The following is a 71596-nucleotide window of genomic DNA, read 5'->3' as shown; positions in this document are numbered from 1 at the left end:
ACTGATGCAACATAACACAAAAATGCGTAATCAGTGTGTGACACACCGTCCCTCCCTTTGGACCCTGTGTGTCCAGGTTGCTGCTCTCAGTGAGACAGCAAAACAGGATAAAGGTTCAGCTGCTGCCTCAGTCTGCTGCAGTCAGGGGAGGGTGCTGTGTATTATTCTAAAAGCTAAGTTAACACACACTGATGCAAAGACTGTTTTCTGAATATCTTCATGAATGTATTAACTGAAAAGACCACATGAATAACATGAACGCTATATACAGTATATTCTGTTGTCTGATATATGTACTGAATTCTCAGCTATCAGAGGACACTCTTTTTATTGAGCTGACATGAGATTGCTTGTTGATTTAGTTCATGTGACCCTAACCTTTTTCCACCTATGCCTATTTTTTGAACATGTCTTTTTTAACTAACTCAAATGTTGTGGTTATGCAGAATATTAGACACAATTGTTAGAAATGTTCAGTTGATGCAACTTACATGCAGGTTTATTGACTGTTTTGTGTCTTTTGAAGTGTTGAAATAGAACATTTTGCTGAAATATTGTAATCCCATTTACCCTCAATCCGTTTTTCTTTTCCTCTTTCTTTGTCTCCATTACCGTCACTTCTCTTCTTCCAGCTCTGCTGTTGTGCAGACATGATGAGCAACAACAGCCTGAATCCTTTGTATTTTCGGTTCACTCTGTTTGCAGACTTTGGGCCCCTCAGGTATCTGTTCTTCAGTCTGTGTCTGTTGCTCTACATGACTATTGTCTCTGCTAACGTTGTCATTATTCTGACAGTCTGTCTGGAGAAGTCTCTGCATCAGCCCATGTATATTTTTATCAGCTGTCTGTCTTTTAACTCTCTGTACGGCTCAGCCGGCTTCTTCCCCAGGTTTCTGATGGACATTCTGTCTGACACTCATTTAATCTCACGTCCATTATGTTTCATTCAGATATATGTTATTAGCAACTATTTATCATGTGAGATGACTTTCCTTAGCATCATGGCCTATGATAGATTTGTTGCTATTTGCCAGCCTTTACACTATCACAGTAAAATGACAGTTAAGATGGTTACACAGCTTGTGATTTGCGCCGTGCTCTACCCTGTATTTGTTGTGGGTTTGGGTCTCTATCTTACTGCCCGATTACCGCTGTGTGGCAATAAACTGAATAGGCTGTTCTGTTCCAACTGGCCTGTGGTTCACCTCTCGTGTGTGGACATAACTCATATTAACATAGCAGGTCAGTTTCTTTTAGTCACAACCATCCTAACCCCCCTGTTCTTTGTCCTGTACACCTATCTCCGTATCCTGCTTGTTTGCAGGAGAAGCTCGTCTGATTTCAGAGGAAAGGCGTTCCAGACCTGCCTGCCTCACATCATCACATTCACCACCTATTCTCTCTCTGTCTTCTGTGAGCTGTCATTGAGTCGATCTGAGACTGCTAAAATGAATCCTATCATCACAGTTGCTTTATCTTTAGAGTATTTGATGGTCCCCCCCATTAATAACCCTCTAGTTTACGGCCTGAGTCTGCCTCAAATCAAAGGAGGGATTGTGAGATTTTTTAAGAAGATTCCTGCTGGAAAAATGTAAAACTTAAAATGCACATATAGACCATAAATTGCAAAGCTACAAAATATGCTTCTAATACGGCTCTCAGTTATCTTGTTTCATTTAATTTATTTATCTTGAACAAACAACAGTGTTGCAAGACAACAGTGAAAACAAAGAATTAAAAACCACTGAATGAAACACAGACAATCAGTATTTGACATAAAAAACTGATTTTATATATGTATATATATATATATATATATATATATATATATATATAATATAATATATATATATATATATATATATATATTAGTTTGAGAAGGAGCAGGTGGAAGCAATTTGAAATGACCCCTGGCACAAAATCATCTTATAACAAAGTAAAAAGATATGCAAATACTTATACAACAATACCTTTGCATTACATTTCCATTCCTATGTTTCGATTTCTTTTCTGTATTGGTCCAGTAATGATTTTTATAATCCTTTTTTTAACTAAATGGTGTTATGGCTCTTTTTGATGTCATTGTTCAGTCCATCCCATAATCTCACCCCACAAACTGAAACACACATGCTTTTAACAGTAGTTCACAATGTCCTCTTAGATGATTTCCCCCGGCTCTTTCCTTCAACATTGGGCGTATGTTACATGATCAATTATTTTCTTTAACTTTAAACATAAATTGTGCAGTTTTGAATGTAACAATGTTCATAAATATCAACAAATTTGAATTAAAAACAGATGATCAGCTCATGTGTGTGATTTACTGTCCTGATTGCTCTTTTTTGCAATGTGCAAATATTTTGTAAGTTACTTTTCTAGGTACAGTATTTCCCCAAACTCCCACACAATATAACAAATATGGTAAAAAGTGTGCAGTACAGAGTATGTAATGTATTTTGGGTCAATATGTAGTTGTAGTTGAAATCAATATACTACTACTCCTGGCCATCTTCATGCACAGAAATTTAATAAGGGGCTTCCAGAACAGTTTGGATTCAAGTTCAACCCCCAGAAATGTAATTTCATAGACTCTTTTGATTGTTTTTTTATCAATTACTAATTTAACATCTGTATTTGTAGTATGATTTCCAAATATAAGGCATTACGATTTGTTTAAAGTTTAAAAATAACATATTGAAATCAAAACATTGTTTTGATTTATTCATTTTGTAAGATATCCTCACAACAAAATGCTGTTACATACATTTTAAGGGGGGGCTTTTTAAACTCACATTGTGGGTGTGGATTAGTCTCAGCTGTTCATAAAAAGAATCTATTTCCCACACAGTAAATGTTAAAACACGTGTTAGAATATTATATAAATATTTTATATATCGCTTTTTTAGGCCGATTGGACGCCAATAAAACTTGGGCCATTGGTATCATAACCTAGAACTGTGGTTTCCAAACGTTTTCACTTCCAGTAAAGGAAAGTGACATTAAAATATATTAAATGTTACCAATATTAAAATAGTCATACATTCTGATCATGGTGTAACTAATGGATTGGATTATAGTGAAAATAGTCATTTTCCCTTTGGCTGGGGACCCCATAGACCCCCTCAGGGACCCGGTTAGATCCCCAGACCCCACTTTGGGAACCACTGACCTAGATCAAACTACAATTGATAGGATTTTAGGTGTGTTTGATGGGAATTTGGTCTCACAATATTTGACCTTGTTTGTTACACGGTTCACTCCGTTTTAATATTGTTTTGTAGTTTGTGAGGATTGAGTTTTTTTTAAATTATAATATTATAATGATCCTCTCCGGGAAACCATCACCTTATCGTGGTGGACACGATAATGTGACCATTCTGGTCGTGGAACAACGGATCAGATCTTCACTCTGGCAAGGATCTTGGGGGGAGCCTGGGAGTATGCCCAACCAGTCTCCATGTGTTTTGTGGATCTGGAGAAGGTGTATGAAGGCGTGTTTTGAACACTTGAGGTATTTCAGTAAAGTCTTTGGTCTTGGACAGTTACCTTGCAATCTAAAACGGTATATTCTATTGTCTCTGGAACAATAGTAGGCAGTTGGAGGAGCAATGGCTCTTTACCGTGAAGATGCAAAAGAAGATGTTCTAGGTAAAATCTAAACCTACTCACCTTATGCTGGTTACAATATTCTAAAATCAACAATGCCAGAGAAAAATGACAAAGTGTAATAACATTTTTTAATACAGTATTGGCATTTTTCATTAAAGTTAAAAAGCATACCGTTAGTTACGGTTTCTGCTTGTGCAGGTAGTGTGGCAGAGTGATCTAAGGCAGGGGTTCCCAAAACTTTCAGCCCGCGACCCCCAAAGTAACGGTGCAAGTGACTCGCGACCCCCCCCCCACTATAAACATTGCGCGCAACCGCGCACGCACTACAGGCGTATCCAAACATGAGCATATTGACAACACAAAATAACACAACAGCCATGACATTATTCTACAGTAATTTACTCATTACTTTAATTTGAACTTAATCTCACCTAATGAGGTGGATGTGCAGTATGTTTGGAGCACAGCAAGTTAAAAAGCTCTATATTTTAATTTAAAATAGTTTTATATACATTACACACTAGGCCAAAAAAAGAAAAATCCCTTTTACCTATTTCGGCCTTACAGTATTCGGTATTTCGTGGTGTTGGTTTTAATCGGTCTGGAGTAACAACTGTGGGCATCAGCGATGGGGCGAAGGTAAAGCCCGGGTTGGTAACGCAGCTACCACCGTGAGTACGGCGGGGATGGACTCCGTTCTGGACCAGAAGGCAGCGCCGGGCGCTCGCTCTGTGGACGGAGCGGGACACGGAGCTAGATGGCCGCTGGCTGCCTACGTGTTTATCCAACTTTATACATCCTCAAACTGGCTGGAATCATCACACATCCTCTCCAAGGAGGGCACCAGCAGGGACATTGTCTGGAGGAAGTTCAGGCAGCAACTGGCAGAGGAGCTGAGACACGAGTTTAGAGGAGGAAAGGGAGCGGGGCGCGGTCCGAACCCCGGGGTGGGGGGGACGCGGTCCGAGGAGCAATGCGCAGCACACGCAGACACCAACACGGAGGCAGTGACGGGTTAGATTAGGTTATAAATGTTCAAGGAAAATACTTTTAGGTGTTATTTGCATGTTTACATACCATATTTTTCAGATGTGAATGGAATAATTACGTTTTACTATGCCATGATATGAGTTATTGAAGCACCTGGGCAACTCAAGTGTATAATTAAACACGTTAAATTGTACATTTTGGTGTTATTTCGTTTTTCTAAAGATATCCTAACACAGTACCTGCATTAAAATTGCAATTAGGTATTTATCCTGACAGATTATAGAGTTTAGAAGCGGTTCCAGTACTTTTGGAATCCCGGCAGTTGTAGTGTTAATGTTGGAGACGCTACTCGGAAAGAAAGAAAATCAAAACAGCTGTTCCCTTTTTATTTAGTTGCTTGGTTTTATTTTAAATTTAGCCACTAGTTTTATCTTGTGTTAAAATCATGGCTAACATGCTATTTCTAATCGTTTTTAAATTTTTATTTTATTTCTGGAAATCAACTCGCGACCCCCCCTCTCTGGCTCCACTTTGGGAATCACTGCTTTAACCCTTGATATATTCTTAAGGTGATAGTAGGCTGACTTTGTTATTGTCTTAATGTGGCTGTTAAAATTCAGGTCTGAGTCCATGACTACACCCAGATTTCTGGCTTTGTCTGTTGTTTTTAACGTTGTTTGAAGCTGTAAGTGTCTCTATGTGTGTGTGTGTGTGTGTGTGTGTAAGTGTCTCTATGTGTGTGTGTGTGTGTGGGTGTCTGTGTGTCTGTGTGTCTGTGTGTGTGTGTGTGTGTGTGTGTGTGTGTGTGTGTGTGTGTGTGTGTGTGTGTGCCTCTGTGTGTGTGTGTGTGTGTCTTTGTGTGTCACTGCAGATAGTACCCCCCTCCAGCCAGTTTGAGCTCCTGAACTCTTCTATTCCAAATGCTTCAGTATCCTGAACCAAACCAAGTGATAATCAAACTGAGCTGATATTTTAATGCATTGAAGCATCTTTTAAGCATTTTATACAGATATTTTTTTATTTTTATTTTTATATGTTTTAGATGTCAAAACTCTGTCTGCAGGTAGAAAACATCTAAGTATACACAAACATAAGGGGGGGGGGATTAAGTATACACCCCCTATGTTAAAATACAGGGGCATAAGTATACACCCCCCTATGTTAAAATACAGGGGCATAAGTATACTCCACCCTATGTTGAAATACAGGGGGATAAGTATACACCCCCCCATGTTAAAATACAGGGGTATAAGTATATACCCCCCTATGTTAAAATACAGGGGCATAAGTATACACCCCCCTATGTTAAAATACAGGGGCATAAGTATACACCCCCCTATGTTGAAATACAGGGGCATAAGTATACACCCCCCTATGGTAAAATACAGGGGCATAAGTATACACCCCCCTATGTTAAAATACCGGGGCATAAGTATACACCCCCCTATGTTAAAATACCGGGGCATAAGTATACACCCCCCTATGTTAAAATACAGGGGCATAAGTATACACCCCCTATGTGGCAAGATGGCGCTGTGTTGTGCGGCTGCCTGTTGCAGCAGCTCCTGATTGTATGCGTGCTTTGTGTGTTTTTAGTCATTGTATTTTTATTCTTTAAGTGTTGTTAATCTGGGTTAACGATGGGGCCTGTAAATTTTGGAACTTTTCTTTTAGTTTTATTCTTACTTTGGTCGTGTTTTGTAACTTCATGTTACGCTCAAGGCAGCGGGACTATTGTTTACACACGCGATCAGCTGATAGCGCTGTGTGGACCTGTGCTGCTGCCGGGGGCCAAACATGAAATCCAGACGGAGCTACGAAAGAGACGCCGGGGTTGCAGAGGAGGAATAAAACGGAAGGAAAAAGGAAGAAAACACAGGCCTGCCGTCCCAGCAATCATTATGGGGAATATAAGGTCTCTGGGGAATAAGACGGACAAACTAGGAGTGCTCATCAAAACCCAGAGGGAGTTCCGTGAGTGCAGCATACTGTGTTTTACCGAGACATGGCTGCACTCGCACATCCCGGACTATGGTGTGGCGGTACCCGGCTTTTTGACCGTTCAGGCGGACAGGAACGTTACAGAAAGCAGTAAGAAGAATGGAAGGGGGGTTGCACTGTATGTGAGTGAAAGGTGGTGCAACCCGGGACATGTGAATGTGAAGGAACGTTTCTGTAGCTCGGACATTGAACTGCTGGCTGTGGGGTTCCGTCCGTACTATTTACCGAGGGAGTTTACGTCCGCCATAATGATCGCGGTCTACATCCCACCGTCTGCTGATGCGGAGGCAGCTGCTGACGTCATTCACACCACGGTCTCACGACTTCAGACGCAGCAGCCCAACGCCTTCATTACTATCCCTGGGGATTTTAATCATGCTTCTCTGGATAAATCCCTCCCGGACTTTAAACAATACATTAACTGCCCCACACGAGAAAATAAAACTTTGGACCTCCTGTATGCAAATGCTAAGGATGCATACAGTGCCACTGCCCTCCCCCCCCTTGGCAAATCAGATCACAATCTTGTCCTGCTGTCTCCTATGTATGTTCTTTGTGTCCTGCGGCAGCCTGTCCACAAAAGGACTGTGAGGAGGTGGACTCAGGAGGCTGAGGAGGCACTGCAGGACTGCTTGGAGTCTACAGACTGGAGCGTGCTCTGTGAGCCACATGGGGAGGACATCAACAACATGGCTGACTGTATCACAGAATACATTAAGTTCTCTGAGAACACCACCATGCCCTCCCAGACTGTACGCTGTTTTCCCAACCACAAGCCGTGGATCACCAGTGACCTGAAAGTCCTTCTGAAGGAGAAGAAGACAGCTTTCAGGTCATGGGACAGACAGGAGCTTAGGGAAGTACAGCACCGACTGCGGGATAAACTGAGGGAGTGTAAAAACACCTACAGGAGGAAGCTGGAGGCCAGTCTCCAGCGGAACAATATGAGGGAGGTGTGGCAGGGATGAAAGAGATCACCGGGTGTGGGGGGAGAAGAGGACAAACACCAGGCAGCCGTGAGAGAGCAAACAAGCTAAACTGCTACTTCAATAGGTTTAGCTCACAGCCATACCCTGCCTCCTCCACCACTCCACCAACCCCCCACACCCCCTCATTGCCTCCTCCCCCCCTCTTTTGTTCCGACACCTCCCTCCTCACTCCCTCAGCCCTCCTGCAGTCAGCCCTCTCCCCCCACCACCACTACAGCACATTTCCCCTCCCCCCACTGACACTTCAAGCACCCCCCCCTGCTTTACATTCACACCTGGCCAGGTGAAGAGACAGCTGGAGAGGCTACACCAGCGCAAGGCTGCTGGCCCGGACAGCATCAGCCCCAGGGTCCTGAAGACCTGCGCCAGTCAGCTGTCTGGTGTTCTCCAGTACCTTTTCAACCTGAGCCTGAGCCTGCAGAGGGTGCCGCTGCTGTGGAAGACGTCCTGCCTTGTCCCGGTCCCCAAGAAGTCGACTCCATCTGGCCTTAAGGACTACCGCCCAGTGGCTCTCACATCCCATGTGATGAAGGTGCTGGAGAGGCTGGTCTTGGCCTACCTGAGGCCGCAGGTGAGTTTCTTCTCTGGACCCTCTACAGTTTGCCTACCAGCCTTGTCTTCTGCAGCGAGCTCATTTGCACCTGGATGGCGGTGGCGGCACTGTGAGAATCACATTTTTGATTTCTCCAGTGCGTTCAACACCATCCAGCCACTGCTATTAGGTGAGAAGCTGCGGGTGAGGGTGTCGGTGCGTCCATAGTCTCCTGGATCATTGACTACCTGACAGACAGACCACAGTTTCGTCCGCCTGGACCGTGTTCTGTCTGATGTGGTGGTGAGTGGTACGGGGGCCCCGCAGGGGACTGTGCTGTCTCCTTTCCTGTTTACCTTATACACCTCAGACTTTCAGTACAACTCGGAGTCATGTCACCTACAGAAGTTTTCTGATGACTCTGCAGTTGTTGGGTGTATAAGGGATGGACAGGAGGGAGAGTACAGGGCACTGGTGGGTGACTTTGTGGAGTGGTCTGGTAAGAACTGCCTGCTGCTGAACGTAGATAAGACCCGAGAGATGGTGATCGACTTCAGGAGGAAGGGAACGGCTCCGCAGCCCCTTTGCATCCTGGGAAGTGACGTGGACATGGTGGAGGAGTACAGATACCTGGGTGTCAACATCGACAGCAGGCTGAACTGGAAGATCAACAGCACTGCTGTTTACAAGAAGGGGATGAGCAGACTCTATTTCCTGAGGAAGCTGAGATCCTTTAACGTGTGCAGCAGGATGTTGGAGATCTTCTACCAGTCTGTTGTGGCCAGCGCTCTGTTCTCCTCCGTCATCTGCTGGGGCAGCAGCATCGGAGCCAGCGATAAAAACAGACTGAACAAACTGATCAGGAAGGCTGGCTCCGTGATCGGCTGCAAACTGGACACATTTGAAGCTGTGGTGGAGAGGAGGTCGCTGAACAAACTGTTATCTATCATGGATAACCCTGACCATCCTCTCCACCCCACACTGGTCCAACAGAGGAGCAGCTTCTCTAAGAGGCTCCGACAGCTTCGATGCCGCACGGACCGCTACAGGAAATCATTCATTCCACAAACAATAACACTTTTTAACACGTCATCACTGGGTGGTAGATGAGACTTTTGGACACCACACTACTGCACTAATGCAACCTGGACATTTGGTTTATTTAAATTTACATTTTAGCATATTATTTAAGCAGTTGCACATTTTTGTTCCCCCATCCTGTACATATTCAAATATTTGTTCTTTTTACTTTATTCGTATTATTATTTCATGTATATTGTATGTATGTATATTTTTCCAAGTATTTCATTTACACTTATATTTGTGCTTTGTGACTGATTTTTGCTGCTGTTACACAGGAATTTCCCATTTTTCTTGGGATCAATAAACATCTATCTATCTATCTATCTATCTATCTATCTATCTATCACCAGAGCACTGCGCTCCCAGAATGCAGGGTTACTTGTGGTTCCTAGAGTCTCTAAAAGTAGAACGGGAGCCAGAGCGTTCAGTTATCAAGCTTCTCTCCTGTGGAATCAGGTTCCAGTTTGGGTCCGGGAGGCAGACACCTTCTCCACATGTCAGATTTATTTATCATATAATCAATCATATAATAAAATGTCCCAGAAATGCTTGTTACTAACCTAGCTCTGGGCAGTCATTCCCCGGAGTCCGTATGTTCTTTTTCCCCCAGAATGTTTCCTTGGATCGGGGAGGCTCCCAAATCATGGTTGCAGCTGTCGCCATGGTCCCGCTACACGTTCTGCGATGCCATGTTCATCCTGCTACGTCCTGCTGTGCCTTGTAATGCCCACAGTGCCCTGCTATGCCATGAACTACTACAAACTACTATTTTTTGTTACTGGTCTTGCCACTCTTCATTCTAACCCCAACCGGTCGTCAAACACCGCCTACCAAGAGCCTGGGTCTGACCGAGGTTTCTGCCTAAAAGGAAGTTTTTCCTCGTCACTGTCACACTGTTACTGCTCTGGAGAAACTACTAGAACTGTTGGGTCCTTGTAAATTCTGGAGTATGGTCTAGACCCACTCTATCTGTAAAGTGTCTCGAGATAACTCTTGTTATGAACTGATACTATATATAAAAATTGAAAATTGAAAATAGTGCACCAACAATCAAAAGGGAGCTAACATGAATGACTGAACTCTAGAGGTTAACATAACCAGAAATGAGCTGTTTGCCTTCACACAAACATGCCCTTTTTGTGCAAGGGCTAATTCCGAATTGTAGCAAAGCAAACCTGCATTGGCTATGAATCGGACCCAGGTCTCTTGCGTGGGAGGCAAAAATTCTACCACTGAAACTCCAATGCTTGACGTGCTTTGAATTGCACCACTGGAAAAAAATCAGTCTGCATGGCCACATTATGTTTTCACAAGTGTCAGCAAAAAGGTAATTTTATCCATCTTCCATCAAACACGGATCACAGCCTCTCGGGCAGCCTAGTGCACCAACAACCAAAACGGAGCTAACATGCATGACTGAATTCTAGAAGTTAACATCACCAGAAATGATTTGTTTGACTTCACACAAATATGTCTGTTTCGTGCAAGGGCTAATCCCGAATATAAGTAAAGGAAAGCTGCATTAGCCGGGAATAGTACACAGGTCTCCCGCATGGCAGGCTAGAATTCTACCACTGAACCACCAATGCTTGGTGTGCTTTGAATTGCACCACTGGAAAAAATCAGTCTAAATGGCCACATTATGTTTTCACAGCGGTCAGCATAAAGGTAATTAATCCATCTTCCATCAAACACGGATCACAGTCTCTTGAGGTACCTTTTGTCCACCAAGCTACGCTGGACAATAAGTGCATGGACATAGCACATGGTGTTTTTTTTTAGCTTTTTCCAGATTCTGACCTGGATACGTGCTGACATGTTGTGGTAAGCGTACGTGACTGATTTCCGTTTCCGGTGCTTGTGTATTGGTAGCGTGTTGTATCTCAGTAAATACCAGTTCAATTTGTTAGATTGGTCATTACACCGGCTAACTGTCCACTAAACAGTTATTCTTACAGTAATTCTGCCTAAGCACTCACAATTCTTCACGTTAAATAACACCTGTTGCCACCAATGTATCTCTGAGCATTTATTTTCAGTCTCAATGCCCAGATGTGTTACAAGATTTGCAGTGAGCGTTGTATTGTGCAGCAGAAAGTCAACAGACTATGTTTTATACAATAGCAGTGCAAGCATTTTACCCATATTTGATCTCCAGCCACCGCCAGGTTTTGAAGCCATATAAAGCATTAACATTACATATTTCACCCAGGTTTCTTCTCTTATTCAGTGATTAAAAAAAAAAGTCCCAAAAATTAGAAAATCATCAGGAGCTGTAGATCAGTGATAGAGCGCATTTTGAGTCTCAATGCCCAGATGTGTTACAAGATTTGCAGTGAACATTATTTTGTCCAGTGATGGTGGTATAGTGGTGAGCATAGCTGCCTTCCTTGCGTTAGACTTTGGTTTGATTCCCAGCCTTCGCATTTAGGTTTCTTTGAGTGCTGATGCTTGCTTTATGTGTCAAGAATTAACCAAAAAGGTTACTTGCCCAACCCGATTTGATAAAATATTAGATTTTTATTATGGTTCAAATAAGGGAGCATATCAATCAATCAAGCTGCCTCCATGAGGATCCACAGACACAGGCAGCGCACTACAATTTGCACTTTGCCCGTGTCTGGTAACTACTTGTAACCAATTGAAAGGTTTATGAACATTTGTTCAAATAGGGCTAGCATTTAATTGCAGGTTGTCGTGGCCGAGTGGTTAAGGCGATGGACTAGAAATCCATTGGGGTCTCCCCGTGTAGGTTCAAATCCTGCTGACAACGAGAGGTGTTACCACAACTTCAAGGATAGTAGCAAACCAATGATACATTTAAGTATACCAAACTGCAACTTCATGAAGAAGTATTTTCAGTCTGTGTTACAAGATTTGCAACGAATGTTCTGTTTTCCAGCAGAAAGGCAACAGGAGTGTTACTTTTTGACTATGATTTATACCATAGCAGTGCAATTATTTATCCCAGGTTTGATTTTCAGCCACCGCAGTTGCATTTACAGGTTTTGATGCCATATACAACATTAACATTACATGTTTTACCCAGGTTTCTTCTTTTATTCAGTGATATTTCAATTTCCTTGTGGGAGTCATCCCAAAAAGATTAATAAAGATAAGTCTAAGTCTATCTCAGAAAAACTAAAAATCTTCAGGGGATGTAGCTCAGTGGTGCGCATGCTTTACATGTATGAGGACCTGGCATCTCCAGCAGGTATTATGGTAGAGTCTTTAAAAGAGCTGCTAAAGATATTACCTCCTGTGGTAATCTGACTGGTAGGGTTATAGAACGTAGTGGTAGACTAAGACCTCCTGTCACACAAACTAAGCGGTATGGTCTCTCTTTTATACCTCAGACTATCAGACAGCACGACAAGCACTTTAAATGTACATGTTTTACAGTCTCCATTTTACTGTATTTATGTACAAGTACTGTAATATATTTATTGTATTATGCTCCAGTTTTTATGGGTGTCATGGCGGTTATGAGCACGGTAGCTTCCATTTTTATAATTGAAACTTGACATGCCATTAAGTTTACTCTTCTGCAAGTGGAGACATTTCACATCAGACACTTGCAGCAACATGCTTTGTTAACAGACTGGAAATAGACTTAATGCTGATAACTTAACAAATAGTAGAGAATGGTTTTGATCCATCAACCGCTGGGTTATGGGCCCAGCACGCTTCCGCTCTGCTCTCAGGGGATGGAAAACCTGTGGTTGACATTTTGAGGGAAGGTGGCAACCAAGGTTCCAACAGTTGGTAGACCTTGCAACTATCTTTTATGTGAGCTTCCTGATTACTCACACATTGATTATTCACATGTAACACTTGTGATTGGCTGGTGTTTGGTGCAAAGAAATAACTGGAGCATTTATTGTTTCTTACGTTTATTACTTCTTAAAGATCTAAATAGATTTTCTCACCTCAGAGTCCTCTGGAGCACGTAACGATTAGCTTCTGTCCCTCTGAACCCTGAGTGACAATCACTCCCCCCCCACCTCAGTCTAACCAAGACTATACTTTCAGGGATCATTTCTAGAGTTTCTGACTTGAGGAATTTGTTTCTAAAGTGTTTGGTCTCGCTGACCACGATGATGAGTTGTGACATTCCTTTCTACGCGTGAAGCTGACAGAGAGTAATGATTCACTTTATTTGCTCTCTTTCATTGATGATTGTTCTTTGCTTCTTTATGGAGTATTGAGGAAGGGAATATGACCTGAGTGGTAGCGTGTCTAAATATGTGTGCCGCTTGGCCTTCCATACAGCCTTTTGGCCTTTTTGTCCCCTCTGGCCTTCCATACAGGAGGGTGACATTGTCTCCCATATATGGGCATACTTGGGCCTGTATTTCCCTAAACAGACACAGAGCAGACACGGAGCCGCGAGCTAGCGGCAGAAATGAGCCAAAAAGCGATGAATTATGGACATAAAGTGGATCAATCTTGGATGTAACAGTGTGGATTTAAAGCCCAAAGAGGCTGGAAGTTCCAGGCTCAATGGAAAATCATCTGTAGACGCTAGAAAAGACCCGGAAGAGACCTCCGTAACCGCTAACTCGTCAGGTTTTAAACGCAACCATTGGTAAGTCGATAGCTTGTATGGTTTAAAAATGATTAAACTATAAATCAGAGGTGCTGTTTTTAAGCGTGGGCGAGTGTCTCGGTCTCAGAGGGTTAAGAGTGGTAGCAAACCAATAGGGATGAGCCGAATACTCGGCTGAAACGAGTATCCGGTACGGATAAAGCACTTTTGCCGAGTACAAGTATCATACGAGTAATGTGAGTCAATAGGCTCGTTCGAGATGAGCCAGGTCTGCGCAGAATCGATCACCGGCGATCGGCGCCCGTTGCATGCCGGTTAGATTTGTGTCCGACTTGATCCCGACTTGCTCTGACGTCATGCACACGTGGGCAACGGAAATCTCACGAGAGCAAGGCGGCCGCAGTTCTGAGACGCAGGCGACGCAGTGGCTTTTCACCGACTGCAAGAGCCAGGCGGACCCAGAGCATGCTGGGAAACGCCGGCTTCTCAGCTGATTTAACACCTGATTGGTTTACAACATGATGACGTTTTATATAAACTTTTTACTGTTTTTGAATCGGAAGGATTTTAATTGCTATTTGGCTGATTTAAAGACTTATTCTGTACATAACACATGTTGTGAGGCTGATAGTTAAGTTTAGAAGTCAAAGAGACTAAATCTGATCAGATCACGGATCATCTCCAGTGTGTTGTTTATTAAAATCAGCAACAGGTCGCATGTAGAGCACTTTGCCAGCTACTCTGTCATAATTAAAACAACTGGAGACTGTGTACAAGCTGATGTGTGAGTCTGATTATATTTTATTAAATCGGAATCGCACCACAGTGTTTTCATCACTTCCTGTCCAGCCTGAAGGCGGCTGGACTCAGCTGGAAACTGTCCGACTTTACCGCAGCTTTCTGTCACCGCCCCCCGCTGCTGCCGCCTGCTCTCGTCCACTTTACAGGCGAGGCGCAGTTCATCTCGAACGAGCCTAATATCCGTGCTCGGATTCAGTGAAAGTCTCCACTGACTGTGTCTCCGTTCTGTGATAGGCTAGTCACAGTGCCAGTCACAGCGCCTCTCCCTTACACTATTCTGTGATAGGCTAGTCCCAGCGCCCCTCCCTTACACTATTCTGTGACAGGCTAGTCCCATCGCCCCTCCCCTACACTATTCTGTGACAGGCTAGTCCCAGCGCCCCTCCCCTACACTATTCTGTGATAGGCTAGTCCCAGCGCCCCTCCCTACACACACAGATTCCTTCTGTTGTTGTGTCCCACCGGCTGTTCTCACACGCACTCAGGGCACGGAGAAGTAAACAGCTCTACCCTTCGGGTCCGCGGGGCTTTCCTGTTAACATTTAGGGTTTCTTCAGCTTCAGGTTTGTTTTATACTTCGGTTTTACCTAGTACCTAGTAACCAGGAGACTTCTGGTAACGTGGGGTTTGTTCAGACATGGTGTTGGTAGAATGGGACTCATGTTGCATCTCTGCCGTCTGAGTTTTTTTTTTTTTTTAACTGCCTGCTGCTCTAACCAGTTTTTTTTGAGTGTCTGAAACTTTCTTGCTGTGTTTTATAATAAAAAATAAAAGGCAGTTGCGGTATAAATGAATATATTACAAATGAAGATACACACAAACACATTCCAACCCCCCCCCCCCCCCCCCCCCGTCTCCTTCTTTGTTTCTCTCTCTCTCTCTGTATCTTTTACTCACTCACAGACACACACTCACAATTGAGTGTGTGTCTGTGAGTGTGAAAATAAGTGTGAAATAAAAAAGACCAAAATAAATAAATGATCACACTGATCATAGAAAAATTAAAAGTTAAAAAATAAAGTTATATTATTGAGTATGAAAACTCTTGTTCATTACATTTTACTTAATAATTGCAAGCACAGTGTTGTATTTATTGTTGTTAACATACCGGTTAAAGCCCACCCTCCCCCCATTTCAAGACAACCCGACCCACTTCCGGGTTAATTATGACCACTTCCGGTTCAGGATACAGATAATAAATGTGGTAAAGAGATACAGATACAGATAATGCTGTACTCGCTCATCCCTACAAACCAATGACACATCACAGTATCCCAAATTGTAGATGTGCCTTCACGAACAATATTGTGTTATCTCATAGTTACTGGAAGCCACCAGTCTCCACCAATGTATTTCTTAGCATTTATGTTCAGTCTGTGTTACAAGATTTGCAGTGAACGTTGTATTGTCCAGCAGAAAGGCAACAGGTGTGTTACTTTTCGACTATGATTTATATCGTAGCAGTGCAAGCATTTTGCCCAGGTTTGATTTCCAGCCACTGCAGTTGAATTTAAAGGTGTTGAAGCCATATACAACATTAACAGTACATGTTTTACCCAGGTTTCTTCTTTTATTCGGTGATATTTTAATTTCCTTGCGGGAAAAACGGATTACTAAAGATAAGTATAAGTCTCTCTCAGAAGAAAGTCAAAAAAATCTGAAACTCTGGATGAACTGATTTCGATTTGGGAGGTCAAAGGTCAAGGTTACTATTTCATTACGTCTCCAAAAGTGTATACGTATTTTTCCTAAACTGATGAATATAGGTTAGAAAAATAATGTTCTCGAGGAAAAGCATGTTCTGGCAGTTTACTGTCCATTTTGACGAATTGACATCCACTACCCTGTCAGGACCTTGTAGTAATGCTGACTTTCCAGTGATGTGATTGGTAAGTGGTTGGGCTGTACACAGGTTTTGATCATATCCATCGGTTGCATGGACAGGACTTCAATGCCCCGGTTCTACCGCCTGATCGCTGTCTTGTCTTTGTTGTTCGATGACTATTTGGACTCACCCCTAAACACACCCGAAGCATCTCAGCCGAAAATCACGCTGCACCTCAAAGGGCTCTCAAGCACTCCCAGCTGTGCGTTTGCAGAAGAGCGCCTTGTTTTCTTTTAGCTTAGAAAAAGACTTTATCTTATGACAAGGTAAACAAATTGCACCATAGTAATACTCATTAGTGTGCTCACTTCAGTTATGTATTGAAGCACATCCTTAGAGCTAATGGCCCTCATGTTTCGCCCTAACGTAGAAACCAGCGCAGATATGAGCGCAGAAATCCTCTTACGACAAGCTTTACGTGAGATTCATGAAACGTTCGTATCACACCAATCAGAGCGTATATATTCTCGGTTTTGAGGCCTGAAAAGATTGGATCTATGATCTATTTCCCATCCTGTGTTGTCATAACAAAGGGGAGCAGCTTCCGGACTCTAACATCTGTTGATCTGAGCAGGACTTCACTGAGCAGCCTGTTTAGAGACGATGTGACCGGCAGGTAATCTGCTGCTGTAGCAGAGCTGCATGTAACGGCTGAACTGAGCTGTGTGTTTTCAGGGTTAAACCCTGCTGCAGGTCTTCATGCACAACTGTTGGTGCTGGTCTACACATGGAAGAGGAATCTTGGGAACAGTTATTCCCATTTACATAAACCTCGGCACAGTTGTTCTGCATGGGCCATTGAGGCTCTGTGCCAAATGTAGCATCAATTAGCCATTAGATAGCTCAGTTGGTAGAGCAGGCGACCATATAAAGAGGTTTACTGTGGCGCGGTGGACGTTGGTTTGACTCAGACCTGTGGACTGTTGCTGCATGTCATTCATCCCCTTTCTCCCCTTTCATGTGTTCTGCTGTCCTGTGAAAATAAAGGCTGAAAATGCCCAAAAATAATCTTGGTGGACCCTCAATGCATAATAATGAGTCATTCTATTTTTGTTTTCCAGCAGAAGAACCATATGAAACAGAGAGAAAGGAGAGTGATGTGTGTCTGTGTACAGCTATCTTTACAGACTTCTGCTCTCTGTTGCCCTCTACTGACATGGATTTATTTGCACTGGAACAACAAAAACTAGAAGAAGACATGTCACATGGTTTTAGAAGGTGAAATGAAATGCATATTCAATGTCATTCTGGCTTATTTAACTATAGTTTTTATGTCTGTCTGAGATGTACTTAAAATGTAAAGCGCTACATTTTAAAATTCAAAAGCGTGTGTTACCTGACCAAACGTCCGTATCTTACGAGATGGGAGGGGGAACGTGTTAAAGGACGTTTTATTATCAGAACACATCCTGTGTTCATCACACACACCTTGTGTATAGTGTGACAAATTGTGTTAATGTTGTTAAAGTTATTTTATTTTTTTTATTTCTCTTTGGGTAATGTTTTAGTCCTTTTTATATTTTTAAAGAATTTTACAAAAATAAAGTACAGCATCAAGTAAAAGAAAAGTTACATTTGTATTTCTGTAAGTAATGACACAAATATTCTTCCTTATTTACTATAGTTAAACCTTTTAATTACAGGACAAATTCCAGGTAACGAGCTGCTGTACTGCTGTACTTTTTCTGTTATTTTACAGATTATTTTCTTAGAGTGTACAACTACCCAGATATACACATGTTATCATCAAACCATTCCTAGTGATTACCTTGGTAATTACATCTGTTACCTTCTTACCCCACTATAACATCTTATAATTGTGATGTATTACCCAGTTAGTACTTTAGTAATTACACATTATTACCTATATGTTACCTCTTCATTACCCCACTATTACATCTTATAACTGTGATGTATAACCCAATTATTACTTTAGTAATTACACATTATTACCTATATATTACCTCTTCATTACCCCACTATTACATTGTATAACTGTGATGTATAACCCAATTATTACTTTAGTAATTACACATTATTACCTATATATTACCTCTTCATTATCCCACTATTACAGTTTATAACTGTGGTGAATGTAAAGTGCTACCCTGTTATCTTTCATTGTTTTTATTTGCAACCACAGCTCATCTTCCTCCGGCTAATGCTGTTAATACTAATATTCCTGCTACAGCTCCTGCTGCTACTACTGATGCTCCTACTGCTGTTAAATCACCCCCCCCTCCCACCCCAGTGTATGGAGCTGCAAGGACCAGGAGTGCCTTGAGTGCTATTCCTACTAGAGCTCCCACGCCTCCTGCTACTGCTCCTGCTACTGCTTGATCTGCTGCTCCTGCTCTTGCTACTACAGCTCTACCTGCAGCTCCTCCTGCTACTACTGCTAACACTCCTATTGCTAAACTAGCCCCCCCAGTGAAGAAAGATGTAAGGAACAGGAGTGCTATTACTACTGCTGCACCTACTCCTCCTGCTACTGCTCCTACCACTCCAGCATTATATCGTGCTCTGGCGTCATCTCTTCTCTCCTGCAGCCTTCTGAACTCAGTCATGTTCATCAGGTGATAGAGATGAGGAAGGTCTCCGGTCCGGCTTCCTGTCAGAACCACGTCCGTCTTCAGGTCTCCTGGTCCTCCTAACGTGTTGAGATCTCCTCTTCAGAGAGATGGAGAAGCTGATTTTATATCAGACTGTGGAGATAGGAAGAGACACACACCATCAGAATACACACACATACACACACACACAGATACATTTTGGACCCACCTTCTCATTCAATGCGATTCCTTTATCTTCATGACTATTTCCATTGTAGATTATCACTGAAGGCATCAGAACTATGAATGAACACATGTGGAATTATGGACTTAACAAAAAATTAGAAATACCTGAAAACATGTCTTATATTTTAGTTCCTTCAAGTACCCCCCCCCCCCCCCCCCCCCCCCTTTGCTTTTTTGATAGCGCTGCTAACCCTTGGTGTTCTCACAATGAGCTGCATGAGGTAGTCCCTGAAATGGTCCCCCCCCCCAGGTGGGCCTTGTCATGGTTCATTAGTTTAGTTTCTTCCTTATTAATGGGGTTGGGACCATCAGTTGTGTGCAGAAGCCAGGTTGATACACAGCCACAGTCATTGGACAACTGTTAGAATTCATATTATGGCAAGAACCAATCAGCTAAGAGAAGAGAAACGAGCGGCCATCATTACTTTAAGAAATGAAGGTCAGACGGTCAGGAAAATGGTGAAAGGAGGGCATGTATGGTGTGGAGTGAGAGTTGTGTGTGTGTGTGTGTGTGTGATATGAAGCCTCAGACTGTCCAAGTTGTTAGTTCAGTTCGTTTGGCCTTGCATGAAGAGATAAGACATTGCACAGAAGTAGATAGCAGTCCGCTGCAGTCTGTTTACCCGCTCAGGTGAAGGAGGGGGGCATGGATCCCAATTTCAATCCATTTAGGTTGATTTGGCGAAATTTGACCAAATCAATGTCTGTCAATCAATTCCACTCATCCTCAGCGTCACACGTGCATCCAGTTCATGAAGTGCCCTCTGCGATTCCCCAGACCGGTCTGAGATGTTTTGAGAGTTCAGTGGACTGGTCAGCCCTCAGATGTAAGACCTTCATCCTCTCAATCACTCCATGTAAGCACTCTTTAAGTTCCCCAGACAGCTTGTGGGTAAATTTGCTGGCGGCTGTCTTACCAATTTTCTGATAGGTCAGGGAGACCCCAACTCCGATGATCAGGAGCCCCACCAACAGAATTCCAATTATCCAAATAACGTCTTCCACAGTGAGAGCGTCCAGGCAGACTGCTTGTCAATTCTCCCAGGAATCACGAGCGTAGCCTGCAGGGAATGTTCCACTGGGGCAGATCAGCCCTCCCGGTAAGGCATGCTTGGGTGAAAACATCTCGTCAATAGCGCTGAGTGACCAGCTAATCAATTCCATGTCGAATATTCCAGGAAAACAGCAGCCAGGAGACAAAGAGAAAAGGAGAAAAGGTTCCACACAACAAAGTAGACAACTAGAATTGGAGCCAAGCTAAGATAAGAGGGGAGAGGAGGAAAAACACGACCGCTCTCGCCAGAAGCAGGAAGAAGAAAAAAAAACTTTGTCCTTGGAGGACAAATGCAAAGTCATAACACATTCAGTTGTCTCCTACAAGGAGAAGACACTGAAAAAAGATGAGATGGGGGAGATAGAGTTAAGCCCTGACAGAATAGAGAACTCCAGACAAAAGATGTGAAATAGTGCCAAGTGTGACCAGAAGAATTGGAAAAAACTAGCTTCTCTTCTTTCCTGTTTTGTAACCCAAAACAGGAAACAACCCAAAGTTTTACAAAACAAAAGATAACTTTCCCCGAATCCCTCAGTTGAATCACAGTCAATATTTGTCTCACAAACCATCTCAATGTCCAATTTAAATAATTTATCCAACCGAATTGAAACTTTAACTTACCCCCGCTGTTTGAAATTGCTTCCTTGTCGTTTTGATTTCAGAGATGAATCAGCAGAGCCCTCCTTGGTGGGAAAATGCAAAGACATAACAAATTCAGTTGTCTCCTACAAGGAGATCACACTGAGGAAAGATACAGAAGTCCTATACTCTGAGAGGCATTGGAGATCTTATTATAAATAATTAATATGAAAATTATTGGTTAAATGTATGAAAAAAACCATCAATGATGACAGAAGGGTATGATTTAAAGTACGATTTAAAGGAAATGGTACTCTTTAATAAAATAAAACAAATAAAAATCCCATCTTCTTATGAAACACAACTCTGACTCATTCTGAATAGTTTTCATGTGTTGACTACTGGCTACATCTACCCACAACAGTAACACTTTATAATAACTACACACAATGCATCATTTATTAATCATTAGTTACCTATTAGGTAATTTTTTTTCATCATTATGAATTTTTTGTTTATCATTACTAGTTTTTGCTTCATACATAATTCATCATCAGTTCAGGCATGCCTGAAATGCAAATGTAGCTCTGATTAGTTACATATTAATAGAAGTCCTGTTAAAGCTTTCACACTCGGCCGGCGATGCGACAATTGACGGTGACAGTGGAAATCTGTTGATCGCTTTATTACACACACTACTGGCGACACATTAAAAAAAAAAAAAAAAGATTTACTCACTGGTGGGTCAGAATCAGCCGGAACATTTTCTGGTCCACCAGACAGTCTGAGAGGTTGACAATTACTTCAGAGAACACACAGAGCATCTGAGTGTCTCTGTTGCCATCAGGTAATACCTGTCAATGTCCAGGACCTTCCCAGCCCTCTTGTGGACACCGTAGCCCGTCAGCTGCTTCCCACACTCAGTGGAGTTTACCCTCACCTTCCACAGGTGGTAGGGCATCCACACCGTCAGCCGATGGGTGAAAAAGCGATCTGGTGTCGGTGTCTGGTGGTATATGAGTGCAGGGACCGGGGGTTCATACCACAGCTTCAAATCTTGCTGCAGTTTGCCAGAGTGGAAAATGGTGTTCGAAATCCACCTCTGGTCTTGGATGGGGATGTTTTTCCGCATCTCTCCTGGCAACCAGAAAGAAGCTGCAGCACCAGCAGTAGCTGGGTGAACTCCTCTGGGTTCACCCTGTTAAGAAGACAACAACAAATTATTAATGCATGGCATGAATAAAGGCTACACTAAGCACAACTTACACAACAGCCTGGCCACTGAACAGACACTGCAGTACTTACACAGGCTTCTGCCATGTTGGTTTGAGGTCCTCACAGAGGATGAAGAGGGACTGGGAGTCCTCACAGAGGATGGAGAGGGACTGGGAGTCCTCACAGAAGACTGGGCATGGCTTGGGGTCCTCACAGAGGATGGAGAAGGGCTGGGAGTCCTCACAGAAGACGGGGCGATGCTTGGGGTCCTGACAGAGGATGGAGAGGGACTGGGAGTCCTCACAGAAGACTGGGCATGGCTTGGGGTCCTGACAGAGGATGGAGAGGGACTGGGAATCCTCACTGGAGAGGAAGAGGGCACAGATCCTTGTGGGACTCCAACTTGGAGGATTCATCGTTAACATGAACAAACTGAGATTGATCTGATAAATAAGACTTAAACCATCTTAGAGCAGTCCCTTTAATGCCAATTAAATGTTCCAGTCTCTGTAATAAGATATGATGGTCAATGGTATCAGAGATAAGTCATTTGTTTGATGCAAGTGCTGTCTCTGTACTATGATGAACTCTAAATCCTGACTGAAAATCCTCAAATAAGCTGTTGCTATGCAGAAAGTCGCACAGCTGTTTGGCGACTGCTTTCTCAAGAATCTTAGAGAGAAATGGAAGGTTGGATATAGGTCTATAGTTGGCTAAAACATCTGGATCAAGGTTTGGCTTTTTCAGAAGAAGTTTAATTACAGCTACTTTATAGTACTGTGGTACATAGCCTGTTAATAAAGACAAATTGGTTATATTCAGTAGTGAAGTGTTGACTAATGGTAAAACTTCTTTAAGTAGCCTAGTCGGGATAGGGTCTAAGAGGCAGGTTGATGGTTTAGATGAAGAAATAATTGAATTAAATTGATAAAGATCAAGTGAAGCAAAGCAGTCAAAACATGTATCTGGTTTTACAGCTGTTTCTAAGGTTCCTGAGTTTAGAGATAAGCCAGTTAAAGGCAGGTCTTGGTGAATTTTGCTTCTAATAGTTATAATTTTATCATTGAAGAACCTCATAAAGTCGTTACTACTAAGAGCTATGGGAATACTTGGCTCAGTAGAGCTGTGACCTTCCGTTAGCCTGGCTACAGTACTGAAAAGAAACCTGGGGTTGTTCCTATTTTCCTCCATTAATGACGAGTAGTACGCTGCTCTGGCATTACGGAGGGCCTTCCTATACGTTTTAAGACTATCTTGCCAGGTTAAACGAGAATTTTCCAGTTTGGTGGAGCGCCAGATCTTCTCAAGTTTCCGCGATATTTGCTTTAATTTGCGAGTTTCAGTGTTATACCAGGGAGCTAACCGTCTTTGTTTTATTATCTTCTTTTTTAGAGGGGCAACAGAGTCTAGAGTCATTCGTAGCGAGCCTGCTGCACTATCAACAAAATGATCGATTTGGGAGGGACTAATAGCATAGGAGTCCTCCGTTACTTTGGGACTTGGTAATGAATTAAATGCTAACGGAATCGCATCCTTAAATTTAGCTACAGCACTATCAGATAGACATCTTGTATAGGATGTTTTGCCTAATGGCGTGTAGTTCAGCAGTATAAACTCAAAAGTTATCAAACAGTGGTCAGATAGGAAGGGATTCTGTGGGAACACTATTAAATGTTTAATTTCAACACCATAGACCAGAACAAGATCGAGGGTGTGGTTAAAACGGTGAGTCGGTTTATGTACACTTTGAGAGAAGCCAATAGAATCTAATAGAGAGATAAACGCAGTGCTAAGGCTATCATTCTCATCGTCCACATGAATATTAAAATCCCCTACAATAATAACTTTGTCCGTTTTTAGCACTAAGTTTGACAAAAACTCTGCAAATTCGGATAAGAATTCAGAGTATGGACCAGGTGCTCGGTACACTATAACAAATAGAACTGGTTGCATTGATTTCCAACTTGGGTGTGAAAGACTAAGAACAAGACTTTCAAATGAGTTATAATTTAGTTTAGGTTTAGAGCTGATTAGTAGACTAGAATCAAAGATAGCTGCAACTCCACCTCCTCGGCCTGTGCCTCGAGGAATGTGAGTATTAATATGACTGGGGGGGGTGGATTCATTTAGACTAACATATTCTCCATCACCCAGCCAGGTTTCAGTAAGACAAAATAAATCAATATTAGAATCTGATATCAATTCATTTACTAGTACACCTTTAGAAGAGAGAGATCTGATGTTTAAGAGTCCACATTTAATTCTCCTATTCTTTTGAACTATTGCACTTGTGGTTTTAATTTTTATGAGGTTTTCATGCACAGCTCCTCTTCTGTTTACCTTTGATTTAAATAATTTTAATGGTCGGGGGGCAGACACCGTCACTATGGGATTTTTACTAGGTAACACCTGGAATAAAGGAGCAGAGAAGTGTGTTAGACTGGGACTCTGCCTCCTGGTCCCAACTACGGATTGTCAAGGATTAGGTCCACCAATAAACTTGTCAATGTTTCTAGAAATGAGAGCTGCTCCAGCCCAAGTGGGATGAATGCCGTCTCTCCGAATCAGACCAGTTCCTCCCCAGAAAGACTGCCAGTGATCCACAAAGCCCACATCATTATCTGGACACCACCTCGATAGCCAGCGGCGAAATGACGACATGCGGCTATACATGTCATCGCTGGTTAGATTTGGCAGGGGTCCAGAGAAAACTACGGTGTCCGACATTGACTTCGCGAATGTACACACCGATTCAACATTAATCTTAGTAACCTCCGATTGCCGTAACCGGGAGTCATTAACGCCAACGTGAATAACAATCTTGCTGTATTTACGTTTATCCTTAGCCAGCAGTTTCAGATAAGACTCAACGTCGCCCGCTCTAGCCCCCGGGATGCACTTAACTACGGCCGCCGGCTTCGCTAACTTCACGTTTCTCAGAATGGAGCTGCCGATAATCAGAGTTGGTTTCTCAGCGGGGGGTTGCTGAGTGGGGAAAATCTGTTAGAAACGCTAACAGGCTGGTGGCGGTCCGACGTCTTGGAAAGCTTACGACTGTCTCTTCTCGTCCTCGTCGCACAGTAACCCACGCACTATGTCCTGGCTGATCCGGAGTTCGCGAGGAACGGCTACCAGAGGCTAACTCAGGCCGGCCCGTGCCGACTACCGGGGGGGGGTTAGCTACAGTAACTGACGACTGATCTGTCATGGTGCGGATCCTGACTTCTAACTTACTAAGCCTCGCCTCCACGTCCAAAAATAAACTACACTTGTTACACACGCCATCACCGCTAAAGAATGCAGAGGAGTAACTAAACATCTCACACATCGAGCAGGAGAAAGTCGGAGAGGGGGCCGACATAACTAACTGCTAGGTTAAAGTCGTTAGCAGCTAAGCTAAAGTACGGTAGCGTTAGCTACCAAGCGTTAAAACAGCTGTTATTTAACAAAGTCGCAAAAAAAAAAAAAGAGAAGATATGTGAGTGCTTAGGCAGAACTGCTATAAATAATGTTTTAGCGGACAGTTAGCCGCTGTAATAGCAAATCTAACAAACTGAACTGGTATGTCGTGAGCAGCAGAGCTACCAAAACGCAAACAACACACAGGCACAGGAAACGGAAATGAGTCAGGTACGCTTACCGTAATGCCTCGACATATACCTATACATACTCTAAACAGAAACAATATAGAGGCATGAGTGCAATGAAGAGATCAATACAATTATTTAAATGTGCGTAGTGCAAGGGTACTGGGTTAAAATAGTATTATGTTATTATATTACAATATGAACAGTATGAACAGTATGAACATATGAACAGTGAGAAAATGAGAATGATGAATAAATAATAATAAGTGAGATGTGAGAGTGGGAATGATACAGTTGCTGTAGAGACCGTGTTACAGTGTTATTTAGTTTAGATCCTTTAGTTTCCAACCAGACCAGAGTGGTGATTGTAGGAACAGTGGAAAGATGAACCAAGACGGCTTTTCATATATATATTTTCTTTTTCTATTGACTATAGTTGTGTTTGTTAGTAACAGAAATCAACTTGTCAACATCTCTATTCGTCATAAAGTTCCGACGTTAAGTTTTTTACCGCCAGTTCCAAACGAAGCTGAACACGGAGGAGGATTCCTCCCTAACGGCCGCTCTGCTCTGCTCCGTGCCCCCGCTGTCCGGTAATAGTTAAAGCAGATAAAAACCTAAAGACCACTCAAAAGCTTCAAGATAAAACTTACTTAAGAAGCTTCTTCATTCAGGTTCATGAGAAGGCCTGTTTCCAGCCAGACTAAGAATTCATTCATGAAATCCCTGTTATTAATATGTGGTCAGTCCAGAGGTGGGTAGAGTAGCCAAAAATTGTACTCAAGTAAAAGTACTGTTACTTCAGAATAATATGACTCAAGTAAAAGTAAAAGTAGTCATCCAAATAATTACTTGAGTAAGAGTAAAAAAGTACTTGATGAAAAAACTACTCAAGTAGTGAGTAACTGTTGAGTAACGTCTGATTTATTTCTTAACACAAGCATCAATCAGACCGACAAAAATACAAAATAATTATCTTTAGGCAAATTATAGTTCATCCAATCAATAAAATAAATTTAAATTAATTTATTAATTACAAAATAGCTTACTTGAGAGACTTGTCACATCAAATTAGGATGGATACTGCATGTGTAAAACATACTGTATGTAACCTAAAAGACAAACATCCACCTCTCCACAGCAAAAACTAAAACCACCGCTACGTCTCCTCAGGTTAGATGATGAGTTGTTGAACGCTCACATGTCCGTTTGTTTTGGTCGACCCTGAACACACCGCATAACGTAGCTGCTGTTTCACACTTTTCTTAAAAGGTAACCATCATAGACATATAAAGAGTATATATTATATTATATGTCTATGGTAAACATGCTTTCACTATGAGGCGGGGGGGGGTCTGCGTTGCCTTGGCGACGTTTGAGTATGACGTCTTTGCTTTGCTACGACAGTAAAGCTAACCTGTACCAATGTTGAAACGACTATGGTCACGTGATTGCACAACGACGTGTAATTGGTTAAGCACAATCACGTGGTAGAGCCTTCGGCGGAAGACTCTCTCTCTCTGTCAAAATAAAACAAAATGAGACGTACGCGGGGGTAAAAACAATGACGCGTAGTAACGAGTAACGAGCTCATTGGAGCCTAATGTAGCGGAGTAAGAGTACAGTTTATTCTTCACTAATCTACTCAAGTAAAAGTAAAAGTATAGTGATTTAAAACTACTCCTAGAAGTACAATTTTTTCAAAAACTTACTCAAGTAAATGTAACGGAGTAAATGTAACTCGTTACTACCCACCTCTGAGTCAGTCCCATATGGTCTAGCGGTTAGGATTCCTGGTTTTCACCCAGGTGGCCCGGGTTCAACTCCCGGTATGGGAATTGGTATTTAGCTGGTGAAGGTCTGCAGAAAGATCTGTACGATCTCTGACATTGGCCTGTCTTAAATCAGAGCTGTAGTTAGGAAATCTAAGTTATATGTGTTTCATGATTGTACTTTTATTTTTGAATGGTAGATGAACAACTGTGCTCAAATTTCTAATCAAAAAACATGAACTTTCCCATTTTGACAAACTGTTTTGATCACTTGAGGTATTTCATTGAAGTCTTTGGTCTTGGACAGTTACCTTGCAATCTAAAACTGTATATCCTATTGTCTCTGGAACAATAGTTGGCAGTTGGAGGAGTAATGGCTCTTTACAGTGAATATGCAAAAGAAGATGTTCACAAATTCAGCCCAGGTAAATGCTCAGCCCATAGTCACACAGACCTAAACCTCACTTAATGCTGGTTACAATATTCTAAAATCAACAATGCCAGAGATAAATGACAAAGAGTGACAACATTTTTTAGTATGTAAGTATTGGCTTTTCCCTTGCAAACGTTTTGTTCCAATAACATTAACAAGCATACTGTTAGTTACGTTCCTTGTGTTTGTCACGATTTGGGGAAATGCTATTTGCAGGTACTGTGACCGAGCGGTCTAAGGCGCTGGATTTAGGCTCCGGTCTCTCTAGAGGCGTAGGTTCAAATCCCACCACTGCCATTTGCTGAAATGTTACGTACATTGGCACACTCCTTGCTGAGGATTGGCTAAACCCTCCTTTCCAGCACCTTGGAGTAGAGTTTACCAAGGAGCCTGAGCAGTGTGATACTCCTGTAAGGGGCAGATGCCATTCTTCTTGAAGAGGGGAGCAACCACCCTGGTCTGCCACTCCTTAGGCACTGCCACAGACCTCCACGCAATGTTGAAGAGGTGTGTCAACCAAGACAGCCTCTCCTTACAATATTTCTCAACGGATTTATTCAATCCCTGGGGCTTTGCCATTGTGGAGTTCTTTCATCAGTAAAACTAAGGATATTTTTACTACTGTAAAACTAAGTTACAGTAAGGGTATTATACTGTAAAAAACATGTACAGTTATGATAGTGTAATTAGGAAGTTACAGCACGTTGCCAGTAAGTTAATGCAAATTTACAAAAAAAAGTCTAACAGTGTTCAGACAAACAGCAATTACTTTCTTTCTTGTAAAAAACACAACTTCCTGGACTTTCTTTCCAATATCGTCTATAATTGTCCCTTGCTTCCAAATTCCCATTTTTCATGGGCTTCACTGAGATTCACTCAACTAGCCCTGACTCTGCAGAGAGAGCCAATCAGAGCTGATCAGCAACAGCTGTGCTACCTGCATGATGGTTTTTAACCTGGCATGTAGCACAGGAACCAGTTTCTCTTGGTAACTGGAGTGATGGCAGCTGTATGGGTCTTTGTTGTTTGTGTGCTGACTGTTTGGATTAACAAAGGTTGTTACATTTCTTCTGTTTAACGCTTGTGTTCAATTATGTAGTGGAGTACAGCAAATGTAAAGAGTAGGGTAAATTACTCAATTACTGAAATTAAATTTAGCTGGAACAAGTTCATGATATGTGGCGTCAAACAGCAGAAACATTTGATTAACAGCAGTTGTATTGTCCTTAGGCTTGAGTTTGCCAGTTGGCGGCACAAATGAAAGACATGATGATGCGCTGCAGAGGAGAATGATTAGAGGTAAGAACGTTAGTGACAGAATCTTTCAAGAGCTACTTACGGACACTAACTGAATTTCTTTTGTACTACAGATGTGTCTCCCAATGATATCTCCATGAAGAGGGCCTTCGCACTTCACCAGTCAATGGAGTCCAAGTTGATCCAAGCCGCTAAAGAAGGTGAGCAGGTTCTGTGAAACCCTCTTGGGGAAAATGCTGCAATTGTACTTACAGCTGAGGTTCTTTGTGGCACAATGTAGTAAATTAAGGTTAAGTTGTCTGGCTTTTGGAATGGGGATTCAACCCATGTTTAATTTAAGCTATTTTGACCATACAATGTGGGTATACAGCTGGCTTCTCAAATTATTCATTTATATAGTCAGTCAGCCAACTTAAGCTAAGGTAGCTCTGTAGAGATCGTGGAATTTCCCAAACCAAGTAAATGCGCCATGAGAACACAACTGCTGTGCTCGCTTAATCTCCTTACAGATTCTTCCATGTTGTTAACCAACTCCACTGGCCTAATTACCAATGAAGTATTTTGGGGCTCTCAAGTCTTAGAAAGACGTCTTAATAATTCATTTACTTAAAAAACAAAGAAGCCTTAATGGTAAATTCTTTACAGTATTAACGTAAAGGATAGTGGGAACTTAACAATTTCTATGTTTTTTTCAGCACAACTGGAAACCAATGAAGTGGAAGCTGAGGCAGCTATTCAAAAACTTGCAGATGTTCCCCTGAACGGACCCAATCAGCTCCAAACCTGCCTGGTTGGCAGCCTGACGCTGGGCGACCAGGCTGCCAACCAGACGCTGGGCGACCAGGCTGCCAACCAGACGCTGGGCGACCAGGCTGCCAACCAGACGCTGGGCGACCAGGCTGCCAACCAGACGCTGGGCGACCAGGCTGCCAACCAGACGCTGGGCGACCAGGCTGCCAACCAGACGCTGGGCGACCAGGCTGCCAACCAGACGCTGGGCGACCAGGCTGCCAACCAGACGCTGGGCGACCAGGCTGCCAACCAGACGCTGGGCGACCAGGCTGCCAACCAGACGCTGGGCGACCAGGCTGCCAACCAGACGCTGGGCGACCAGGCTGCCAACCAGACGCTGGGCGACCAGGCTGCCAACCAGACGCTGGGCGACCAGGCTGCCAACCAGACGCTGGGCGACCAGGCTGCCAACCAGACGCTGGGCGACCAGGCTGCCAACCAGACGCTGGGCGACCAGGCTGCCAACCAGACGCTGGGCGACCAGGCTGCCAACCAGACGCTGGGCGACCAGGCTGCCAACCAGACGCTGGCGACCAGGCTGCCAACCAGACGCTGGGCGACCAGGCTGCCAACCAGACGCTGGGCGACCAGGCTGCCAACCAGACGCTGGGCGACCAGGCTGCCAACCAGACGCTGGGCGACCAGGCTGCCAACCAGACGCTGGGCGACCAGGCTGCCAACCAGACGCTGGGCGACCAGGCTGCCAACCAGACGCTGGGCGACCAGGCTGCCAACCAGACGCTGGGCGACCAGGCTGCCAACCAGACGCTGGGCGACCAGGCTGCCAACCAGACGCTGGGCGACCAGGCTGCCAACCAGACGCTGGGCGACCAGGCTGCCAACCAGACGCTGGGCGACCAGGCTGCCAACCAGACGCTGGGCGACCAGGCTGCCAACCAGACGCTGGGCGACCAGGCTGCCAACCAGACGCTGGGCGACCAGGCTGCCAACCAACGCTGGGCGACCAGGCTGCCAACCAGACGCTGGGACCAGGCTGCCAACCAGACGCTGGGCGACCAGGCTGCCAACCAGACGCTGGGCGACCAGGCTGCCAACCAGACGCTGGGCGACCAGGCTGCCAACCAGACGCTGGGCGACCAGGCTGCCAACCAGACGCTGGGCGACCAGGCTGCCAACCAGACGCTGGGCGACCAGGCTGCCAACCAGACGCTGGGCGACCAGGCTGCCAACCAGACGCTGGGCGACCAGGCTGCCAACCAGACGCTGGGCGACCAGGCTGCCAACCAGACGCTGGGCGACCAGGCTGCCAACCAGACGCTGGGCGACCAGGCTGCCAACCAGACGCTGGGCGACCAGGCTGCCAACCAGACGCTGGGCGACCAGGCTGCCAACCAGACGCTGGGCGACCAGGCTGCCAACCAGACGCTGGGCGACCAGGCTGCCAACCAGACGCTGGGCGACCAGGCTGCCAACCAGACGCTGGGCGACCAGGCTGCCAACCAGACGCTGGGCGACCAGGCTGCCAACCAGACGCTGGGCGACCAGGCTGCCAACCAGACGCTGGGCGACCAGGCTGCCAACCAGACGCTGGGCGACCAGGCTGCCAACCAGACGCTGGGCGACCAGGCTGCCAACCAGACGCTGGGCGACCAGGCTGCCAACCAGACGCTGGGCGACCAGGCTGCCAACCAGACGCTGGGCGACCAGGCTGCCAACCAGACGCTGGGCGACCAGGCTGCCAACCAGACGCTGGGCGACCAGGCTGCCAACCAGACGCTGGGCGACCAGGCTGCCAACCAGACGCTGGGCGACCAGGCTGCCAACCAGACGCTGGGCGACCAGGCTGCCAACCAGACGCTGGGCGACCAGGCTGCCAACCAGACGCTGGGCGACCAGGCTGCCAACCAGACGCTGGGCGACCAGGCTGCCAACCAGACGCTGGGCGACCAGGCTGCCAACCAGACGCTGGGCGACCAGGCTGCCAACCAGACGCTGGGCGACCAGGCTGCCAACCAGACGCTGGGCGACCAGGCTGCCAACCAGACGCTGGGCGACCAGGCTGCCAACCAGACGCTGGGCGACCAGGCTGCCAACCAGACGCTGGGCGACCAGGCTGCCAACCAGACGCTGGGCGACCAGGCTGCCAACCAGACGCTGGGCGACCAGGCTGCCAACCAGACGCTGGGCGACCAGGCTGCCAACCAGACGCTGGGCGACCAGGCTGCCAACCAGACGCTGGGCGACCAGGCTGCCAACCAGACGCTGGGCGACCAGGCTGCCAACCAGACGCTGGGCGACCAGGCTGCCAACCAGACGCTGGGCGACCAGGCTGCCAACCAGACGCTGGGCGACCAGGCTGCCAACCAGACGCTGGGCGACCAGGCTGCCAACCAGACGCTGGGCGACCAGGCTGCCAACCAGACGCTGGGCGACCAGGCTGCCAACCAGACGCTGGGCGACCAGGCTGCCAACCAGACGCTGGGCGACCAGGCTGCCAACCAGACGCTGGGCGACCAGGCTGCCAACCAGACGCTGGGCGACCAGGCTGCCAACCAGACGCTGGGCGACCAGGCTGCCAACCAGACGCTGGGCGACCAGGCTGCCAACCAGACGCTGGGCGACCAGGCTGCCAACCAGACGCTGGGCGACCAGGCTGCCAACCAGACGCTGGGCGACCAGGCTGCCAACCAGACGCTGGGCGACCAGGCTGCCAACCAGACGCTGGGCGACCAGGCTGCCAACCAGACGCTGGGCGACCAGGCTGCCAACCAGACGCTGGGCGACCAGGCTGCCAACCAGACGCTGGCGACCAGGCTGCCAACCAGACGCTGGGCGACCAGGCTGCCCAGACGCTGGGCGACCAGGCTGCCAACCAGACGCTGGGCGACCAGGCTGCCAACCAGACGCTGGGCGACCAGGCTGCCAACCAGACGCTGGGCGACCAGGCTGCCAACCAGACGCTGGGCGACCAGGCTGCCAACCAGACGCTGGGCGACCAGGCTGCCAACCAGACGCTGGGCGACCAGGCCGCCAACCAGACGCTGGGCGACCAGGCCGCCAACCAGATGCGCCTTTGACATGTTTCTGCATGTATCTATTTATATCTGTGGTGATATTAAACTGAACTGATTTTACCATACTTCTCTGATTAATTCTATGCAATGAATGATTTCATCTGCCAGGAAGCACAATGGTTTCCCTTTGCCATTACTTTATGCATGCCTCCAAACTAAAACAATTGCAGGAAAAGGTGATCACTTTGGGATCAACACTGTTGCAGTTTAGATGAACTAAAACAGTCAGCATGGCAAGTACCCACTAGTATGCTTGAGTCTTTTTTTAGTTTAAAACTTGTTTTTCATTTTTGTCTTGGGGTCAAATTTGACTTAAGTTTCTTTTATCAGAAATTAGTTTCTATTAACCAAAAATAACATGGGTGTTTATCAATGATCTTTGCTAGTAAAATTACTGATTTCATTGAATTTTAGGGCTTTAAATACATAGTGTTTGGTTTTCCTAGGTCCATTTTGACCTGGTGGTCCAATAGAGCGCTATTGTGCTTTACAGAAGATGAGCACATGTAAAGACCCACCAAAACCCCTGCACACATACAAAGCCCACCACAAATACACAATCATACAACCAGCAGCTGCAAACTACCTCATGTAATGGTAACATTGAGCTTTCCAACACATGGAAGTGCACAGGACCAGAGACCTGCAAAAGATCACATTGTGCACTCAGCCTAAGCCTACTTTTCAGCAGACGGAGACATTAGTCCTTCCAGAATTTTTGGGCCTTTTTTTTTTTTTTTGTGAGAATTGCAGTCAAAAATGCCAGATTTTTTTCGCGGGAGCTTTTGTATAGCTTTTTTGTCTTGCAATAAAAGTTGCAATGTCTTTTTTTATGTTTAAAAATAACTTTACTCTAGGCTAAGGTTTTGTACTAACCTTCTGAAAAAGGCTCAGGATGCTGCAAATGTTGGCGTAATAAGAAACTGGCTGGAGGATTTAAGACAATTTGTTGAATTAATCAAATTTGAACATATGTGTCTGTGGCTTGTTTATCTTTACGTTAATTCCTCACCTGGCCTCGGACACATTCCTATGGTTTGATAAAGTATTTGTTACCCTTAACGTATCATTGCACTTACAATGAGTGAAGCTGTTCTCAGTTTAGGTCATCCTGTACGCCTCTTCTCCAGTTTTTCCTGCATCCCTCATGTGTCACATACTGAGACAAGACTGGCGCGTGGGACTGCTGGGATTTGTTGAAGTCGCGGAAGATTCCGGTTCTTGGTCAAATTTACAGAAAAGTTCCAGTGATTGGTCAAAATTGGGGGTCGCACCAAAGTCACGGTGATTGGTTGAATTTGTGTGAATTGTACAATTACGACATTGCGAAATGCTGGAGGGACTGACACACACAGTTATGTTCAGATTAATAGTGAATAAAACAGTGAATAATGCTCAAAATCATCCTTAGAATAACTTTTAATTCCATAACATAAATACAATGGGAAGGCTGCACATTCAATTCCAAATCACACTTATGACCTCAATAGTGTATGTGTGTGAGTGAGACTGTATGTGTGTGTGTTTGTCTGTGTGTGTGTGTATGCGTCTGTGTGTGTCTTTGTATGTGTGTATATATGTTTCTGTGTGTGCTTGTGTGTGTGTACGTGATAATGTATGTGGGTGTGTGTGAGAGTGTATATGTGTGTACGTGTGTGTGTGTGTGTGTAACATGGTCGCCTGGAAGTCCTCCTGGTGTTCTGACACTGTCGAGATAAACCTCTTTAAACCATATTATTCTGCTTTTTACCCTGCTGCCTTGTGGTTCAAGTTCCAAAAGACGAGCTCCAATAAGCTGCGGGTCTATGCTAATGACGGCTGTATATATATATATATATATATATATATATATATATATATATATATATATATATATATATACGTGTATGTGTGGGTCCCTTCTAATGACGGCTGGTGTCTTCTACTCAGGAAACCCAGGTGGTGTAGTGCAGGTGTAGTTCTGTCCAGAAGGAGTTATTCCATGCTCTGCTTTACTGAGGAATCTGATGTAGAACTGGATTGGTCTGTGGCCGGGGTGGATCATGGGGGGAGAGCGGGCACACGTGTATTTTGAGGTTTATGCCTCGACGCAGAGACTGGCCCGAGGTCCGGTGCTTTGTGATACCAGTCCCCTGATGGGATTACTGGTAGAGCGGCCATCTTTAATTGGTGCCTGTTCTTGTGTATTTGTCTTTTTATTTAGTTTTTGTTTTATGGACCAGGAGTCTAATAATAAAGGCTAAGTATTGTGTAATCAGCTTCTACAATCATATCAGCACCATCAGGGCCGGCCTGTGGCTTAGGCAGTATAGGCAAATGCTAAGGGCGCAAACCACCATGGGGCGCCCGGCCTGTGCTGTACCTGTACCTGTACCTGTATAACGTCACCTTAATTAAAAAAACAAGCCCGACTTCCTTTACCTGCATCTAAATCTCATAATGTCAAAGCGTCCTAAACTGTCTGGTGCCCAGGGGAGGAAAAAAAGAAAAGAAGAGGAGGAAAAACGTGACAAAGACAGAGGTAATGTTACAGTAAAGGTGATGATGATAATGATATTATTTTGCTGTTGCAGAACAATGATCGATAATAGCATTAGCCGTTAGCATGACATAGTTGGCTAATCAATAAATAGCGAGCGCTATCTGTTAGTTTTAACACCAGTTAATGTTATGGAAGGGTTACTATGTTACTATGTTAGTGTTAAAGTGTACATCATTAATGTTACAGCAAAGTTAGCATTCCCACATGCTATAGTATATTATTCTGCAGTTTACCGATCCATTGCATTATTCTAATTAGCATTTCACTTTAATAACAATAAATTACAGTAATAATTTTTGTAATCCAAAATGTATATTGTATATTATAAACAATAGTGTACATCATGCATGCATCTCTTTTTTGTTTATATTATTTAATTTAATTTTACTTTATTCTTGAAATAATGTTTATTATTAGACTGGGGTCACATATTCCTCTTCTGTCTACAGATGCACTGCTGAGGTTTCTCAGTCAAACCCCTGCAAATCATCTCGCCTCAGCAGCACCACCCAGCACTGAAGAAGCAGCATCAAGTGCCCCTCCTGTTGCTCCAGTAGACCGGGCTGACTGGCCACATCCGTTAACTGATAAGGTACGAACAGAGTTGGTTTACAGAGGTCCATTTCAAGTAGAAAATAGCTTTACATTCCCTAAAACAAAAGACGGACGAAGGTGTCAGCATGACTATTTTAACAGACTCTTAATCAATGGAGAAAAAGTCAGAAGAAGCTGGCTTATGTACTCTACAAAAGACCATAGCTTGCACTGCTTCTGTTGCAAACATTTCTCTAAAAGAGAGTACAAACTTAACAGGGAAGGACTAAAGGACTGGAAAAATGCAAGTCACTTGCTCAAGGTCCATGAGGATAGCCAGGAGCATAATGCTCACATGGCAACATGGAAGTGTAATAATTTCTATAGGTTATTTATATTGTATTTACGTTAATGTCACTTGTTTAAACTTTTTTGGTAGTATTTTAATTTAATACTTATATAAGCTATTTATATTGTATTTCAGATATTGAGTTCATTTGTTTTGTTTCTTTAATTATTTTTAAGTTTTTTTAATGTGAATATTGTTTTATGTAAATAAAAAATGTCCAAGACAAATCTTTTTAGTTTCTTGTGAGTATATGTACACTAGCAGACATGCAAGTACTGTACAGTGATGCAAAGGGGCGCCACCTAAAATCTTGCCTAGGGCACCAAATTGTTTAGGGCCGGGCCTGGAGATAACACAATATTTCTCATGAAGGCACATCTGACAACCACATTGTATCACAACGTCCAATCTTGTGCCTTTGTTATGCAAATACTCTGGAAGTCTACTTATAGAGCAAATGCGTTTCCCTTTTAACCTATTGATTATAAAACACCTGTCTGAGAATGTTGATCTCAGAAATAACCATAGAATCACAACTTCCATTCATGTGCTTGAGCAAGTGGTTGACCACCAGCAAGTCACTGTATTTTATTTTGGGGAAGTGATATTTGCAGGTAGTGTGGCCGAGCGGTCTAAGGCGCTGGATTAAGCTCTAGTCTCTTTGGAGGCGTGGGTTCAAATCCCACCACTGCCATTTGCTGAAATGTTACATACATTGGCACACTCCTTGCTGAGGATTAGCTAAACCTGACTTTCCAGCACCTTGGAGTAGAGTTTACCAAGGAGGCTGAGCAGTGTGATACTCCTGTAATGGGCAGATGCCATTCTTCTTGAAGAGGGGAACCACCACCCTGGTCTGCCACTCCTTAGGCACTGCCACAGACCTCCACGCAATGTTGAAGAGGTGTGTCAACCAAGACAGCCTCTCCTTACAATATTTCTCAACAAATTTAATCAATCCCTGGGGCCACTGTGGAGTTCTTTTACCTGATTTGATAAAACATTAGATCTCTTTTATGGTTCAAACAAGGGAGCATATCAATCAATCAAGCTGCATCCACGAGGATCCACAGACACAGGCAGTGGACTACAATATGCACTTTGCCCGTGTCTGGTATTACTAATCCAATTGAATAGGTTATGAACACTGCAAACAGGTATAGCACCACTTTTTGAAGCCATACACAACATTAACATTACATATTTCACCCAGGTCTCCTCTCTTGGGAGTTTGGAGAGAGGGCATGTGACCAAAGTGAGGGCTCTGACACAGAGAGGGATATTCCAGAGGGTGAGGAGGATGAAGAAGAGGGTGAGGTGGATGAAGAAACATAAATGGGACAGAGAGAGGAACAGCCAGAGGGACAGCAAGTGGATCCATGTGGATCAAGTACTGCACCATCAGGTTTGTGATGAAGAAGGTTCTTACTATTTTCAAAGCAATGCAATTACAATTTCATTGTAGGTCTACTGTGTGTCCTTAAAATGGTGCTTTCTGCTGTCAAATTCTTTTTTGTGTCAATACGGCTCTGTTTTTTTTTTTAAGCCTACATTTTTAAATGCATGCAGGTATACATGCATACAGTGGTGTGCATGTGTTTAGGAACCCAAGTTGACTAAAAAGAGGAATTAAAAAAATCATTGTTTGGTAATTGATCTTAATGCCTTAATTTAACGAAAAGGAAAAATCCAACCTTTAAGGACACCAATTGCACTGTCCAGTGATGGTGGTATAGTGGTGAGCATAGCTGCCTTCCAAGCAGTTGACCTGGATTCGATTCCCAGCCATCGCAGTAGTTTTCATTGTGTAGCTACTTGCTTTATTTGTCAAGAAGTAACCAGAAAGGTTACTTGCCCAACCCAATTTGATAAAATATTAGATCTCTGTTATGGTACAAATAAGAGAGCATATCAATCAATCAAGCTGCCTCCACGAGGATCCACAGACACAGGCAGTGCACTACGATTTGCAATTTGCCCGTGTCTGGTAACTACTAGTAACCAACTGAAAAGTTTATGAACGTATGTGCAAACAGGTATACCGCTGGATTTCAGGTTGTCGTGGCCGAGTGGTTAAGGCGATGGGCTTGAAATACATTGGGGTCTCCCTGCGCAGGTTCAAATCCTGCTGACAACGAGAGGCATTCTTTAAGATTGGCAGCAAACCAATGACACAATATGGTAAATCACACATTACCGAATTGCAGATGTACCTTTGTGAGCAATATTGTGTTATCTCACAGGTACTAGAAGCCACCAGTCTCCACCAAAGTATGTCTTTTCAGTCTGTGGTACAAGATTTGCAGTGAACGTTGTATAGCAGTTCAATCATTTTGCCCAGGTTTGATTTCCAGCCATTTACAGGTTTTAAGGTTTTAAGGTTTTAAAGCTATACACAACATATTTCAATTTCCTTGCGAGAGTCATCCCAAAAGGATTAATAAAGATAAGTCTAAGTCTATCTCAGAAAAAAGTAAAAAAAACTCTGAAAATCTTCAGGGGATGTAGCTCAGTGGTAGAGCTCATGCTTTACATGTATGAGGACCTGGCATCTCCAGCAGGTATTATGGTAGAGTCTTTAAAAGACTGCAGAAGATATTACCTCCTGTGGTAATCTGACTGGTAGACAGCACAACAAGCACTTTAAACGTACATGTTTCTATTTACAGTATTTATTAACTGTAGTGTAATGTCTTTATTGTTTTATGCTCCAGTTTGAATGGGTGTTACAGCAGGTATGAGCACTGTAGTTTCTATATTTATGGAAGAAATTAACTTGACAAACTATTAAGTTAACTCTTCAGCCGGCGGAGACATTTCACTTCAGACACTAGCAGCAACAGACGCTGTGTTAAACAACAGACTGGAAATATATTTACTGCTGGTGCAAAGTATAAGGATTAGCAGAGGTTGGTTTCGATCCATCGACCTCTGGGTTATGGGCCCAGCACGCTTCCACTGCGCCCCTCTGCTCTGCTGTTCATACTCAGGGGCTGGACAAACAAGCCGAAATATGTCGGTCAAAGGCAGAAAGGAACTGTTCACTTCTGGCCATTAACGACAAAAAGACAAACCTGAAGAATAAAAAAAAATATTATGCATTGTCATGTTTCCTGTATTGAGTATCATTGTCAGACATAACACCATACCTTTTGACAGCGATAATTACCCCACTAACACAGAACGTTTAGAGAACGTTAGTTTTTGGTTCTCTAAAGGTTAGTTCGAACCAAACACTAACGTTTAGGGAACGTTCCCTCCTGGTTATAACGTTTCCTGCTGGGATTTGGACCCAGGATCTCCTGTTTACAAGACAGGCGCTTTAACCACTAAGCTACAGCGCCTTCTACAGATGAGCCTGTCTTGCAAGAATACAACGAGCTAATGAACACGGTTGCTTCCATCCATCCATCTTCATCCAGCAGCTCCAGCAGGGGACCCCTACAAACTCCAGCAAATGAAAACAGCTGGACGTGTCCTTGACAGCTGGACGCGTTAAGGCCTCATGACTCGCTGTTCATAGGCAGGCCTACCCAGAACATCATAAGTCCTATCTATGCAATGTCTTTGAGAGATGAGAGATCCTTTCCCCAAAGCCCTGGTAAAATCCAACCTCCATGCCATAAGTCCCCTCATCACAAAGGTCATTAACCACTCCCTTCAGGCAGGCCTTGTTTCATGGAAAGCCATGAAAAGCTTAAAACACAATCCTAATTTAGTCCTCCTCAACAGTCAACATAACGTTTGCTTTGTGGCGTGTCTGTTTTTATTCCTCCCATGTTAACAGTATTGACCAATACGGTGGGCATTCTAACCTCAGCTGACACGCTCACGCCACGCACGCAGTGTGCAGGAGCCCTAAGCTTCCAAGGTAAGACTGAAGGAATTCATTATAATAAAAACTTTATAATCTTCACACTAGAGTTGCAGAGTTGCAAAAAAAAAAGTGTCTGTCTAGTCAGCAGAAGTTCCTGGGTTCAAATCCCAGCAGCACCTTGTTGTTGCAGAGATTACCTGTACTTGTTTTTAAGTTGCCTGCTAATCAGATGTTGTTGTGGGCGGGGCATTAAGTCTGACTCAGTGGTGAGTGAAATGGAGCAGCTGACTGACACAGAACTGTAGTGGAGCCAAAGTAGGGCATTTATTAATTAATTTCATTAGTTCTCAGGCAAATAGAACACCTGGTGGGTATGTTATTGGTGTTTCTGTGTAAATGTAACATGCCATTTTCATTTACTACCAGGGTACTTTCAAAGGGGTTGGGTTGACATGATGATGATACGCCAAAAGAGGTAATCTCTCCAACAAGAAGGTGCTGCTGGGATTTGAAGCCAGGATCTCCTGTTTACTAGACAGGCACTTTAACCAACTAAGCCACAGCACCTCCACGAGCAACAACCCTATTAAGTCTTAATTTGTCTTTTACCTTGTATAAGCTAAACATACAGTATACTGACTGGCAGTATTGGGAGTAACGGCTTAGCTCACCTAGGCATGGCGGATCAATCCTATCCAGTAGATAGTTTGCAGAAGAGGAATAAATACATGGCAGGCCTCTCCCTTCAGCAGTTTGAGAACGCCAGCCCACTCCTTCTCATTGGTGCTGATCATCCACATATCACCCCCATAGAGCCAGTGAAGCTCGGTCTACCAGGTGGACCACTCACCATTTTAACCAGACTGGGGGGAACGTTTCAGGGCCCAGCACGGATCGTGGAGCAACAGCTACGGATGCAACAGTACCTTCTGACGTCCACTGTTCCTTCCAACATGGAGCTCTTCCAGATTGTTGAGAATCTCTAGCAGCTGGATGTGCTGCTATACAAAAATGAGAAAGTGGTAACCAGGTCAAGACAAGACCAGGAGGCAGTAAGTCTGCTTGAAGAGAAGACTACGCGTGTGGAGGTGGACAGAATACTCCGCTATGCTGTAACAGTTTCCCTAGCTCACCCGGCAAGGGAAAAGTACAACGCATAAAAATTAAGGTAATGGGTGGATCTCTGATATCTATCGACTATAATCTAGTCCTGCCTACTTTATTTACACAACCCCAGAATACCCTCAACCCCACAAACACCCTAATTGCCTCTAATTTAGCTCAATAACATACCAATAAAATTAAAAGAAGACCATGGAATATAAGTGTAACTGCTTAACTGTGTAACTAATTAAACAGGATGCACCATCTTCGTCCCCATCCCTTTCTGGCAGCCATATTTGATAAGAATGGCCAAGAAACCAAAGGAGCGTATGTGAAGTAGGTAAGGGAATGTTCTGTTGAAAGTCGGTGTGCAAATGTGAGCTGATGACTGTGCAACCCTTGCAAGCGACTTATCTTATCACCCCCCCTCCCCCCAAAGCTACACCACCACAACAAACAGCAAAAACAAAACAAAAACAATATCCCCAAATCGAACCGACGCCTCCGGTGGAGACTGCGACATGAACGCAACACCTTGGACCGCTCGGCCATCCTGACTGAATATTCCACGTGTAGTAGGATCTCTCACAGAAATAATATATGGTAAGTCAATTATGTTTTGATAAAGTAGGTTCTCAGTCATCCAGGTCATAGTTATCAAAGGAAGGTCTATTGTCAGCCCAAATATATGGGTGTTTATGGAGACATGGAAGAAAGTCACCAGTGTGGAAATGTGCTTGACAATGGCAACACTGGATTTGCAGGATGTGAAGGCATCTCACCGACTCTGTACCCCAATGTGCAAATCATGTGGTGGAAATAGAGATCCACCATTGTGTCTGTCCAAAATGTCCTCCTGTGTTCAGACATGTGCCTACTAGATGGGAAATAGACTGACATTTGGGTCAACATTGTGGAAATATCTTTAATATGTTCAACTAACTCTAAATTTGGAGCTCTTTTAAGTTAACATGAAGTACAGGTCACAGCTCACATGCCACCACCAACATACTGTTTTCAGTCAAACAGCCAAGAATATTTACCCATTAGCCTAGATGTGGACAGTGTAGAGGTTGATTTTTTAATTTCACCAGTACTCTGGCTTAAAACCAGGTTCCACCGAGACTTGAACTCGGATCACTGGATTCAAAGTCCAGAGTGCTCACCATTACACCATGGAACCACTGTTCTGAAAGGCAACATTGGTTTGCCAGGCAGCTTCTTCCATAATCTTAACACTTATGCTATTGAAGACACACAACAATTACTAACTTAAGTCATTTAGTAAGTTAAGCGTTCACACAGGATGTGGAACAAGGCAAGTCAAGAACAGGTTTTAAAGCTCTTGCCACAAACAATGAATACAGCAGTAGATAGGTCTGCTGTGTACACATGGTAACTTTACATGGGTTGATAATGCAGATGCTCACAAAAGGTGCGGCTGTACTTTTAATTCAGTATCTTGCGCAAATTAATGTCCATTATAATGCAGAGAATAGCTGGGTTCAAGCTTCCCAATACCATGTCTCTGAAATTAGTTCTAGAAGGAAACAATTCATGTAAGAAGTGGGATTTGAATCCAAGCCCCCAGTGGAGACTGCGACCTGAACGCAGCGCCTTGGAACGCTCAGCCATCCTATCTTTATCTTGTTTATCCTTAGCTTCTTTAATAGTTTTTTTAATAAATTAATTCATAAAAAATAAGACTAACGTGATTATTTTTAATGTTATTTTAATAAATAATGTTACAATTATATGGCTAAGTAAGCAATAAAACCTTTAAATGAGCCCTTCTTGTTTTTTTTTGTTATGTATCGGCAAGAAGTGTTATGCTTTTGAGTCGTCTGTCCATCTCTACATCAGAATCACTACATTGATCCGTGAAGGGAAACTCTGGAAGAGACTGCTTCTTTGAGCCAGATTTGAACGAGTAACCTAAGGATTTTGGATTTATGCTTCTACAGTCCTCCGCTCTACCAAGTGAGCTATTGAAGGTAGAGATGTTCCGATTCCGATACCAGTATCGGAAATGCCTCCGATACTGCCGAAAATGCTGGCATCGGTATCGGCGAGTACTGGAGTACAGGCACCGATCCGATACCACATAAACTATTAAAAATAGGAATCTATTTACTGGTTAGCTCCGTTAGCTCGGACACAGTTCTTCTTCGCCACTCTTAAAATAGTTGCGCTGCTGTTGTAGAGGGGCGAAGAAGAATTGATCGCCTAACGTCTCCTTAAAACAAGCTAGCATTAGTGCATCATGTCGGCAGTTTGGCAGTACTTTACCGTGGATGTTCCCACCGGTAAGACGGCAACATGCAACATATGCAAAGAAGCAATTTCAAGGGGTGGCACGAGTGTTGCAAATTTCAACAGCAGCAACTTAATTAAACATTTGAAGACGCGTCACGCTAAAGAGCACAACGAATTTACGAAAGCTACGGGGGAAAAAGGACGAACTGCAGCAGCAAACTCTGGAAACTGCCTTCAAGTGACGAGATAAATTCCCCAAAGACAGCCAAAAAGCAACAACGATAACCAACAAAGTTTTGGAGTTTATTGTACTGGATTACCAACCCGTCTGTTGTCGAAAATTTGGGATTTCGCTGCTTAATGGAGCATTTGAAGCCAAGGTACGGTTTGCCAGGTTGTAAATATATCTCCGAAACTGCGCAACCCAAATTATACGAGACAGTTAGGGAACACATTTCGTGTATGCTTGGGCAAAGACGTGCATGCAGACAGCTTTACCACGGACATTTGGCGCTCCGACGTGTGCCCCATGTCTTTGCTAAGTTTAACGTCCCACTGGGTGGACAACATATAGAGTCAACATTTACCCCTCGAAGTGCGGAGCTGCACGCCACCGAGTTCCGATGGTCACATACTGGCACATTCATTGCCGAATCAATTGAGGGGGTTCTAGTAAAGTGGAAAATCCCCAAGTCCAACGTTCATGTTTTACATTTTATACTGTTCTATTTAAAAATATATGGCTTCCATTTGCTGTATTAATGTTTTAAAAAGTGTTAAACCTGAGCCAGGCCTTACCACAATGATAATATTATCACAGTCATTTTTTTTTTTTTTTTTTTTTATAAACACACTGGTATGGGTACTCGGTATCGGCCGATACCCACAGCACAAGTATCGGAATCGGTATCGGGAAGTAAAAAATGGTATCGGAACATCTCTAATTGAAGGTCAACAATACTTATGAACACACTTCCCATTCTTATTGATGTGATAACACAGGACCCCCTGGAGGGAATTTCGGAATCATCAGGGGCTGTAGCTCAGTGATAGAGCGCACTTCACAGTCTCAATGCCCAGATGTATTACAAGATTTGAAGTGGACATTAAATTTCCCAGTGATGGTGGTATAGTGGTGAGTATAGCTGCCTTCCAAGCAGTTGACCTGGGATCGATTCCCAGCCATCGCAGTAGCTTTCTTTGAGTGATGTTACTTGCTTTTTTTAACAAGAAGTCAGCAGAAAGGTTACTTTCCCAACCTGGTTGGATTAAACGTTAGATCTCTTTGGGCTGCATGATTATGGCCAAAGGGATAATCACGATTATTTTGATCAATATGGAGATCACGATTAATTATCACAATTATTTGTTGATTTTCTACTCCAAAGTGCTGGAAAGGAAGGTTTCACCAATTGTTTAACCTCAGGTTGACAAGGAACAATCTCGGCAAGGTGATTGACGGATGATTCTAGTTACTTCACCAAGTTCAGCCCAAACGACACAGCTGCAAGACATCACCTTGGTTGGCTTCCAGCTATGTAATAGATGCAAATGGCAGTGGTGGGATTTGAACCCACGCCTCCAGAGAGACTGGAGCCTTAATCCAGCGCCTTAGACCACTCGGCCACACTACCTGCAAGTAAGAGAAGTTGGCGGAGGATTGGCTGAAGCTTCCTTTCCACCACCTTGGAGTAGACCAGGGAGGCTGAGCAGAGTGATACGCAAGTTGCAAGGTCTACAAAATGTTAAACTTTGCCACCCGTAAGCTGTTAGAACCTTTGTTGCCACCTTCCCTCAAAATGTGAATCACAGAATTTTCCATCCCTTGCGCCCAAACAGCAGAGCAGAGTGGCGCAGCGGAAGCGTGCTGGGCCCATAACCCAGAGGTCGATGGATCGAAACCATCCTCTGCTAAATCTCATCATTTGTATCAGCACTAAGTCTATTTCCAGTCTGTGGATGTTTAGCAAAGCAAGTGTCTGGGATGTAAGGTTTCTGTCTGCTGAAGAGTAAACGTAATAGCATGTCCAGTTTATTTCATCTATAAAAATGGAAACTACAGTGCTCATACCTGCTGTAACACCTCTAAAAACTGGAGCATAATACTTTAAACATACTACAGTTTAAGTACATAAATACAGTAAAATAGAGACTGTAAAACATGTGCATTTAAAGTGCTTGTTGTGCTGTCTGATGGTATGAGGTATAAAAGAGAGAGCATACCGCTTAGTTTGTGTAACAGGAGGTCTTAGTCTACCACTACGTTCTATAACCCTACCAGCCAGATTACCACAGGAGGTGATATCTTCTGCAGCTCTTTTAAAGACTCTACCATAATACCTGCTGGAGATGCCAGGTCCTCATTCATGTAAAGCATGAGCTCTACCACTGAGCTACATCCCCTGAAGATTTTCAGTTTTTTAAAACTGTTTTCTGAGATTGACTTAGACTTATCTTTATTAATCCTTTTACTTACTTAGGGTGCTTTAGGTAACTGCCTTCCAAGCACTTGACCTGGGTTTGATTCCCAGCCTTTGCAGTAGTTTTCGTTGAGTAATATTATTTACTCTGTTTGTCAAGAAGTAACCAAAAAGGTTACTTGCCCAACCTGGTTTAGTACAATATTAGATCTCTGTTATGGTACAAATAAGCCAGTATATCAATCAATCAAGGTTCCTCCATAAGGATCCACAGACTGAGGCAGTCTACTACAATTTGCACTTTCTACTCCTTACATTTTACGAAATTGGCTTGTTACTTTAGTTTTGTACTAAAAGTCGTATATCAGGTGTGATTGTGAGAGAAAAGAACAAGAGACTAGTTGTCCGGAGGATAATCAACTGAGATTGTGTGCGTCTTTTAGAACTGTAAGTCCTAGAACTGATGTTGTCAGTTCATTTAAGCCTGTTGTTGTATTGGTCTGTAGTTCTGGCAAATTTAAAAGTTAGCTTGTTTGTGTTCTTCACTTGTTACCTAGGTTACACCTGTTAGCTAGCTTATACCTGCCTGATTCGATATAATGGCCATTGTTAAATGTCCTTGCTCGCTCAGACAGGCGCAGTCTCTGTGGCGCAATAGGTCAGCGCAGTCGACTGTTAACTGAAAGGATGGCGGTTCAAGTCCATCCAGGGACGATTCTGCGGAAGACCATAGAGCAGCCCAAAGATAACCCACATGGCCTTATGTCTGGTAATATTAACAAACGTAATGTTAGTCACAGTCCCTGTGTGTGTCATGTGGAGAGCTGTTATATTATACTTTCACTTTTACTGACAAAATCAAGTCTTTGTTTTGGTAAATATTTTGTATCAATTCTTCCTGTTGTCAAATGAGATCGTTAAGCTGAGTCGGGCAGTGGAGCCATGAAAAGACCCATGCCAATCTACCTGACCATAGTCAAGTCAGTGACAAATCCAAGCTGCATTCCTCTTTCAAACTGCATTTCTTTTTTACCAATATGAAATTTCTAATTTTGACAAAAGTAGTCTGTCGTCCAATAGATGGTGGAAACTAGGCTTATCTGCTGTCACTTTTGACCAAAAAATTCAAGTTCCAATGTTGGTAAAATGTTTTGTTTCAAAAGTAGTCTTTCGTCCAATATAATCAGAAAGCTCAGTCTGGCAGTGGAGCCATAAAAACACTACATGCCAAACAAACTTCTTAACAGTTGGCTTTCGAGTCACTGACTGATCACATTTACTTGATGGGAAATTTCTAATAAGCTATATTTACGTGGCTCGTTGGTCTAGGGGTATGATTCTCGCTTCGGGTGCGAGAGGTCCCGGGTTTAACTCCCGGACGAGCCCTGAAGCAAGGTGCTGTTCCAACCCTAATCTGTACTTTAAAATCCAGTTTATTGTTAAATTAACCCAGATTAGGAGCCAGCATAATTGTAGTACAGCATGTTGGCAATTTTCATATCCTGCTTCAACTGCACGCAATAGAAAAACCTGGGAAAAGATATGAGGAACAATGAGCAGGACATGACTCTCCTTCTTCATTGGTCTAGGTTTATGATTCTTGCTTAGGGTGCTTTAGGTCCTGGATGAGACTACTTTGCATATAAGTAGAGGATGGATTGAATAATCTGGTTTAGTTATTGAATATGATGGAAAAGAGTGTCATGCGCGAGGCAAATTTATCACAATACTACTATCACTTCTTAGTGGCAAATCAAGTCGCTTTCCAGCCGCTGCATTTATCAATACGATCATTCTTACGCTCTGATTGGTGTGATACGAACGTTTCATGAATATCACGTAAAGCCTGTCGTAAAGGATTTCTGCGCTCATATCTACCCAACTCTTTTTTTTGTTTCATGTTATGTCTCGGCAAGAAGTAGTATGCTTTTGGGTCGTCCGTCCATCTCTACATCAGAATTGGAAATACTTTATTGATCCCTGAAGGGAAACTCTGAAAAGAGAGCTCCTTGAACCAGTGACCTAAAGATTTCAGCTTTATGCCTCTATAGTCCTCCGCTCTACCAACTGAGCTATCAAAGGGAGCTAGCACACATACACACGCACTTCCCATTCTTGTGAATGTGATAACACAGGACCCCTGGAGGGACTTCCAGTCTCAATGCCCAGATGTATTACAAGATTTGAAGTGAACATTGTATTGCCCAGAGATGGTGGTATAGTGGTGAGCATAGCTGCCTTCCAAGCAGTTGACCTGGGTTCGATTCCAGCCATCACAGTAGCTTTCTTTGAGTTGTGTTACTTGCTCTATTTGTCAAGAAGTCAGCAGAAAGGTTACTGCCCAACCTGGTTTGATAAAATCTCTTTGAGCTGCACGATTTGGCCAAAATGATAACGACAATAGAGATCACGATTAACTGTTGCAATTATTTGTTGATTTTCTTCTCCAAAGTGCTGGAAAGGAAGGTTTCACGAATTGTTGAACCTCAGGTTAACAAAGAACAATCTCAGCAAGGTTAGGGTGATTGATGGATGATTCTAGTTACTTTACCAAGTTCAGGCCAAATGACACAGCTGTAAGAGACCACATGGTTGGCTTCCAGCGATGTAATATTTGCAAATGGCAGTGATGGGATTTGAACCCACGCCTCCAGAGAGACTGGAGCCTAAATCCAGGAATATTTTACCCGTTAGCCTAGATCTGGAAAGTGGAGGTTGATTTTTTTTATTTCACCAGTACTCTGGCTTAAAACCAGGTTCCACCGAGACTTGAACTTGGATCACTGGATTCAAAGTCCAGAGTGCTTACCATTACACCATGGAACCACTGTTGTGAAAGGCAACATTGGTTTGTCAGGCAGCTTCTTTCATAATATCAACACTTGTGCTTTTGAAGGCACACAAAAATTACTGGTTAACTTAAGTCATTTAGTAAACTAAGCATCAAATTTGATGTTTCAGTCAGGATGGCCGATTGGTCCAAGGCGCTGTGTTCAGATTGCAGTCTCCATTGGAGGCGTGGGTTCAAATCCCACTTATGACAACTAGTGTTTTCATCTGGAACTAATGTCTGAGACATGATATTGGTAATAAAGAACTTAGCAGTTCTTTGTATTTAAGAGGACATGAATTTGGGAAAGAAACACAATTGCAAGTTGAGTGTTTCTTGAGCATCTTTATTGTCAACACATGTAAAGTTCCCATGTGTTTGTACACAGTAGACATATCTACTGCTGCATTCACTGTCTGTGGCAAGTCCTTTAAAACCTGTTCTTGACTTGCTTTTTCCCACATCCTCTGAATGCTTAGCTTGTATCAATCTGAGAAATAACCAAAGAATGACAAATTCCATTCATGTGCTTGTGCCAGTGTTCAACCACCTGAATGTCACTGTATTTTCAGCATCAGTTTTGATTGTTTTTTTGTTTTTAAAACACATGCCCCGTGTGAGGGTTGAACTCAAGACCTTCAAATTATGAGACTGACGCGCTGCCTACTGCGCCAACGAGGGTATGAAAGCTGTTGCAATGGTTGGGAAAATTTTGGAAATAGTAACAATTTGGTCTTTAATCTCTATAAAAACAATGTTTTCGGAAACGTATGTACTCAAACAAAGGCTAAGATTGACCCTAGATGCTTTGTCATGACCCCATGAAAAGGCCAGGACAAAAGACTATGTTCAAAGGTTGAATGAAATTCAAGAATATGACCACAACAAAAGAAATGATAATTCAATGATGGTGGTAGTCAGTTTAGTCAGTGGTGAGTGTGTGCGACCTGAACGCAGCGACTTGGACCGCTCGGCCATCCTGACTTCTCCAGCAGATTTTCAGTAGGACCTGTCTCAAAAATTATAAAATAGTGAATTAACATGTCATGATATAGTAGGTTCTCAGTCATCCATGTCATAGTTAACAAGGAAGGTTTCTCTACTGTCAGCCCAATATATGGGCGTTCATGGAGACATGGATGAAAGTCACCAGGGTGGCATTGTGCTTGACAATGGCAATACATTGCGCGGGATGTTAAGGCAATGTGCAATACAGGCCAAATCCTATGGTGGGAATCAAGATCCACCAATGTTTCTGTCCACAATGTCCACCTGAATCCAGAAATGTCCCTGCCAGATGGGAAATAAACTGAAAATTGGGTCAACAATTTGCAATTATCTTTAAAGTTGATATATAACTTCTATAACAAAGGTTTGGACACAGTGACCACTTACTTCATTTTGTAGTTCAGGAGATGTTTTTCCACAGGTGGCATGTTTAGAAGCCTGGGTAGCTCAGTTGGTAGAGCATCAGACTTTAATCTGAGGGTCCAGGGTTCAAGTCCCTGTTCAGGTGTAAAGTTGCACATTCTGCTGCATGCCTGAACACTTCAGACACAGTCATGTCATGTGTGTTCCATTCTTTAAAAAGAATTGTGGCTGTTTTTCAAGCAGGTTTGTATCATAACAATGTTGATGGTAAGTCTAAATGAACAATAGGCAACCTACGTCCATCTTGCTAGCACACAAATCTCTGTACTCATCTCCCTGCTTGGATAGTATGTCCAAGGACATACCACATATGTTCTATAACCCTTGTCATTGGTTTGCTACCACTCTTAAATAATTCCTTTTAGTGTATCAATCTCAGAAATAACCAAAGAATGACAAATTACATTCATGTGCTAGTGTTCAACCACCTGAATGTCATTGGTTGATTCGTGGCTCGTTGGTCTAGTGGTATGATTCTCGCTTCGGGTGCGAGAGGTCCCGGGTTCAACTCCCGGACGAGCCCTGAAGGCAGGAACTGTTACAACATTAATCTGAAATTTAAAATCCAGGTGAATGTTAATTTAACCCACATTAGGAGCAAGCAAAATTGTATTAGGGCTTGTTGGCAATTTTCCATATCCTGCTTCAACTTCACTCGACAGAAAATGCTGGGAAAAAATATGAGGAACAAACAAGCAGGACATGACTCTCCTTGTTCATTTGAAAAAGAAGAATCATGCCTGTCAGAGATTTTTATTTTATTTTCTAATTTATTCAATCTATTTGATCCGTAGAACACAGTCCCCCCCGCCTCTGATCAACCCATATCAATTGCATGCTTAAAATAACATACCGGTTAAAGCCCCGCCCATTTCAAGACAACCCGACCCACTTCCGGATTAAATCCTGTCCACTTCCAGGTTAGGCCCCGCCCAGTCCGAGCACAGATACAGATACAGATAATGCTGTACTCGCTCACCCCTAACAGGTACTTTAAGATCAGAGGGTAAGGTCTAAGCTTCTGAGGTATGATCCCATCCAGAACCGTGCCATAGCTGCAGTCTTATGATTTCTGGGGGCCGTGGCTGCTGTTATGTGTATAGCTGTAAATCTGCTCCCCTTCACTCCTTTCCCTCCTTTATCCTTTGTTTCTTCGTCACTCTTCTTTGCGCTCGTTCCCACTTGGACTCTACAGGAAATAAAAGATGGCTAGTTCCAGGTCTAAAATCTCCTTTCTGGGTGGGATAAAAACAGAGCTGATGAGTAAAAGCAAAGGTAAGCAAAAGCAAGTACAAAAGGCCAAACAGCAAAGCCCACAAAAAATAGTTTCAACTCATCAGGGTTCCCCTTCAAGGAAGTCTTTAGTAAAAAGCGAAAGACATTTGTGTTATAAAGAGAAACCAGAGTGAGTACAGCCGTCTGCTCGAGAGCAGCAGAGAACCCTAGTCGACCCAGTCCAAACCATCACGGTAAGCCTCACTGGGTGTCCAAACTAAAATGATAAGAGTCAACTTGGTAGACTCCGTACTGATGTTTATATCTGTACTCACAATGCCCTTTTTTAAAACACCAGCCAATCACAAGTGTTACATGTGAGTAATCAATGTGTGAGTAATCAGGAAGCTCACATAAAAAATAGTGGCAAGGAGCAACTACATCTACCAAATGTTTAACTTTACAACCCGTGAGCTGTTGGTACCTTGGTTGCTGTGGGTTCCAAAACCTTCCCTCAAAATGTGAATTGGGGCAGTGGAAGCGTTCTGGGCCCATAACCCAGCGGTTGATGGATTGAAACCATCCTCTGCTAATTGTATCGGCACTACTTCTATTTCCTGTGTGTTTATGTTTAATGAAGCATCTGTTGCTGCGTATGTCTTAAGTGAAATATCTCCACCTGCTGAAAATTAAAATTACATGTCAATTATATTTCATCCATGAATATGCAAACAACAGCTCATACCTGCTGTAACACCCATAAAAACTGGAGCGTACTACAATAAATAAACTATGTTAATTTAAGTGCTTGTGGTGCTATCTGATAGTCTGAGGCAGAAAAGGGACACCGCTTATTTGTGTCAAATGCGCTCTACCACTGAACAACATCCCCTGAAGATTTTCTGATTTTGTTTTTACTTTTTTCCAATATAGACTAAGACTTATCTTTATTAATCCTTTTGGGATTCACCGCGAAGAAATTGAAATATTACGGAATAAAAGAAGAAACCTGGGTAAAAACATGTAATGTTAATGTCTATATGGCTTCAAAACCTGTAAATACAACTGCGGTGGCTGGAAATCAACCTGGGCAAAATGATTGCACTGCTATGGTGTAAATCATAGTCAAAAAGTAACACACCTGTTGCCTTTCTGCTGCTTTCTGCTCTGTTGATAAACTTTTCGATTGGTTATTAGTAGTTACCAGACACGGGCAAAGTGCAAATCATATTGCACAGCCTGTCTCTGTGGATCCTCGTGGAGGCAGCTTGATTGATTGATATGCTCCCTTATTTGTACCATAACAGATATCTAATATTTTATCAAATCAGAGGGGCAAGTAACCTTTCTGGCTAGTCTTGACAAATAAAGCAAGTAACCACACAATGAAAACTAATGCGATGGCTGGGAATCAAACCAAGGTCAACTGCTTGGAAGGCAGCTATGCTCACCACTATACCACCATCACTGGCCAACACAATGTTGACTGTAAATCTTGCAACACATCTTGTCATTGAGACTGATTTTTGCATTAATTACCATGAACACAAGGAGATTGCATTTTAATACTTTTCTCTTTCAGAATAAGGGCTTTTTGCAGCTCTTTCACAGACTGGACAGTTACTGGAGATGCCGGGGATTGAACCCGGGGCCTCATACATGCAAAGCATGCGCTCTACCACTGAGCTACATCCCCTGAATGTTTCAGCTTTATTTTTTAACTTTTTCTGAGATCATTGAATAAGAGAAGAAACCTGGGTGAAATATGTAATATTTATGTTGCATATGGTTTCAAAACATGGCGGTGGCTGGAAAGTGAACCTTGGCAAAATGATTGCACTGCTATGGTGTAAATCTAGTCGAAAAGTAACACATCTGTTGCCTTTCTGCTGGACAACACAACACTGCAAATCTTGTAACACATGTGGGCATTGAGAAATGCACTGGTGGAGACGGGTGGCTTCCAGTACCTATGAGATAACGCAATATTGTTCATGAAGCCACAAACTATGTAGGGTGTTGTTTTAATGCCCCAGACCCCTAACAGGGAGTATACCTCCTTCAATGTTGAGTTAGTTTTCTGATCGGTTAAGATTTCTGTGGGAACCCCTACCGGGGAAAAAGAAGTAAACTATGGGCCACTTGTCTAGCCTTGGTGTTTCTGAGGGAGAAAGCCTCTGGGTAACGCGTTGCATAATCACAAATCACTAAGATGTAGGGGTGACCTGCTCTACTCCTACTGTTAAGGAGTTTAGATCTGTGGTTGGAGTCACCTGCTGCCTCAATGTCCCTGCTCAACACCCTCTGCTACAATTCTCCATGTCTCCTCTCTCACCCCCAACCAGTTGAGGCAGATGCCCCCCCCCCTAAGCCATGGTTCTGCTCCAGGTTTCTGCCTCTTAAAAGGAAGTTTTTTCCTTGCCTCTGTGGCCTAGGCCTGGGAACTGTTGGGTTTCTGTTAATGACATAACAGAGTACGGTCTAGACCTGCTCTTTAATGAAAAGCACAATGAGATAACTGTTGTTGTGATTTAGCGCTATATAAATAATATGGAATTGAACTGAAGGTCTGCTGTAAAGCTCTGCTTGTGTTACACATTGCTGCTAAATGGCGACGAGACTACGCCTCTCCACTCTGCAACCACAGTCCTAAAGACTCTGCATTCAGAAAGATTCAATGACCCAGACAAGAAATACTATATTTTTTACATACTTGTGTACAATTTGCTGTAGCCACTTCATGTTGTAAGACTCAATTTTTACAGTGGAATTAAAACAAATGACTACACATTTTAGGTTGCTGGAGAGTGCACAACCTGCAAACCAGGGGCTTAAATAAACAACTTTACATTTACTTTTTAATTTTGCTGTTATTGCCCCACCTGGTGGGCATACTGTGATCCAAACACACCTAATGATTGGGGAACAAGAGGTGCATGCTGGAGTCTTGCTGTCACTAACAGTGGCTCCTGCTATAATTGCTGCCAGGTACTTGAAAGTCTGCTGTAAAGCTCTGCTTGAGTCAAAGACATGGCCGCTAAATGGAGACGAGACACCTCCACACTGCAACCACTGTCCCCAGAAGGATTCTTCATTGACGCAGGGCTTTTGCAGACAGCTAATACTTAATTTTAAAACTTCAGTTCCATGGCCTTTCTATCCGTTTGACGTCTCTACCCTGACCCGCCTTCAAACCCTTTTTGTGTTCGAGGTACCAAACTCACTTAGTAATGTAAAAACCATTTACCCAGTCTAGAATGTTTTAGTTTTTTTCTCTTTGACTATTCTCCTAGAAATTGTGACCCTCTTGGGGCTCCTGACCCCCAGGTTGAGAACCACTGATCTGCTGTATTCAAACACATTTCATTACACTTTTTGTATCTGAAAATTAAAGTTATGTTTTCACACAAAATGTGTTTCATCATTCGTTTGTTTGCTCTTGTTTATTGTCCCCATGGGGAAATTATGGTGCAGCAGAATTCACATCATATGGCATTTTAAACAGTAGGTCAAGCATATATTTAAACAGTGATTTAAATTACAATTAAAAAAAAAATTATAAACGAATTGTATCCGTTTTGCATCAAGGTTTAGAGGGTCCGGAGCTTTGAGGGGAATGTCTTATGTCAGGAATATTTTGACCAATAAGAATGATAAAGGTCTCATTAGTCCTGACCTAACAGGTGCATCTGAGCTAAAGAGAGAAAGACACCCACAGAGTCCTGGGGTGTGGTCTAATCAGACTTCAGATTGTGTATGAAACTCAGGGGAAAAACACACCTTAAAGCCCAACACTGGTCTGCCCCAGTGCATCAATGTCAAATGTTAAACAAGATGCACAATTGTTTTTTATATTTCAGGAACTTAAGTGCACCTTCACCGTTAATGAAGTCCCTTGGGAAGATTCACGAGTCCTTTTTCAAAAGGAATGTAAAGTCAACCACTGATTCTGACTGACGTTGTGAATAAACTTATTGAACTGGGTTTCTGTGCCAATATTTATTCAAATGGGCCACTATAAACCAGGGCTGTCACTGGCTTACAGATATGCCACGTCTGAGTTGAGTCTCACATTATTCCAGTGAGTGATTAGGAAGCTTGTCTGGGCTGTAAAGCTCAGCTGGTGTCACACACGCTCTTTCTTTCTTGTGTTTCCACCTCACGTCCATGGTCAAGGCCGGGCTGAACTGAGCTGTTTTGCACAGCGCAGTAAGTCTGTCTCACATTTCACATACACACGCACACACACTCATAGTCAAGGCCGGACTGAACTGAGCCAACCCACACAGTTTGTGTCTCCCACGCACTCACATCCACAGACACCATACACCAATTATTCCTTCATGTATGTAGTCTTGTGCATTATGTTATGTCTTGTATTATCCTGCTGTCTGCATATATCCTTTTCAGAGTGCATGTGGCGGCGCTTTCACTAGCTGCGGCTCGGAGGCTCTCTAAACTCTCTAAGCTGTATTTCGTTGCATTGTACCTGCACATGTGTGATGACAATAAAGTTGAATCTAATCTAATCTAATCTAAATGGAGACTAGACTACACCTCCACTCTGCAACCACAGTTCTAGGGACTCTGCATCTTAGAAATTCCACTACCCACACAAGAAATGCACATTTGTATATATTTTGCTGTTGGAAGGTTCAATTTCAACTCTGTGGGATTAAAACACATGACTAAATATTATTTAGTCAGATGTTGCTTATGGCTAACAGCGACGCTAAAGTACGGTAGCATTAGCTACCAAGTGTTCTTAACAAGTCACTGAACATGTAAAAAACTGAGTGCTTAGGAGAAATACTTGAAGAAAAAGTGTTTAACGGACAGTTAGCCGCTGTAATAACGAAACTAACAAATTGAACTGGTAATTGGTGAGCAGCAACACTCTACCAACACCAGCACAGGAAACTGAAATGAGTCAGATACGCTTACCGCAACAGGTTTGTCTCTCCAGGAAGATGAAGAGGGTAAGGAGGATGACTAAGCGGAAGACAAATGGGACAGAGAGAGGGACAGCAAGTGGATCCATGTGGATCAAGGACTGTGCCATCAGGTTTGTGATGAAGGTTCCGACAATTTTCAAAGCAGTGCAATTACACGTTCATTGTAGGTCTACTGTGTGTCCTTAAAATGGTGCTTTCTGCTTTTTTTTTGTATCAATATGGCTCTGTTTTTTTAAGTACATACTTGGCCTACATTTTGAAGTGCATGCAGGTATACATGCATACAGTGGTAAGCATGCGTTTAAGAACCCAAGCTGAAGTTGACTAAAAAGAGGAAGTAAAAAATCGTCTTTTGGAAATTGATCTTAATGCCTTAATTTAACATGAAGGAAATATCCAACCTTTAAGGACACCAACTACGCTGTCCAGCGATGGTGGTATAGTGGTGAGCATGGCTGCCTTCCAAGCAGTTGATCTGGGTTTATTTCCCAGCCATCGCAGTAGTTTTCATTGTGTGGTTACTTGCTTTATTTGTCAAGAAGTAACCAGAAAGGTTACCTGCCCAACCCGATTTGATGAAATATTAGATCTGTTATGGTACAAATAAGGGAGCATATCAATCAATCAAGCTGCCTCCACGAGGATCCACAGACACAGGCAGTGCACTACGATTTGCACTTTGCCCGTGTCTGGTAACTACAACTAACCAATTGAAAAGTTTATGAACATTTGTGCAAACCGGTATATTTGGTTTTCAGGTTGTTGTGGCCGAGTGGTTAAGGCGATGGACTAGAAATCTGTCGAGGTCTCCCCGCGCAGGTTCGAATCCTGTTGACAACGAGAGGCACTCTTTAAGAGTGTTATCAAACCAATGATACATCACAGTTTACCGAATTGCAGATGTGCCTTCATGAACAATATTGTGATATCTCACTGGTACTGGAAGCCACCAATGCATTTCTTTTCAGTCTGTGTTACAAGATTTGCAGTGAACGTTGTGTTGTCCAGCAGAAAGGCAACAGGTGTGTTACTTTGATTTATACCATAGCAGTGCAAGCATTTTGCCCAGGTTTGATTTCCAGCCACCGCAGTTGCATTTACAGATTTTAAAGCCATGCACAACATACGCTCACCTAAAGGATTATTAGGAACACCTGTTCAATTTCTCATTAATGCAATTGTCTAATCAACCAATCACATGGCAGTTGCTTCAATGCATTTAGGGGTGTGGTCCTCCATCCATCCATCTTCATCCGCTTATCCGGTATCGGGTCGCGGGGGCAGCAGCTCCAGTAGGGGACCCCAAACTTCCCTTTCCCGAGCCACATCAACCAGCTCCGACTGGGGGATCCCGAGGCGTTCCCAGGCCAGGTTGGAGATATAATCTCTCCACCTAGTCCTGGGTCTTCCCCGAGGCCTCCTCCCAGCTGGACGTGCCTGGAACACCTCCCTAGGGAGGCGCCCAGGAGGCATCCTTACCAGATGCCCGAACCACCTCAACTGGCTCCTTTCGACGCGAAGGAGCAGCGGCTCTACTCCGAGCTCCTCTCGGATGACTAAGCTTCTCACCCTATCTCTAAGGGAGACGCCAGCCACCCTCCTGAGGAAACCCATTTCGGCCGCTTGTACCCTGGATCTCGTTCTTTCGGTCATGACCCAGCCTTCATGACCATAGGTGAGGGTAGGAACGAAAATTGCCCGGTAGATCGAGAGCTTTGCCTTCTGGCTCAGCTCTCTTTTCGTCACAACGGTGCGATAAACGGAATGTAATACCGCACCAGCTGCTCGATTCTCCGACCAATCTCACGCTCCATAGTCCCCTCACTCGCGAACAAGACCCCAAGGTACTTAAACTCCTTCACTTGGGGTAAGGACTCACTCCCCACCCGAAGAAAGCACTCCATCGGTTTCCTGCTGAGAACCATGGCCTCAGATTTAGAGGTGCTGATCCTCATCCCAGCCGCTTCACACTCGGCTGCGAACCGATCCAGTGAGTGCTGAAGGTCACAGACCGATGATGCCATCAGGACCACATCATCCGCAAAAAGCAGCGATGAGATCCGAGCCCACCGAACTGCAACCCCTCCCCGCCCCGACTACGCCTCGATATCCTGTCCATAAATATTACAAACAGGATTGGTGACAAAGCGCAGCCCTGGCGGAGGCCAACCCTCACCTGGAACGAGTCCGACTTACTGCCGAGAACCCGGACACAGCTCTCGCTTTGGTCATACAGAGATTGGATGGCCCTAAGAAGGGACCCCCTCACCCATATTCCCGCAGCACCTCCCACAATTTCTCCGGGGGACCCGGTCATACGCCTTCCAGATCCACAAAACACATGTAGACTGGTTGGGCATACTCCCAGGCCCCCTCCAAGATCCTTGCGAGAGTAAAGATCTGATCCGTTGTTCCACGACCAGGACGGAATCCGCATTGTTCCTCTTCAATCCGAGGTTCGACTATCGGCCGAACCCTCCTTTCCAGCACCTTGGAGTAGACTTTACCAGGGAGGCTGAGAAGTGTGATACCCCTGTAATTGGCACACACCCTCTGGTCCCCCTTTTTGAAGAGGGGAACCACCACCCCGGTCTGCCACTCCTTAGGCACCGTCCCAGACTTCCACGCAATGTTGAAGAGGCGTGTCAACCAAGACAGCCCCTCCACACCAGAGCTTTCAGCATTTCTGGACGGATCTCATCAATCCCTGGGGCTTTGCCGCTGTGGAGTTGTTTGACTACCTCAGCGACTTCCACCAGGAAATTGACGACAATCCCCCATCATCCTCCAGCTCTGCCTCCACCAAAGAGGGCGTGTCAGCTGGATTTAGGAGTTCCTCAAAGTGCTCCTTCCACCGCCCTATTACCTCCTCAGTTGAGGTCAACAAGGTCCCACCCTTACTGTATACAGCTTGGATGATTCCTCGCTTCCCCCTCCTGAGGTGGCGAACGGTTTTCCAGAAGCACCTTGGTGCCGACCGAAAGTCCTTCTCCATATCTTCTCCGAACTTCTCCACACCCGCTGCTTTGCCTCTGTCACAGCAGAGGCTGCAGCCCTTCGGGCCCGTCGGTACCCTGCAACTGCCTCCGGAGTCCTCCGAGACAACATATCCCGGAAAGACTCCTTCTTCAGTCGGACGGCTTCCCTGACCACGGTGTCCACCAGGGTGTTCGTGGGTTACCGCCCTTGAGGCACCTAAAACCTAAGACCACAGCTCGCCGCCGCAGCTTTAGCAATGGAAGCTTTGAACATTGTCCACTCAGGTTCAATGCCCCCAGCCTCCACAGGGATGCACGAAAAGCTCCGCCGGAGGTGTGAGTTGAAAGTCGTCGGACAGGGGCCTCCTCCAGACGTTCCCAGTTTACCCGCACTACCCGTTTGGGCTTACCAGGTCTGTCCAGAGTCTTCCCCCCCCCTGACCCAACTCACCACCAGATGGTGATCAGTTGACAGCTCTGCCCCTCTCTTCACCCGAGTGTCCAAAACATACGGCCTCAGATCAGATGAAACGATATAAAATCGATCATTGACCTTTGGCCTAGGGTGCTCTGGTACCACGTACACTTATGAGCATCCCTATGTTCGAACATGGTGTTTGTGATGGACAATCCATGACTAGCACAGAAGTCCAACAACAGACAACCACTCTGGTTTAGATCAGGGAGGCCGTTCCTCCCAATCACGCCTCTCCAAGTATCTCCATCATTGCCCACGTGTGCATTGAAGTCCCCCAGCAGAACTATGGAGTCCCCTACTGGAGCCCATACAGGACTCCATTCAAGGTCTCCAAGAAGGCCGAATACTCCGAACTCTTGTTTGGTGCATATGCACAAAACAACAGTCAGAGTTTTCCCCCCATCACCCGCAGGCGTAGGGAGGCGACCCTCTCGTCCACCGGGGTAAACTCCAACGCAGCGGCGCTCAGCCGGGGGCTTGTGAGTATCCCCACACCCGCCCGGCGCCTCACACCATGAGCAACTCCGGAGTAGGACAGAGTCAACCCCTATCCAGGAGAACGGTTCCAGAACCGAGACTGTGCGTAGAGGTAAGCCCCACCAGATCTAACGGTAGCGCTCCACCTCCCGCACAAGTTCCGGCTCCTTCCCCCACAGAGAGGTGACATTCCACGTCCCCAGAGCCAGCCTCTGCTGCCGGTTCTGGTCCGTCGAAGCCCCTGACCTTCGCTGCCACCCATATAGCAGCGCACCCGACCCCTTTGGATCCTCCCACAGGTGGTGGGCCCATGGGCTGGAGGGAGAGGTGCCACGTTACTTGTTCGGGCTATGCCGACGGGCTCCGTGGCAAACCCGGCCACCAGACGCTCGCTCACGAGCCCACCGTCTGGGCCTGGCTCCAGACGGGGGCCCCGGGCTTCCTCCGGGCGGGTCTCTATATCCCTTCCTTGATTAACCATTGAAGTCTTTGAACCATTCTTTGTCTGGTCCCTCTGGTCAAGACAATCTCCTGAACAGGTCAGGTAGGCCACGGCATTTAAACGATGCCCAATTGACAATAAGGGGCCTAAAGTGTGCCTAGAAAACATCCCCCACACCATTACACCACCACACACCAGCCTGCACAGTGGTAACAAGGCATGATGGATCCATGTTCTCATTCTGTTTACGACAAATTCTGACTCTACCATCTGAATGTCTCAACAGAAACCGAGACTCATCAGACCAGGCAACATTTTTCCAGTCTTCAACTGTCCAATTTTGGTGAGCTCTTGCAGATTGTAGCCTCTTTTTCCTATTGTAGTGGAGATGAGTGGTACCCGGTGGGGTCTTCTGATGTTGTAGCCCATCCGCCTCAAGGTTGTGCGTGTTGTGGCTTCACAAATGCTTTGCTGCATACATTGTAACGAGTGGTTATTTCAGTCAAAGTTGCTCTTCTATCAGCTTGAATCAGTCGGCCCATTCTCCTCTGACTTCTAGCATCAACAAGGCATTTTTTGCCCACAGACTGCTGCATACGGATGTTTTTCCCTTTTCACACCATTCTTTGTAAACCCTTGAAATGGTTGTGCGTGAAAATCCCAGTAACTGAGCAGATTGTGAAATACTCAGACCGGCCCGTCTGGCACCAACAACCATGCCACGCTCCAAATTGCTTAACCCTTGTATAGTATTCTGGTCAAATTGACCCATTTCAACAAGCAATAGTATAGTAATAGTACTTTTTATTACCTAAAAAAATCAATGGCCTTACCTTATTTTCTGTGATAACCATGTTTTCCTGGCTCAATTCAGAAAATTATTCTGGATATGACCACTTATGTTTTTAAAACTCCAAATAAGTCATGGGTCAAGTTGACCCAAGGGGTTGTGAGAGGGTTCCGAAAGTGAAGACAATACAAGGGTTATATCACCTTTCTTTCCCATTCTGACATTCAGTTTGGAGTTCAGGAGATTGTCTTGAGCAGGACCACACCCCTTAATGCATTGAAGTAACTGCCATGTGATTGGTTGATTAGATAATTGCATTAATGAGAAATTGAATAGGTGTTCCTAATAATCCTTTAGGTGAGTGTATATTGACTACATAGAAGCAGGGTAAATAAACCATTGCATATCGCAGTATGTTTAATTATTATTCTAAATCAAGGCTCAAATGACAGGGGACCACTAATGCCTATATAAAAGCATCAAAAAGCAGCATTTCATAGGACCTTTAATAAAAAATAGAAAAATAAAGAAATAAGTGTCATCTTGTGGTTGAACGTCATTCAATATATATATTGACTACATGGAATCAGGGTAAATAAACCATTGCATATCACAGTATGTTTAAATTATTCTAAATCAAGGCTCAAATGACAGGGGTCCATCTTCTTATGAACAAAGGTACTTTCAACTTTAAAAAGCAGTCATATTTTCCATTGTATGGACCTGTTTGATTTCATGTATAGGGCGGCTAGACTTTATCCATTATTGTGATCATGTTTCTTGCAATCATTAACAAAGTATGTAACAGCAAGTTTTCAGGTGTTCTCCAGTAAGAAAAATAAACGGTCCAGAGGAATATGTTGTCCATTTCCTCTTTAATGTCTTTCCAGTATGTCTGTGTCACGGAGCAGTCCAGAATATGTGGGTGTGGAACGCCCGGGTAGCTCAGTTGGTGAAGAGGGCGTTAGCTGCATGTCATTCCCTCTCTCTCTTCCCTTACAGGTCTTCAGCTGTCCTATATAAACAACAGGAGTTGGTGGAGATGAGGGATATGAACTGTCACTCATCAATAGGAAACAATCAAAGGGTGGGGGGGATGCATTATATATTGACCAAAGATATCAATGTCAAATAGTTACTAAAATGTTTTTTGTTTTAGAAGAGTGATTTAGAAGTGATTATTTACATGGAGTCTGGTGGGTTTGGTGATGGTGATGTCGGGGTTAAACTAAGAGGATCTTACTCTCTATCTAAAAGGTCTATCTCTGTAGGGATCCATCCCATAATGTTGGCACACACTTATAATATAATAATTATATTAATAATATAATAATAATAATCTGAGTCTTTCAGCACTTTTAGTGGATGGAAACGTTCTCTTATCAAGGAGTTTAAACACAGAAACGGCAGGAAGGATAAATCCACCATATCAAGTCACAAATAATCAGGCCTTGTTTAATTTCTTTTTTGTATTTAATTGTTCCACATTACAAGTTTGCTTTCTATTTTCTGATTTTGTATGACATCATTAGTGTCTTTACATTCAGTCTGAACAGACCGCAACAGATTTAAAACACATTCAGTCACAGAAAATATGAAATGTGAGACAAATGAAATTCCAAAAAGTAGGAAAACATGATGTTAAACTACAAAACAATAACTAAAGCGTAAAATTAAAAATGGCTGACTTCTAGTATGTTGTAATGATGAGAGGACTGTTTGGAACAATTTACACAAATATTGAATCTTCGCTTATTAAACTCACAATGCTCAAAGGTTAGAGTTTTAGCCAACTTTTGGGAGTTTAGAAATATATAAGGGTGACAAAAATGTATTCAAAAATGAAAATTATACTTCCTGTCAGCCAAAAAAAAGTTGTATGTTTCTAGAGAAGAGAAGAAAGTTTTTACACAATAAAAAAAGTTTTTAACATGTCTACGTTTTCCAACCAAAACATCTTTAAACGTGTTAATGTTCTCCTTTGGGCCTTCTTCGTCCAGCAATTTACTGGAGAAATATTTAAAAAAAATTACATTTAATTTGGACCATATAGCAATAAACAAGCCGTTCTTAAATGTTGCTGACTGTCTTTTTGTGCTCCTTTTTTTTTTAAAATTTTTTTCTATATATACATTTGAAAAAAATGTTTTTAAAAGGATGGGTTCAGGCACGATTCTGGTCCCTAAATGGTAAAGGGTTCTGAGGAAGGCAGAAAACAGTCCAGCTGATCCACAATAACATACATGTTGATCAGAAGATAAAGTTACTGCTGGTCAGCCTTCAATGTGGAGAGAAGATCAGAATATAACAACACAGCTATCAGGGCATGAGGAGGAGGAAACAGCTTGGCTCTGAAATATGTTCACAACGAGGCAGTGTGAATGCGCTGGTGTCTTTAAGATGACCACTATCAGAAAACATTTCCCACATTGTTCACACCAGTACGGCTTCTCTCCAGTGTGAATGCGCTGGTGAGTTTTAAGATGACCACTCTGAGAAAACGTTTCTCCACATTGCTCACAGCTGAACGGCTTCTCTCCAGTGTGAATGAGCTGGTGTCTTCTAAGATGACCACTATCAGAAAACATTTTCCCACATTGTTCACACCAGTACGGCTTCTCTCCAGTGTGAATGCGTGGTGAGTTTTAAGGTTACCACTCTGAGAAAAGGTTCCCCACATTGCTCACAGCTGAACGGCTTCTCTCCAGTGTGAATGCGCTGGTGAGTTTTAAGGTGACCACTCTGAGAAAACGTTTCCCCACATTGCTCACAGCTGAACGGCTTCTCTCCAGTGTGAATGCGCTGGTGTCTTTTAAGATGACCACTATCAGAAAACGTTTTCCCACATTGTTCACAGCTGAAGGGCTTCTCTCCAGTGTGAATGCGCTGGTGAGTTTTAAGGTTGCCACTACGAGAAAAGGTTTCCCACATTGTTCACAGCTGTACGGTTTCTCTCCAGTGTGAACTCTTGATGAATCTTTAAATGTCTTGATGATGTGAAGGATCTGTCACACAGCTGACAGCAGTGACGTTGACTCCTCTTCCTCTCCGTTTCTATCAACAGAGAAAAAACCAAGAGAGTGAGTTAGTGAGGTGCCATGCTGTAGAGCTCTATCTTAAACTAGAAACACATTTAGAGCACGTCTATGGAACATTGTTTGACTGACGCATTACTTTTTTTATTATCTGCCAACCTCAATATTATGGAGTTGCATTATGGGAAATATAACATTTAGTGTTGGTTAGTTTGTGATAAATAAACTACTTTTGATGAATTTGTGTGTGGCCTCCATTTGTTGCCAGCCTTTAGCCAGCCGGTAACAAATGGGGGATCATCGGGGATTTTTAGTGCGGGAAAGTTGTAAATATAACATAGTCCCACAGATTTTTAGCTCTCACTGGTATCTGTAGGGGTTACCGTGTTGTGTTCATGTTGCTGGAACAGCTCTACTCCAGTAAAGTAAATTGGAACCATTGACCCTGATAGGCATTAGGGGCAATGAGGGGCACCAGTGACCTTTGACCTTTTGTTTAGGTTGTTGTTTTGCTAAATCAAACTTGTGTGGACAACTGGTATTGTCCACATAATTGAAAGGAGCATGTTCAAAATAATAGCAGTGTTGTGTAAAATTAGTGAGCTGATTGATTTTGTGAAGAAACAGGTGTCAGTTAGGCCCATAATTAATATATATACTGTATATATATATATATTATTATTATATTAGGGCTGCACAATTAATCAAATTTTAATCGTGATCCCGATTTTGACTTCCCACGATCAAATTTGCGTGATCAAGCGTTTTTTTTTTTTTTTTAAATGCATCAATGCATAGAACGCTCCGGGTTTTTGCATAGGCCATCTACCGCTACTACCGTCTGAACATGAGCCAATCAGTTGTTCCTGCACCCCGCAGTTAGTATCTAGATGGAAACAGTCACAGAGGACAGAGTAACAGGAGGAAAACTCAACAGATAGCAGTCGGTTATATGTCAGTCTCAAGGTTTACCAGTTTACCAGTAAACGCAACATTTTATCCGTCTGTTGTCTGTTTTCCAGACAACAGCGGTGACCAGTGCTAGTCAGTGCTAGTAGCATCTGTTAGCTGTTAGCTCCTCTAGGACGCACCGGTGCTATTGTCCTCGCATCCGCTGCAATGCTGTTATATGGATATGGTTTAATATTCGATACATGAGCCATTTCGTCTGTAAAGCCGTGCCTGTGTTGAATCTCTCCTCTACTGTCTCTCTCTTACTGTCCGCATCCGGCCACACAGCGGCCGCCGGTCCACACTTCTGACATTTGTCTACAGTTTTAATTGTTATTAACACAGCTGTATATTGTTAAGTATGAGGGGCAACCCTGTATTTGTACCGTTGTTGTTGTTTTTTTAAGTTATGTTTTCGGGGTTTATCCTTTATTAGGCAGAGAGGACAGCTGAAGATGTGAGAGGGGGAGAGACATGCAGCAAAGGGCCACAGGCGGATTCGAACCCGGGCCCGCTGTGTCGAGGAGCAAACCTCTGTATATGGGCACCCGCTCTACCCACTGAACTATATGGGTGCCCTGTACCATTGTTTCTGTGGGTAACTCTGCTATTGTGGCCGCCACGGCAAAGAACACAGAAGACGGAGCTGCTGGATATGTGACCCATTGCGAGAATATCATAGTTCATAAAAATGCAGCGCAGTAAAGATAGACGTTTCATATACACAACGTGTTTATCCGCCATTCAACCCGACCCGTTCATAAAGAGTCAGCCGTCTCTCTGTGAGTAGCGTCCATCACACTCCCTCTCGCAGTTATAAATAGCCTACATGACGATAAAATTTGTTTTGGTTAAAATAAACAAATAATCGTGAGAATAATCGCGATCAAAATTTTAATCAAAATAATCGGGATTTTTAGTATTATATACATATTTAAGGAAGGAAGGAAGTACACTAAAATTCTCGGCAAAATGGCTCGTTCCAGACATTGCTCTGAGGAACAGAGGACTTTGATTAAAAAGTTGATATGAGAGGGAAAACATATAAAGAAGTGCAGAAGATTATAAGCTGCTCAGCCAAAATGATTTCAAATGCCTTGAAATGGCATCCAACGCCTGACCGACGTGGGAAACAACCAAAGGACACATTGACTGGCCAAAGGAAAAATGGAGCAACATCCTGGGGACTGATGAGAGGGAAACTGTTCTTTTTGGGTCTAGGAGCTGCAGACAGTTTGTCCTCCGACCCCCCTGCACTGAAATCCAGCCCCAGTCCACTGTGAAGACAGTAAAGCATGCTGGTTATGGGATGTTTCTCATACTGTGGTGTTGGGCCTGTTTATCACGTACCAGGGATCATGGATCAGTTTCAATACATCACAATACTTGAAGAGGTTATGTTGCCTTATGCTGAAGAGGAAATGCCTTTGAAACGGGTCTTTCAACAAGACAAGGACCCAAACACACCAGGAAGGAGCAAAGTCTTGGTTCCAGATGAACCAGATGGATGTTATAGAGCGGCCAGCCCAATCCCCGGACCTCAATCCCAGAGAACACTTGTAGGGTGACATCATAAATGCTGTTTCTGAGTCCAAACCCAGTAATGCAGGGGAATTATGAGATGTAGTTTAATGGTCCTGGGCTGGAATACCTGTTCACAGGTGACTCCATACTACAGAGATATGAAGCAGTTGTCAGAAATAATGGTTATGCAACTAAATATTAGTGCAGGGATTCAAACCCTGACACACTTTTCAGTTTATACAGTAAACATTTGAGTTTGTAAAGAAAAATGCAAATACTGCTAATATTCCTTTTTTTCCCCTTCCTGTAAAGGTAGAACACAAACTTGATCATTGTTGGTCATGTTCTGATTTGGAAATGAATGGGCAGTGTTCCTAATGTATTGGTATTATGGAATTAAAAGCTATTCTAAGACTTTTGAGCATTATTCACTTCTTTAAAAACACGGCTGTTATTCTGAACACAAATGTATGTAAAGGCTTTGCTTACAAAGGTGTAATGATTGGTGGAAATGGGGGTGGCCTCATACACCCCCCAACAATACATGCATTTCCATTTATCTCCGTTTGTAGATCAACAGACTGAGTGAGTGAGTTAGTAAGGCGCCATGGTGGAGCGAGCTAAGTAAAACCAGAAGCATCGTTTACAGCATGTCTGTGTCTTAGTTCCACTGCTGCATTGCCATGGTTACGCTGAGTGTTTGTGTGTTAATAAAGTTTGGATTGATATATCTGTGTGGCCTTTTTGTTGGCGGCCTTGGGCCAGGCGGTAACAACCGGGGGACGGTCTGGGATTGGTAGTGCTGGAAACTTTTCTTTGTGGGAGTGTTTGACTCCCAGTTGAACTTGATCTAGTATCTGTAGGGGTCATCAGCCTCTCAGACTCAGGGGATTGGTTGGCACTCTCTGTTTCTTAATTAGATCAAAAATAAAAATTTGATCACAAAAAATACTTTACATGAAAACCACAATCCAGAAAAGCAAAGTGTGTATATATTGTGGAATCTGTTAAGTTAAATTGGTAGAAATGTACGTTACTGTAAACATGATTGCACATTATATGAAAGGCACTGAGGAGATTATCCACACTGATTTTCCCCGGCCTTTATTTATCCGTGTTGCCCCCCCGGCCACTATCAGAGGGCCGCAGTTTAAGTGACTACTGATTTTTCTTTGAGGAATTACGGTATAATATATAAATCCTAAAAGACATTTGTGAAGCCCTCTGTGTGCATTCATTAATATTGAGATTAGATTTCTGGGACTCTTCAGTCTGGAGTACCCTCTTTCCTTCACTCACCTCCTCCTCCCTGACACCTTTCCTCTTGCCCTCCTCCTTCTTCTTCTTCTCCTCTGTCTCCTTGTGTGTCTGCATGTACTCGGTGATAAGGTCCAGGTCCAGGTTGTCTTGTGGCTCCCATGTGTTATCCTCACTGGAAAGGTGAGTGCAGACAGAAGAACATCTCCTCATACTTTGTTTTTAGACAATCTCTTCTCACTCTAATTATCATTCCTATTATTCCTTTTTTCTATTGCCATCTTGTAAGGTTGTTTGTGGGTCTGCAACATAGTGTCAAATTACCAAACCTTCAACTCTTAGGGCATGATACCATGCTGACACTTATTTGCAATTTGTAAATATTTTATATATCTCAGGACCAAGAACACCAAGTATTAATATTATAGACTCATACTTACTCTGAGAACCCCTTCCATTTCAGCAGAAACTCTACTCTTCCCTTCACCACTCTACGGTCCAAAACCTTCTCCACCACATACTCCTCCTCTTCCTCTTCCTCCTTTACTGCTGTTGCAGACTGCTCCTCCTCCTCCTCTTTCTTGCACTTCTTTCCTGCTCTGGTCGCCATCTTGCCGTCTGCTAAAGGTGCTTTTGGTAGGCCGAGGGGGGGGGGGGGGGGGGGGGGGGGGGGGGACATGCAGAGAAAAATGATTCAAAGGTTAGAAGAACTAATGGGAGGTGTGAGTTAATTCTAGTTGACCATGTTTTACTAGTTTGGACCCCAGGAAGACTAGCTGGCGTCTAGCTGGCGTCAGCTAATGGGGATCCTTTGAAATAAACAAATAAACAAATAAACTAGATTAAAATCTTCTGTTAGAATGGAGAAAATGCAAGGGCTGATGAGGGGACCAATCCACAGGAGTCCAGAGTGTCAAGTCTCTCCTGCATTCAAACTGAAAGAACTACTAAAATGTAAGGCCCAAAAGTTATTAACTGGAGCTACAAGCTACATGCACAGTAGCCTGGACCAACCACACTTCATTTAGCAGAACATCTCCAGATGTTCCTGTGTAAAAACAGAAAGTTCAGAAAGACGTTTTGATGGGGCAACAAGGCATTGTCATAGAACGCTCTTTTTTGGCAAAAGCCCATCTACTGCTCCGTAAACCACTGTCTGATCATGAGCCAGTCAGTTGTTCCCTGCACCGAGCAGCTTAGTTTCTAGATGGAGACAGTCACAGAGGAAAGAGTAACGGGAGGAAAACTCCACAGATACTAGTCGGTCATACGTTGGTCTCAAGGTTTACCAGTTTACCAGTAAACGCAACATTTTGTCCCGTCTGTGTTCAGAGAACAGCAGTGACCAGTGCTAGTCGTGCTAGTTAGTGTCTTGTTAGCTCACAGGGATCTAGGGTAAGGTGACCAGATTTTCTGAGACAAAATCCGGGGACATTTTCAGCTCAGAAGCATAAATACCTCCAAAACAGGGTATGTTTTTATCTTTGTAAAAGTTTAAACGGGGACACAGCCCCAGGGGCATCACAAGACCTAAAGCTGCACTGGGGCACAAGCCCACCCAGGTGGGTCCATGGGCATGCCGCCCTGTAAGAACATTTTGTCCATTTTAAAAGGTGCTCTAAGCAATGTTGGGTGACATTACTTCTTGTTGACGTTCAAAGTATTTTCAAACAAAATGAGACTAGCTGTAAACATGATAACATTTCATGTCAGGTCTGATCCTAGAATCACCCCTGCTGCTACTTCTTACACCTAAGAGTGTTGTAATCTTTAGTCTTGAGCCTGCGGGGGAGGGGATGTGACTATCGGCTACGTTTGGTCAGTGTTTTCTTTCTTTCATTTCAATTTCGGGTCTGTCAGTGACAGTGAAAACCGGGGGCATTTCAAACCAGGACGTCTGGTCACCCTACTTTAGGGTGCTAGTTAGTGTCTGTTAGTGCACAGAGCTCTAGGGCGCTAGTTCGTGTCTGTTAGTGCACAGAGCTCTAGGGTGCTAGTTAGTGTCTGTTAGTGCACAGGGCTCTAGGGTGCTAGTTAGTGTCTGTTAGCTCACAGGGCTCTAGGGTACTAGTTAGTGTCTGTTAGCTTACAGGGTTCTAGGGTGCTAGTTAGTGTCTGTTAGTGCACAGGGCTCTAGGGTTCTAGGGTGCTAGTTAGTGTCTGTTAGCGCACAGAGCTCTAGGGCGCTAGTTAGTGTCTGTTAGCGCACAGAGCTCTAGGGCGCTAGTTAGTGTCTGTTAGCGCACAGAGCTCTTGGGTGCTAGTTAGTGTCTGTTAGCTCACAGGGCTCTAGGGGGCTAGTTAGTGTCTGTTAGCTCATAGGGCTCTAGGGGGCTAGTTAGTGTTTGTTAGCTTACAGATCTCTAGGGCGTGAGTAATATTTTTCCTCTAGGTCGCATCCGTTGCCTCTCCACTAACGAAGCAATGTTGTTTATATTGATATAGTTTAATTTTGCGTTTCATGAAACATTTCTTCTGTAAAGGTGTGCCTGTGTTTGGCTCTCTCCTCTTACTCTCTGCGCAGACCCCCCCCCATTCACTAACACAGGCTCCCCAGCAACAGAGACAGAGCGGCGACAGCACCGGTGTCAAGCTTCTGACATTTGTCCACAGTTTTAATTGTTATTAACGCAGCTGTATATTGTTAAGCATGAGAGGCTAACCTGTCTTCGTAGAGGAACAGCGTGTGAGACCCATTCGCCCCCATCTCTCTGTGAGTACGTCTATCGCCCCCCCCCATTCATTCCTAATGAGTCAGCCGTCTCTCTGTGAGTAGCTTCCATCGCACCCCCGCCCCTTTCCTAGCTCTTTTGATCAGTTATTGTTTAAAACAAGTGAAGTAGACACATTTTTTTTTTAAATATATCTTAGGCTATTTCAGATTTTCATTTCCATGTGTTGCAGCTGTAAATGTACACCATATAACTTCAACATAAGAAGAGTGTATCATAATCTGGATGTGAAAAGAGTTAAAAATACCCAATGTGACAATAAAATTTGTTTTAGTTAAAATCAACAAATAATCGTGATAATAATCATGATCACAATATTCATCAAAATAATTATAATAATCATTTTGGCCATAATCGCGCAGCCCTACATACGGAAAAGTAACGAGGAGGTAAACCTAGCCTCGCTGTTAGCCTGCTAGGGACCAGGCTAGCCGCAAAGAATTAATCTCCATGGTTACTTGGCTGGGATTAATTCAATTTGGTTTCCGTGCAACCGAGTCAAAACTCAATTCATCCAG

The 71596-nt window shown here is 43.7% G+C and overlaps 1 protein-coding gene, 1 long non-coding RNA gene and 13 other non-coding genes across 15 annotated transcripts; 9 read left to right on the top strand and 6 right to left on the bottom strand.

Moving 5' to 3' along the window:
• The first annotated feature begins 625 nt into the window (after window positions 1-625).
• On the top strand, window positions 626-1595 carry LOC116675781 (olfactory receptor 6N1-like). The gene has a single exon (XM_032507371.1). The coding sequence runs from the start codon at window positions 651-653 to the stop codon at window positions 1593-1595; it is 945 nt and encodes a 314-aa protein (XP_032363262.1). The 5' UTR covers window positions 626-650.
• An 11625-nt stretch (window positions 1596-13220) lies between these two features.
• On the top strand, window positions 13221-13436 carry LOC116675782 (small nucleolar RNA U3). Its single transcript, XR_004328533.1, has one exon. It is a non-coding gene; the product is annotated as a small nucleolar RNA U3 (small nucleolar RNA).
• A 14002-nt stretch (window positions 13437-27438) lies between these two features.
• Window positions 27439-27510, top strand: trnae-uuc (transfer RNA glutamic acid (anticodon UUC)). The gene has a single exon. It is a non-coding gene; the product is annotated as a tRNA-Glu (tRNA).
• A 1629-nt stretch (window positions 27511-29139) lies between these two features.
• Window positions 29140-29862, top strand: LOC116675780 (uncharacterized). Its single transcript, XR_004328532.1, has 3 exons — window positions 29140-29176; window positions 29248-29334; window positions 29830-29862. It is a non-coding gene; the product is annotated as an uncharacterized LOC116675780 (long non-coding RNA).
• Window positions 29863-38441: 8579 nt separating this feature from the next.
• trnas-uga (transfer RNA serine (anticodon UGA)) lies at window positions 38442-38523 on the top strand. Its single transcript has one exon. It is a non-coding gene; the product is annotated as a tRNA-Ser (tRNA).
• Window positions 38524-40696: 2173 nt separating this feature from the next.
• trnat-agu (transfer RNA threonine (anticodon AGU)) lies at window positions 40697-40770 on the bottom strand. Its single transcript has one exon. It is a non-coding gene; the product is annotated as a tRNA-Thr (tRNA).
• A 1648-nt stretch (window positions 40771-42418) lies between these two features.
• trnaq-uug (transfer RNA glutamine (anticodon UUG)) lies at window positions 42419-42490 on the bottom strand. Its single transcript has one exon. It is a non-coding gene; the product is annotated as a tRNA-Gln (tRNA).
• Window positions 42491-44681: 2191 nt separating this feature from the next.
• Window positions 44682-44753, top strand: trnag-ucc (transfer RNA glycine (anticodon UCC)). The gene has a single exon. It is a non-coding gene; the product is annotated as a tRNA-Gly (tRNA).
• A 362-nt stretch (window positions 44754-45115) lies between these two features.
• trnal-aag (transfer RNA leucine (anticodon AAG)) lies at window positions 45116-45197 on the bottom strand. Its single transcript has one exon. It is a non-coding gene; the product is annotated as a tRNA-Leu (tRNA).
• A 208-nt stretch (window positions 45198-45405) lies between these two features.
• On the top strand, window positions 45406-45477 carry trnam-cau (transfer RNA methionine (anticodon CAU)). The gene has a single exon. It is a non-coding gene; the product is annotated as a tRNA-Met (tRNA).
• A 1820-nt stretch (window positions 45478-47297) lies between these two features.
• trnap-cgg (transfer RNA proline (anticodon CGG)) lies at window positions 47298-47369 on the top strand. The gene has a single exon. It is a non-coding gene; the product is annotated as a tRNA-Pro (tRNA).
• A 1368-nt stretch (window positions 47370-48737) lies between these two features.
• On the bottom strand, window positions 48738-48809 carry trnaq-uug (transfer RNA glutamine (anticodon UUG)). Its single transcript has one exon. It is a non-coding gene; the product is annotated as a tRNA-Gln (tRNA).
• Window positions 48810-50695: 1886 nt separating this feature from the next.
• trnap-cgg (transfer RNA proline (anticodon CGG)) lies at window positions 50696-50767 on the top strand. The gene has a single exon. It is a non-coding gene; the product is annotated as a tRNA-Pro (tRNA).
• A 774-nt stretch (window positions 50768-51541) lies between these two features.
• On the bottom strand, window positions 51542-51653 carry LOC116675783 (U5 spliceosomal RNA). The gene has a single exon (XR_004328534.1). It is a non-coding gene; the product is annotated as a U5 spliceosomal RNA (small nuclear RNA).
• Window positions 51654-53083: 1430 nt separating this feature from the next.
• Window positions 53084-53155, bottom strand: trnaa-ugc (transfer RNA alanine (anticodon UGC)). Its single transcript has one exon. It is a non-coding gene; the product is annotated as a tRNA-Ala (tRNA).
• Between the last annotated feature and the right edge of the window lie 18441 nt (window positions 53156-71596).

Source organism: Etheostoma spectabile, unplaced genomic scaffold (genome assembly GCF_008692095.1).
Source record: "Etheostoma spectabile isolate EspeVRDwgs_2016 unplaced genomic scaffold, UIUC_Espe_1.0 scaffold00002259, whole genome shotgun sequence".
Taxonomy (NCBI): Eukaryota; Metazoa; Chordata; class Actinopteri; order Perciformes; family Percidae; genus Etheostoma; species Etheostoma spectabile.
The sequence above is the reverse complement of the archived record's forward strand: the minus strand, read 5'-3'. Positions and strand labels throughout refer to the sequence as shown.

Coding starts and splice junctions, on each gene's coding strand:
- LOC116675781 (XM_032507371.1), top strand. CDS start 651: ATGATGAGCAACAACAGCCTGAATCCTTTGTATTTTCGGTTCACTCTG.